This window comes from Tinamus guttatus, unplaced genomic scaffold (assembly GCF_059628265.1).
Source record: "Tinamus guttatus ecotype Peru unplaced genomic scaffold, ASM5962826v1 Tinamus_guttatus_pri_ptg000556l, whole genome shotgun sequence".
In the NCBI taxonomy this organism is placed as follows: Eukaryota; Metazoa; Chordata; class Aves; order Tinamiformes; family Tinamidae; genus Tinamus; species Tinamus guttatus.
The window spans coordinates 116,230-188,318 of NW_028289090.1; the positions used below are offsets into that span (position 1 = coordinate 116,230).

Genomic DNA, 72,089 nt, shown 5'->3' on the forward strand with positions numbered 1-72,089 from the left:
GATTTATCCAGGATATGCTGCATAACCTATAGCACTTTTTCCTGCTCCTTTGTCATGGATCTGCCCATGGTCCTCGACAGCCTGGCTCCTACCCTGCAGAGTCCTCTGCCCGTAGTTTAGAGCTTCTATAGTTACCGCTTGTGATCGCAAGACGTTGTCCCCCGTCCATCCTGTCGAGCTTGCTCCACCGCATGATCTTCCCCGATCGTCTACCTCAGTCCCTGTTCGGGCGCCATTTGTGGAAACATTGAAGAGCAGGGGCTCAAGATTAAGAACCAGAAGCATTTTATTGTTGCAAGCACATATATGTATATTCCCCAAGCATGCACTGTCATTAAGCTGACCGCGTGCTCCCTCCCGCTGCCACCAGCCAATTCCTTGACTCTATTGTTATCTGGGTCCAATCCTGCTACCGGTCAACAGGAAACCAACCAGAGATCAGCGCGTCCAGCCTGTTTTTCAGGTTTCTCTATCTGCTAATCTGTTATTCAGCACATTCCTGACTTTTACAGTTTCCAACAATTTTCCATTAAGAAATCCCATATATGTCAAAATGAATGTTTGCTTATAGTCATTTTTTTTTAGTCTTGTTCTTAAACTCATCAAGTCAACATGCAAATCAATTCTGGTGGAATTTGTGTCCATTTGATAGGTGACTGTGAAATGCTGCAGTTTGAAAGCCGTAGTGGTGGTGGGGGGGAAGGAGATATCAAATCAGTATCAGACTCAAAAACAGTCTGTGGACCATAGGTCCGATCGCCTTCCTAGGAGCAAATCGAGTTCCCAAATAGTGTGATCAACTATAAGCTCGACTCTGGCAGTATCGGATTCACGAACAGTCCGTCAACTGTAGGTCCGATCGCCTCCCCCCAAACAAGTAGTCGAGTTCACAAACAGTATGATTTATTCAAATGCAACATTTACAAAGCAGGTTTCGGATGTCAGTACAGGAAATTCTCTACTACAGCGTGGGGTTTTTAGCTCTCTCTCATGTACAAATGTGCAATCATCACTCACCCCGGAAGATGGGAGAGGGCTCTCAGTCTCAAGTCTCCTCAGGCAGCGTGCCAGTCCGAGGGGAGGAAAGGGGGATCAGCCCGTCAACTGACCCAAGAGTTACGATGGATTCTTCCCTCCTCACTCCTTAGTCTCCTCAGGCAGCGTCCCAACCTGAGGGGAGGGAAGGGGGCTCAGTCTGTCGAATGACCCAAGAGTTACGATGGTTTTTTTCCCCCACCTTTTCATCCTTAGTTCACCTTTTATACTTTTCTTTACATTCAGGTGGAGCTTGAGTGACTAGAGTCATACTTAATACTCTTATTGATTGGTGGAAAAGTTTCTCGCTTTCATTTAAAGGTACAGTCAACCGAAAATCTAGAGCACATGCTCAGCGAGGGGTGATCGTACCTCAGAGGCAGGTAACTTTTGGGATGGAGGTGTGGTTTTCACATTATAATGAGCAAAGTTCAAGCAAAGTTCATCCGAAAGGAGTGATTTGCCACCCTTGCTGGCTCAGCACCAGACATGTTATCATATATCTCCCATTAGACAGCTACTGTGCAGCTTATCAGCAGCCCAGCACAGGGAGTGCAACAGAGTTTGGCTGCGGTGTCTTCACTCCGCTCCATCCTCCGTTCCTCCCCTTTTGTCACAGAACGTGTGGTGGTGGGGGTGAGTGACACAATGCACTTCACTCGTGGGAAAGAAATAGGAATAAATTTTATCGGTAATGACAATGGTTTCACGAGATTCTATGGCAAGGTCACTTATTAGTTACTGCATGGAGGTTCAAGATACACACAGGATTATCAAGGACACCCTCCCGTTGGGTCACGAGGTTCAGATTGGACCCCCTTGCTTTCCAAACTCCTTCTGAGAGGAATCTGGGTGCAGCTGGATCCAGTCCTAGTCCCAGACCTGGTCAACGGTTTATGTCTAAGGAATTTGTGCACAGTTACAAAGTAAGGTTTACAAATTCAGAAAGAGAAAGGCGCGCTATAGTCACTTACCATGATTCTGTAGTGGGAAGGATCTCTTAACGTCAAGGAGTATCCTTGAGAGGCATCCCTGCTCAAGGGGAGATCCTGGCAGGCAGCCCGCTGCCATGCAAGGAGAGCTCATTGGGCTCTTGGGCTGTCCCCGTATTTATGAGATAAGATGATTGACTGATAGTCATTCTTTCAATTCAGAAATGACTGTTGGCTGGTGTACTCACAGTTAGCCTTATCTCCCCATCAGGATGGAGGCATCAGGACTGTTATTGATGGTTAATGTCTGGGTGGGGGAAGAAATCAGGGAGGCAACTACCAGGATCAGATAATGTGGTAGTTAGCACCTGAACAGGGCTATGTGTGAGAAGTCAGGATGAGCCGGGGAAGGAGCACTTCCATCACACCTTTGCAGCTGCGAGGAGGGCAGATTGTGTTGCCTAGGGAACCGTGGAGGAGCTGAGTCCCTGCGTACCAGCCATCCTGGAAGTGGCAACTGTGGATCACCCCAAGCAAGCTTCTGTAATACCAAAACTTCTGTTAGGCCCTAGTTTTCCTCTCAGTTCCTGCTTTCAAACAATTCTTCCACAAACAATTCTTCCATGTTATCCACCCCGTGACTATAGTCACTCAATCTTCACATGAAGTCGTTTAGGTGTTAATATTACATGCCCTAAACATGATGCAGTTAAGTGAGTGATTGCACATTGGCACATTAGATGGGGGGAGTTACAGAAAAGGCAGGGAGTCTAGTTCTACAAGAATATATACAGAAATTATTGCAGTTACAATAGTAAGTAATGATTATAACAAAATTTGTATCCTCCCCGTGACTCCAGTTACCATTGTATATTGAAATTTAGTCTCAAATTAGAGTCTTAGTACTTGGGACATCAATTGGGTCATCGGCCTGTAAAGGGGCATAAGCGGTGAACTGAATCATCTTTACGTTAATAGCTTTCATTATAGTAGATTTTACACAAGATATTGCTATACTTAGGATAATTATCATCACAATGAACATCACCACATATTCTGTTAAACTTTGGATCCAACCAATGACACCAAATCCAAACCAGCTAAACACCTTCGCCAGCTAGGTAGTGTTCATTGAGTCCCAGAGTTCATGGGTGTCTTTCGCCACCTGTCGTATCTTCTCTAATTGGATATCGAGGTCCTGTGTAACATTAGGGATATAAATGCAGCAGTCGGTACTGGAGAGGTTTTGGTAGCCACAAAGTCCATTTTGGCGTAACGGCATCAAGTCCAGTGCCATCTGGTTCTGAAGAGTCTTTTTTGATGTGGCTTGTAATGGACGATTGAGCAACTGTATGCTAGTATCAGTGGCATTAGCTAATTTTTCTACTTGATAGGCTAGCTTACTTAACCATAATCGCATTTGCAAGACCAAATCCAAAAAAAAAAGTCTTTCCATCTAAGACAGATCCTGGGAAGAGCCTCAAAACTAAACTGTGGTTTCTTCTTTCTTATGTTCCACAGAGTCTTTTTTTTTTTTTCTCAAACCCGAACCTTGTTCCTTTCTCTTTGATCCCAACACGTCTCCCCCCGACATCTTTTAACATGCACATACCTTCTCCAACATTTTGTAACACATCTAACCATACCTGTGCTAAATATTTAGCCCTCATTTATTATTTACTGTGTACAAACTGGAGCTCCCAGGACCCCAGTCATGATGGGAAGACTCTGGTTTCTTCTCAGTCCTGCCATCCCTCTACATGTCCTGACAGTTCTATTTTTGCCCGTTTTGCTCGGGCCATCCAGTGGGGTCGGAGGGGAGTCCTCCTCCACATGGGGCACAATGTTGGAAGGCCCAAGGTACACTGGCGTTCAGGTAATCCAGCCCATAAGGAGGTATACATATTGCCATCACTGCAGGCCCAGATCAAACCAGCCAGAGCGTCACCAGAAGCTATACGGCAATCATTACGAGGCACAAAGTCTTCACTTACTGATTTATATTTTATGCTGTGATTATGGCACAGACAGCCTATTTTTAGGGAAATGTAAACTGGCCAATAGTGTCTGACTCAATTGTGTTGTTCCCAATTGGAGCAATTTATCACATTTTAGCAATACCACAACACTGGCTTGTTTGATACTGAACCAAAAGAAAATCCTGGGCCAAATGGTGTAAAACCCGTCAAGTCATGCAATTCTCCAAACCAAGAACAATTTAAGTTATGATTATTTTGAAGGGGGTCAGTCTTGCCCTCTCTTCCTCTGTATACACCAGGATGCATTTATAGGTTGACTATATTGCAGAGTGGCGGTTGCTCGTACCCAAGGTTACAATCTGTTGCTCCCCATAAAATCCAGTCACAGGGAAGAGTTGCAGTACTATTGATTTCATAATAAGTGCAAATTGTCTTATCAATGGTAGAAAAATTAAATGGCCGACTAAACTGCACAGCAACTTGCTCTCTCTTTGGAGAAAAAGGATTCACTATATGGAGAGTACCTGGTGTATTCCACAACCTCAGCAAGCTCCTTGCTATGTCAGTGGGAAGGATACCCATAGGAAGGGGGTCTTCTACAGATTTGGGTAGAGGCAAGCAAGCGGTAATACTAGATTCATTGAGAGCAGTTGCAAACCCCTTTATTAAAGTTAGGGCTAAGTTATCCTTCAAACCATGTGTGGCAGAGTCAGAGACGGATAAGGTTAGCGCGTTGCCACTTTGAGTATCTCCTTGATTCCAGTGCACTAAACATATCAAGCCAAAGCATATCTTCCCGATGCAAGTTGTAAATATCATATTTGCTAATCCTAACTACAGCTTTATAACCCTATTACAAATATCTGATTTACAAATATCAAAACGACAAGCCACGCTATGCAGGAAACTAACGACCCTGATGGATACTCAAGATCAGTATAGGAGAGTCCTTGGCTCCAGGTACAATTGTCCAGCATTCCGGGTTTTTGATATCCTGAAAAACAAAAGGAAGAATGCTCGGTCTCTGCCTTGACCTGCACACATTGAATTGTTATTGATTTTGCAAGCATAAAGAAGCAATTATATTTGGTCAGAAGTCTGGAATGATCCACTGACTGCTTTTGCGGTGTGTCTTCCCACTAGCATCAGTGGCTTCCCAGGCACATAGTCCTCGAGGTTTAGCCAAAATTAAAGGAACAACACCAATAGAGGGCAATTTTGCCATCACGGGCTGTCCCACCTGCATTTGAATAGGTGTGTGATTTTGTGACTTTGAGGGTTCTGATGAGGTGGGAGCAGGAGGTCTTGTGGGACAGAAAGCTTGTATTTTGGGGCTTCCATAAGTTCCCCATCTGTTATTTACTGTATAAACTGCTTGGGATAGCCCCAGATCCCAGTTAGGCTGTGACACTTTTGCATGTTTCTTAATCATGCCATTGACTCTTTCCACTATACCATTAGCTTGGGGATAATAGGGAGTGTGAAACACCCATTTTATTCCTTCTTGTTTTGCCCAATCTTGCACTACAGTAGCAGTGAAGTGACTGCCATTATCACTTTGTATGCACTCTGGTGCTGGGAGGCTACTAAACCAGTCCTGCAGGGTTTTCACAGTATTCTCACCAGTGGCTGCGCTTACTGCCATAGCCATGGTTAGTCTGGATACTACTTCCACACCTACCAGGATATATTTTCAACCAGGAGCGGGTCTTAATGGTCCTACATAATCAATTTGCCAGGTGCTCCATAAGACTTTGTTTCTTTGAATGTGCTGAGGGGGAGCTTGATTAGGATGGTTCATTTTCAGTGGGAGTTGGCATTGAGGGCAAGCTGATATGATTTCACTAACTAATGCTATTGACACAGGCCATCCCCGTGCCACACATCCGTGATATAGGTCATTTTCCCCTGAATGTCCCCTTTTTACATGGAACCATTCGATTAGCCTTTGCCACTCATCTCCTTCAGCAGCTACTATTTGCACTTGTCCTAACCTATCGACTTCCTCATTCCACTTTGTCGCTGGTGCACTAGTTTTTGCATGTGCCTTTACCCATCCTGTTTCTAAAGGTTGGTGTCTGCTTACTTCCAAAAGTCTCTGACAGTCACTTGTCCTCCACACTGGTACACGATTTACCTCCCAATTATTTGCTTCCCATTGACATATCCATTCTGTTGCTCCCTTAAATGTGGCATAGGAATCAGTATAAATTACCTCAGCTCCATTTTCCACAGCTAACAGCAGGGCTTGTAGTTCCCCGACCTGGGCGCTACCATCACCCTCCTCAGTTACTGACTGTCCTGAGCTTATTTCCAGGACTGCTGCCTTTTAATTCCATCCCATCCTTGTTCTTTGGGCAGAGGCATCAATAAACCATACTCCATCCTTTTTAGAGGATATAGATATAGTTGATATATACTTGATATATATATCAACTATATATAGTTGATAGTAGATATAGTTGCCAAGTTGCCAAGAGAGGTTGTGGAGTCTCCTTCTCTGGAGATCTTCAAAACCCACTTGGACGTAGTCCTGTGCCACATGCTCTAGGTGACCCTGCATGTGCAGGGAGGTTCGACTAGATGATCTCTAGAGGTCCCTTCCAACCTTAACGATTCTATGATTCTATGATTCTATGATAGCGAATTCTGGAGCTACCTTAATAGGTGAAGGCTTATAAGGAAGACATAATGTCGTAATGTCTGAGCTTACTGGCTGTTCTAATTTGGAGGTCTTAGTTGGTCCTTCTTTTAATGATAACAAGTGGCTTATTCCTTCTAGATAAGCATACCATTTGCAGATCGTTCCCTTCTGTTCCACACCTTCAGGAGAGGGGGGGGGGGGTGCCTTTAAGGATAGGGCTTAACAATGGAAAAGGCCCCTGAACAATGATATCCTGTGTGGTTCATAGTTTTTCTGCCTCTTTCACTGCTTGAACTAAGGAGAGGAGTCCCTTTTCCCACTCAGAATAAAGCTGCTCTGTCTCTTTAAAGGAGGTAGACGAGAAAAGGAGGGGTCGTGAAGGACCTGAAGCTCCTTTCTGAAAGATTCCGCAATAGGAGGCATGTTCAGAGAAACCCCATTCAGCCCGAAAAGGGTCCACTGGATTTAGGGGGCCTAGCCTCTGATTGATAACTAATTCATCCTTTAGGGTTCTAATGGCTTCTGCATGGATCGGAGTCCAATGCCACGGTTTGTTCTTTCTCAGCACATCATACAGAGGATGGGCAATTACAGAGAACCCAGGAACATGTTTCCTCCAATATCCTAGTGTTCCCATTAGTTGTTGTAGTTCCTTCTTGTTTTGGGGTAGGCGTCCCTTTTCAATCTCCGTTAATGTATCATCGGGCACAGCTACAGCTCCTGATACCCACAAAGCCCCCAGGAATTTAACTTCTTGTGCTGGACCTTGACATTTGGATGGTGGTACCTCCATGTCATGGTTTGTTAATAGATGCCAAACAGTTTGAGCAGTTTCTCGTACACACTCTTTGTTGTTCCCACCTATTAGTATATCATCTATATATTGATAAATGCATATTTCAGGGGGTTTCTTTACCGTGGCTAGAAGTTTTGCGAGCGCATTATGTGCAATAGTGGGTGAGTGTTTATATTCCTGTGGCAATCGATTAAAGGTGTATTGTACACCATCCCATGTAAATGCAAACTGTGGCTTATCTTTATCATCTAGGGGTACCATAAAGAACATATCTTTGATATCTAGGGTGGCCATCCAGGGATGTGCAGCTGATCATATAGACATGACAATCTCAGCTTGTATTGGAGATGGAAATTTCTGTGATCTGTAGAGTCATAAAAATCTCCTGTGAGAAGAAGAGGCCAGACCTTGGGAAAGAAGATGTTTGCCTGCCTAGGCTGAGCGATAAGGAGCATGGATGCAGCTGCTCAGCCCAGTTCACAGGCAGCCCCCCCTGGAAACCTGTTGAAGTCGGCCCCTCAGCTGGCCACGTAGCCAACTTAACCACAGATTTCCTCCAAACTAGCTTTGGAGACCAAACATCTGGAAATGAGGAAGAAGAGGAGGAAGGCACGACCCTCGAACTGAGGGCTGGGACCCCCGACTGGCATGCGTGCCTGCGCACCCGGCGGGGGAGAGTTGCGCAACTAGAAGCGGAGTTCATCTGCCCCCTGGCCTGCCTCCTGGGTCATACTGACCCTACGTGCCAGGATGCACCGGACATAAAAGTGGACAGTGTGGAGAGAGCACGGCCGGGGAGAGAAGAAACTCCTAACTCTGAGGCCTACGCTGTCTCTGCGGGAGCTGGTCAGCAACTCTCTCTCTCTGGTCTGCCAGATGGAGAGGATGTTCGGGTCCAGATCGGCAGGTATCACCTCGTGAGTAGTTATCCATACTTTGCTTCTTTGATGTGCTTTCACCTGAATAAATGCTCGATGTAGTCACCTCGTTCTGGCTGATTATTGCCGAATCCCGAGCCCATCCGGAACACAGCTATACTAGGGACTGCCACTGTTAGTGCGCCAGTGTTATGATTAAGTTTTTTTTGGACCAACAGGAATTGATATATAGGGTTCTTTGTTTTTGGACCATTGAAAAATATGTATCATGCGGGTTGGGTGGCCCGAATCTCAATCTGCATTGTTTAGTTTTTTGATCTCCTCAACTCTTCTCTTAAAGGCGCAAAGGGATTGTTTGTTCTGTCAGAGGCGGGGGAAGAGGGGGAGTTCTTGTCTTGTCTGCTTGAAGGAGGAGATTCAGTTGCTCTGTGTTCCAGGATTTCGACCAATTTTCTGATGTAGCTAGTGGATTGCCCCTGCAGCATAGCATGGGGCACTCCTAAAGCTAATGCTTGTCACCATAAATCATTGCGCAGAGGGCTGTTAATTTGATTTACTGTTGCTGGCAGACCCTGAAAGGGTTCCAGTTCATGTTTTGGGTATGGTCGACACTCCAATTTTCTTGTGTGAAATACCTTCCTACCTCTCCCTAATTGTTCTGACAGAGGCTCAAGGTCCGACCATGCCATCTCTCATCCATAACTCACGATGTCATGTAACAGATCTGCCCAAGTAGGGACGTGTGCAGGGGGGGCGTGAAGGTTCTGATCATTATGCTCTCGGGCCCTAATGACCCTTTCCTTCAAATTTTGCATATATATCTTTGCTGTGTCAGGCAGACCCTTAATAAGGGGCCTTAGGTGGACTGGGTCTACCGGAGCCATTAACAGAACATCAAAACGTCCTCAGTCACACATTGCCTGAATACAAGCAGCTTTCTGCATTGCCTCTGATAAGCCAGACAATCCCCTAACTTTGATTATTAGTGGCTCGCCTCTTTCTCTGGGGTCTATTCCCCCTGCCCAGTAAGCAACTCGAGCAGTAATAGATCGATTATCATCTGGGAAACCCTCGTCTAGAAACACTCCTGGTCCCCAGAAGCCTAAAGATTCTTCTCTGTCTAACAATATTCTGTCGCCACCTGAAAGAGAAACTCTCCACAAATATTCTGTTTTGGTTTCCCCAGGCTTTCTTGAAAATTTAGACTGCAGTTCTCCTAATTCTGAACCCGAATAAGGAGTAGTGCCAACTGTGGTGCGGGGATTCCGACCTCGGGGACCTTCAGATGTTTCGGTCTTTATCAGCGGCCGAACAGCCACTAGTTCTGAGGATTCTTGTATCTCTTTTTCTGGATATCTCCCCATATGTCTCCGTCCCAGTCCTCAGGCTCAGTGTTAGTAATTAACTTTCTGATTTGCCGCATATTAGGGGGTCGGGGTGCCTGCATCAGCATTGTTTCAATTTGCTGTTCCAATAATTGGGTACATCTCTCTTCCTTCTCTAATTCATATTGCAAGTGTTGATTTTCTGAATTTTTACTCTGATAATCTAATTTCAATTTCTCACTTATTTTATAGTCCTGCACCTGAATTAAGCAACTGCCCAGAATGGCACAAATAACACCCTTGCCTTTGCCATCCTTAAACTTAGCATGGCATTCCTGCATTCTTTGCAAAACCTTTTCAGGATCTGACCAATTACTTCTGGTCCAATCTTCCCCACCTTCTGAGGGACCACATTTCTGTCTCCATAGGAATTGCCTTATCGACATCCTGCCGACTACGCCAATTTTGTGAAATGTTGCATTTTGAAAGCCTCAGTGGTAGTGGTGGTGGGGGGGAAAGGAGATATCAAATCAGTATCGGATTCACAAACAGTCCGTGGACCGTAGGTCCGATCGCCTTCCTAGGAGCGAATCGAGTTCCCAAATAGTGTGATCAACTATAAGCTCGACTCTGGCAGTATCGGATTCACAAACAGTCCGTCAACTGTAGGTCCGATCGCCTCCCCCCAAACAAGTAGTCGAGTTCACAAACAGCATGATTTATTCAAATGCAACATTTAGAAAGCAAGTTTCGAATGTCAGTACAGGAAATTCTCTACTACAGCGTGGGGTTTTTAGCTCTCTCTCATGTATAAAATGTGCAATCATCACTCACCCCAGAAGATGGGAGAGGGCTCTCAGTCTCGAGTCTCCTCAGGCGGCGTTCCAGTTCCAGGGGAGGAAAAGGGGATCAGCCCGTCAACTGATCCAAGAGTTACGATGGATTTTTCCCCCCTCTTTTTCCTCCTGAGTTCACCTTTTGTACTTTTCTTTACATTCAGGTGGAGCTTGAGTGACTAGAATCATACTTAATATTGTTATTGATTGGTGGAAAAGTTTCTTGCTTTCATTTAAAGGCACAGTCAACCGAAAATCTAGAGCGCATGCTCAGTGAGGAGTGGTCGTACCTCAGAGGCGGGTAACTTTTGGGATGGTGGTGTGTTTTTGACATTATAATGAGCAAAGTTCAAGCAAAGTTCATACAAAAGGAGTGATTTGCCACCCTTGCTGGCTCAGCACCGTACATGTTATCATATATCTCCCATTAGACAGCTACTGTGCAGCTTATCAGCAGCCCAGCACAGGGAGTGCAACAGAGTTTGGCCGTGGTGTCTTCACTCTGCTCCATCCTCCGTTACTCCCCTTTGCAGCTGTGAGGAGGGCAGATTGTGTTGCCTAGGGAACCGTGGAGGAGCTGAGTCTGTGCGTGCAACCATCCTGGAAGTGGCAACTGTGGATCACCCCAAGCAAGCTTCTGTAATGCCAAAACTTCTGTTAGGCCCTAGTTTTCCTCTCAGTTCCTGCTTTCAAACAATTCTTCCGCAGTGACCTACATCTTCAAAGTCTTTTTTAGTCCTGTATTCCAATATATTTTTTGGAAAACCACCTTATCGAAGAGGGCAGTACTGAGAAGACAGAAATTCACAGCTGTAAATGTGGATCGTAATGATCCTATTAAAAACTTCTTAGGGTTTTCCTATCATTAGAAAAAAAAAAAAACAATATTTGTCCACTTTATTATTACCTTATGTAATATACGGTATGAACTGATTATATCAATGTGTAGCTTAAAAATAGCTAAAATGACAGTAAAATGACTAGATGGCACAAAGCAAAGATAAGAGATAAAAATATTATTTACAAATAAAATTAGCAAAAAAAAAGTCCTCAATTTTCTTCAGAGGAGTGAGGTTCTAAGTATAAATTGTTTTTCCAGTGTCATTTTTACACACATTATTAAGTCTTATTTGAAAAGCTAAGAATTATGTTTACAAAAGAATTTATACAGGGAAAAGTAGGTATGTCTGTGAAAGAATTGTTCGAGAAAGGGGAAATTAGAAAAAACTAGGGCCTAACAGAAGTTATGGTATTACAGAGGCTTGCTTGAGGTGAGATACAATTACCACTTCCAAGATGGTTGGTATATTGGAGGTTGTGACAGAGGTTGTGGAATCTCCCTCTCTGGAGATCTTCAAAGCCCGCTTGGACATGGTCCTATGCCACATACTCTAGGTGACCCTGCATGTACAGGGTGGTTGGATTAGATGACCTCTAGAGGTCCCTTCCAACCTTATCGATTCTATGATTCTGTGATTCTATGATTCTATTCTATGATTCTATATGCGGAATCTACTTCTCCACAATTCCCTTGGCAACAAAATCTGCCCTCCTAGCACATACTAATAAGAGTAAACAGAGAATTGGGACACCATGGCCAAACTTTGTTGGTTTCCCAGCGGAACGGATAATCTGATGGTGCCGTGAAGACAACGATTGAAGGGAGGGTTGAGCAGAGTGAAGACGCCACCACCTCCCTGCAGAGGTGGCAACCTGGTCATACCATGCAGCTGATAAGCCACATAGTGTGATGTCTGGTGCTGGACCAACAATGGTGGCAGATCAGTCCCTTCTGATGGACTTTTGTTGGAAGTCAGCTGGAGTCAAGACGTACACTCAGTGTGAGTTAAGAATCTTGCTCATTTATTTAACGTAACAACAGCATATTTATACAGGTTAACCCTGTCCACACGGTGTGCATGCGCCTTAAGCAACTCCCTATTGGTTACAAACTACATTCGTGTATACATATCATTGGCTGGCATTATGTTTGCGCGCTATTAACTACATCCGCGCTTACCCGAATCGGATAGCCAAGTTCTCTATTCTTGCCTAGTCAAGGACAGCTCAAGGGCACGCCTCCATCTCAAGGCCTGGATTGTGCAGGCCTTCTGGGAGGGCATGTCCTCGGCTCTCTAGCCATTCTTCTATAGACTTTGAATCTCATGATAATACCAAAACACAACCTCATCCCAGAAGATACTCGCTTCCAAGGAACGACCACTCCTCACTGAGCATGCTCTCTAGATTTTCAATTAACTTGGGAGACCTTTTGAACCAATCAATAAGTAAGTATGACTAGAGTCACTCAAGCTCCACCTAAATGTAAAAGAAAATATATAAAAGATGAACTAAGGCGGGATATAGTAGGAAGAATGGGATGATAAGAATGGAGGAATAAGGAGTGGGGAAAGGAGGAAGAGGAACTAAGAAGGAAGAGGAGAGAGGGAAGACTCCATTGTAACTTCTGGTTCAGTCGACAGGCTGAACCCCTTTCCTCCCCTCGGGTCAGGGCACTGCCTGAGGAGACTCCTCAAGATTGAGAGCCCTCTCCCATCTTCTGGGTGAGTGATGATAGCTAGTGCCTAATGGACAAATGCGCAAAGAACCCCACACTGTAGTAGAGGATTTCTTGTACTGACATCCGAAACGTGTTCTCTAAATGTTGCATTTGAATAAATTGTGCTATTCTTGAACTCGACTACTTGTTTTGAAGGCGATCAGACGAAACAGTCAACAGGCTGTTCATGAAGCCAATACTGCCAGAGTTGGGCCTATAGCTGATCATACTATTTGTGAACTCGATTCGCTGTTTGGAAGGCGATCGGACCTACAGTTGACAGACTATTCATGAATCCAGTACTGCCAGAGTCGGCTTATAGTCACCACAGTATTTGGTATCCCTATTAAGAGATGAGTCCAGCTGCCCCCAGTCCCTCTAACCTTTGAGGATCTGCTGGAACGCAAGGGGATTCATCTCTTACCAAATCCCGCCCCCACCATCAAACTGCAACAATATCTCACCTGAGGTAGCATTTTACATGGACACAGAAGGATCTTTGCCTTTCTGCTTTTAAGGTATATAAGTCAACGTATTCAAAGTCAATGTTAAAATCATGAAAAAAAATCTCACCTTGTCACCTTCTTCAATCTCACAGTTTTTCTCTTCAGTCGCAGGGTTAAAGACTGCAATTTTTTTACCACTGACTGAATCATGCCACTTATTGTTTATAAATATCTGCAAAGAAAAAAAAGAGCAACATTATTAGTAACATCTCATGCATTATCTATTTTAATACCTAAATCTATTGTTCATAACTAAGAGGTGTCTGGTCAGTACCTGAATGCAAAATGGAATAGCTATTTCTGCATTATTCTCAAGAAATATGCAGCTAACCAGGAATAGCTTTTTAAAATTAACTATCTATGGAAAGAAGCCAATTTTTCTCTCCACAAGATATTTTCACTTTGTCTTATATTATCATAGAATCATAGAATCATAGAATGCTTAGGGTTGGAAGGGACCTCTAGAGATCATCTAGTCCAACCTCCCTGCACATGCAGTTATTGGTAATAAAAAGTTATTGGTACATAGGAGTCCTTCCTCTGTGAAACCAAGGTCTGTGAAGTACAGGGAAGATGCTGAAAATACTGTTGTGACCTACCTAAAATTGTCTATGTTTACTATGCTCACAGGTTTCTTAACTGTGGCAGGCCTTTCTGCTCCTACAGAAATAAACCTGTCCCTACGGAAATAAACCTAAGGGGTTTAATACATGTAGTATCTTGGAGAATGCCATTTTATTCAGCTTTCCTTTAATTATTTTCATTCTCTCCTTAGAGAGAGAGAATGAAAAAAAAAAGAGTCAAGACTGAAAAAAATCAATCCATTGAATGAAACAGAGTACAAGACCAAGCAAAGTTGATTGTATACTTGTCCATTTTCATGTTACAGGAGAAAAATAATCAAATATTAGGAGCATGTTTTATTTTTCACCAAAATACTTTGGGTTTATGGATTGATGCCTCATTGGATGTGATCCTAATCAACATTTAAAAGCAGAAACATAATTCTATTAATCTTTTACATGAAAACCAGGATCTACTCCATTAAACAAAAGGAAGAATCAAAAATCAAGAGGAAGTTATTGATGTGTTTGCCAAAAGTAAAATGTTAGCATTCATTGAAAAATCCTAGACTATCCTTGCAATTGGTAGTAGGCACATTTTAGAGGCACACACACACACACTTAAAAACAAACCAAAACAACTCCAAACCCACCTTAGCAGTGCGTACAGGGAAAACGTTCTCTCTCATATACCATGGTCACATTGCAAAAAGTTGAATTAATTCATTGATTAAATCCCAAATACCTTTTTTTTTTTTTTTCAATTGCTGCCTTTTTCAGCCTGTCCTAGTCTTGTAAAGAAGGGAGGTATTGTCTTTAATGCCATGGTCTTGCCTTCCAGACCATAACCAGCACATATCAAAATATTCATATTGGCCAAGCTAAAAAAAAAAAAGTCCAAGAACTAATGAAAAGGGGACTTTCAAGAGTGGCTCTTGGGCAGAAGATAATAGTGGTACCAAGCTATACATATAATCTAAAACACCTCAATATGTCCTAGATGAAAATATATGAGAAACAACATGATCTCTGATCACAGATTAAGATACTATCCTAATCCTCTTTCTGAAATATTTTCAGGATCTTGACCTGAACATCTTCTCAGAGAGCTGTATTTCCCAGAGTTTATACGATGGGTGCCAGATGTGGGGTTATTACCATATAACCATAATCCTTCACTCACCATGTGGATATACTCACATGAACATACAGAAAAATGTTGCTTCTGACATTATATGCGCTATCACTGCTGGACAGTGTGGAGGCATAGTACCTTGTCAGTGGATAATAGATGCCTTGTTAGTAGATAGTTAATCGCAAGAATGCCTTAGCAGTGCACGGTTGATGGGCTGACCCGCAAGGGCTAATGTCTTATCAGCAAAGAGCAAAGCAGGAAAAGGAGGAGGACTACAACCACATGTGGAATGTTTTGTTAGCAGATAAGGAACAAAGCAAGGAGAAGAAGATAACCACAACTACACGGCTGGCAAGATGCTGATTGATTGTAATTTTAGCAACACTTGTGTTAAAAGAGTATAAAAGGAGATGGTTTGAGAATAAAGTTGTCTCACTCTGCATCCCAGACTGAGTCCGTTCTTTCGCAAGGTGCAACAGGACAGGAATACAACTGATGGTCACATGTATGGGTGACTTCTCTTGCCCCTCCCTACCTCAGCTTTTCTCTCTCCAACACATCAGGAATTCAAACCTCTCCCTCTTTGGTCTTCAGCATGTGCTGCCATTCTTGCCTTTGAAAGATGAAGCAACTTACATTATACAACTTCAGTTGTCAATGAGATGGTCTTTGGGTGACAATTCTAACTGTATATCAGTGCTGCTTTCCCATCTCCCATCCAGATGATAGATATAGAGCAGGGGTCCTCAAACTACGGCCCCCCAGGGTCCTCAATCCGGTCCGCCGGTATTTACAGAATCCCCCCGCCCCCCCCCAACCCCCGCCGGGGGTTGGGGGGGAAACCAAGCAGCCGCAGATGACTTCCTGCCACTTAATCCGCACGCCGGCCTCCGCAGCCCACAAGCACCCGCCGGGACTGGGCTGAAACCAGCGCCTCGTCCTCGACCTGCCCCCTCCAGGGGGCGCCTCTCGGCTACAAACCGCCCCATCCTCCTCCTCCTCCTCCTCCTCCTCCTCTGCGATGTGCGGCAAGCGAGAGGCGCGGGCATCTCCTCTGCCGGGCAAGCTCAGTCGGCAGCCTCTGGTCTGCGAGGTCCAGCCAACTCGGGCGAATCGCCAGAGCCCCGGCGCGGCAAAGTTCCTTCGCTCCCTTCTGGCCACCCTTTCCGGACTGTGCGGCCAGGCTGAGGAGGGGGGCGGCGGCATCAGCGAGGTGGGCGGCTCCCCCATCTCTCCCTCCCTCCAGCTCCCAGGCAGGACAAGCAAACCAGCACCAGTGGGAAGCGCGTGCACCATCATGTCAAAAAAAAAGACAAATTGACTCCGAGTGCAGGGTATTCCAAGAAAAGTGGACTTCTGATTATTTTTTTCACGGAGTACAAAGAAAGAGCTGTTTGTCTGATATGCCAGAATTCAGTGTCTGTGTTCAAGGAATACAATTTGCGTCGATACTACGAAACTCAACATAAAGATAAATATGATTCTTTGGTCGGACAAGTGAGAAAAGATAAAATATTAAGACTGAAACATGGATTGACAACTCAGCAAAATACTTTTGTGAAGCAAAAGCAGCTCAATATATCATCACTTCGAGCAAGCTGTCAAGTTGCCAAACTCATAGCGCGCCCTTGCAGAGCATTCATAGAGGGAGAATTTGTTAAAGAATTCCTTCTTTCTGTTGCCAAAGAAAGAGATGTGTCCAGAGAAGGCGGATTTATTTAGTACAGTGAGTTTTTCAGGACCTACATTGACACGAAGGATTGAAGAAATGGGGGAAAATTTGAATCTGCAGTTGCAAAACTCCTCAAAAACACTTTGCTATTTCTCATTGGCACTCGACGAAAGCAATGATGTTCGTGATTCTGCACAACTTCTAATTTTCATTCGTGGGACAAATGATTCTTTCGAAGTCACAGAGGAGGTTGCTGCACTGAAAAGCATCAAAGGAACAGGAGAGGATATCTATGAGAAAGTTTGCCAAACTATGAATGATTTGGAGCTGGACTGGGGCAAAACAAACTATTCAGTGTGACAACTGGTGGTGCTCCTAGCTTGGTGGGGTCCATGAAAGGAGTGGTTGCACGCATTAACAAAGAGATGGACAAACGCAACCATTCACATCCAATAGCCACACACTGCATCATCCACCAACAAGCACTGTGTTGTAAATCACTGAAGCTGGACTCTGTCATGAAAATTGTAGTTTCTTGTGTTAACTTCATTAGAGCACATGCACTAAACCACAGACAGTTTCAGGAATTTCTGTCTGAGCTAAATGTTTCCTGTACCACACAGTACCGACCACACAGAAGTCCGTTGGCTGAGTCGAGGGAGAGTTTTGAAACGATTTTATGACTTACTTCCACAGGCTTGTGATTTTATGCTTTCTAAAAACAAAGAAGTACCAGAGCTCAAAGATGCAGAATGGAAATGGCACCTTGCGTTTCTGACAGATGTAACAGAGCTACTCAACAATTTCAATGTCCAACTTCAAGGAAAGGGGAAGCTCATCTGTGATATGTATTCACATGTGAAAGCATTTCAAGTCAAATTAGACCTGCTCATTAACCAAGTAAAGGAGGAAAACTTCTGCCATCTCCCCACAACTCAAAACCTGTCTGCAGAAAAAACAGCAGTTGCATTCCCAAACAAAACATGTATGGATGTACCAGAAATCTTGCAAAAGGAGTTTCAAATTAGATTTAAAGAGCTTCGTCTCCATGAACAGGACATACAGCTTTTCCGGAACCCATTTTCTGTTGACATTGAAACTGTTGATCCGATTTACCAAATGGAATTGGCCGAACTACAGACTTGTGACTCGCTGAAAGATGCATTCAAATCAAGCAGCCTTACTAATTTCTATGCATCTCTCCCCTCAGAGACATATCATAATCTCAGGAACCATGCACTAAAAATTGCAACCATCTTTGGCAGCACCTATGTCTGCGAGCAGACTTTTTCCCGAATGAAACATCTGAAATCTCCAATCAGATCCAGACTAACTGATGAACACTTGCATCCCTTGCTACGACTAGCAGTGACAAATATGGAACCTAACATTGACCATCTCATTAGCCAAAAGCAGGCCCATAGTTCACATTGAAATATTATTTGTTTTTGTTGATTACAATTGTTCTTCATTTTAAATATTGCATTCTTTTTCCTGTTTTTTTTGTGCACTACTACAAATAAAATATGTGCAGTGTGCATAGGAATTCGTTCATTTTTTTCCAAACTATAGTCCGGCCCCCGACAGTGTCTGAGGGACAGTGAACCGGCCCCCTGTTTAAAAAGTTTGAGGACCTCTGCACTAAACTAACAGTGATTAGCCTCTGTCCCATGTGCTTCATTTCTTTTATATATTTTTTTTTCTGAGAAGCAATGAATGAGTTTTGCTTGCATCCAACTTAGCCCTCTCTATCTCCTTTCCCCACATCTCATTCATTATCATTATCAAATTCATTATATTTCCATGATAGCTAAATGAGAACTTCCATCAACCCGGAAATTGCAGTATGATCAGTGCAACATCCTGACTCTCTAGTTAAAGATCAAAGCAAATGCAACTTATATATGTAGCATTGAAACGGAAACCATACCAGATATGCTAGAAACATTGTGGGATAAAGGCATAAAACCTTGTTGGTCTTCTTAAAAAAAAATGTCAGTACCATCTTAGTGAGGGACCACAGCACTTGAGCTACCAGAATTTTGGGACACACCACCCCAGCTGGTGGAATTTTGTCTCCCTTTACTAAAGGTATTCAGTATAAGTGTCCCCTGAGTGATGACAGCCATGTTCAGCTCCACTGGATATATGTCTAACCAACATATTACTTTACTGATTGATTTACTTTAGCAGATTGATTACAAAAACAAACAAACAAAAACCCTTGCATTTAAAAAAAACCCTGGATTTCAATGTGTACTTGACACCAGTTTAAACCTCTGCCTATTCCAGCTGGGAATGTCCCATGTGCATCCAGCCACAGTAATACCCAAATTCAGAAAAGCTATGGCTCCCTCTGATGTTTTTATTTTGAACTTCATTGAGAAATCTGTATGTTCAAAATTTAACCACTTTCAAACTAAGCCCACTCACACAGTGCCCATAAGCAGATATTCCACTAAGCAGCAAACCTGTAGAGAAATGCTGTGCTGAGAATCTGCACTGTGCTGGGAATCTGCACTGTGCTGGGAATCTGCACCACCTGCGCCTTGCTGATAATGTAGAGGGGAGTGTTAGTGAGTTGTCCTTGGCCGGCTGGGAATGGGGAGCTATGTGGGAAAGAGTAGTTAGCCGTTTTGGGTAAACAACTTTGCAGAGCTGGGAAAGAGCCTATGCGGCCGGGACATAGCAACCTCCCTAGCAACCAATCGTAGCTAACCTGGATATCCCTCAGATGCTTGTAGGTATAAATATATGCGCACTTCCGCTAATAAACGGAGCAAGATCTAAACTCATATTGGGATCGTGTCTTGTAATCCGGCCCGGCTCCCCTAAAGGCCTGTGCAGTTGTCCTGCGCCTGGTTCCAACACAAACCCTCTTAAAACTAACAAACAAATAAACAAACAAACAAACAATAACCCAAGAATGGCATGTCATTCCACTGTGATCCTGCACTTGCGGCAAAAGTCTTTGAAGGATGATGTTCCTTAGACCGAATAAAAATGTGCTGTTCAGGTTGTTTAATTTGAAGAAGCCCAGTGCAGATTTGAACGTTCTCTTTAAGCATGAAGTTCCATCATGGGCACATATACTTATAGCCATTATATATCACACATACTTTTTCTCAGTTTTCAGGGAGAAAAAAAAAACTTTTTGGTGATAGCTTTGGTCTTTTATTTTCACTGGCTTTAAAAGACTCAACTTTGTATGCTTTATCAACTTTTTGGATATAGTTATTGTTTTATTTCAAAAGACAATATTCTCTGATAATGACATGATTCTATATGTAATTGGCTATCAGATTGCAAGAAGTAGGATTGCAACCCTGAATTCCAAGAGAGCGAACTTTGACCTTTTCAGGGACCTACTTGGAAGAATCTGCTGGGCCAGGGTCCTAGAAGGAAAGGGAGTCCAGGAGAGTTGACTAATATTCGAGCACCACTTCCTCCAAGCTCAGGATCTGTGCATTCCTACAAGAAAGAAGTCAAGCAACAGGAAGGGCTTCTAAAAATACATCAGCAGCAAGAGGAATACTTGGGAAAATGTGGACCCACTGCTAAATGGGGTGGATGCCTTAGTGACGGAGGATGCAGAGAAGGTGTTCCGATCCACTGTCGAGAGAGGTTCCAATACAATCCCAAGAGCGAGATTAAGACACAAACGGGGTCAAATGCCATACAGACTTGTAAGCTTTATTCTCATAAGTGCGATAGGACAGAGAGAAGAAGAGAAAAAAGATAGAAAAGCAAGCAATCAGGAGAGGTACAGCAAGATTATAGTTACCACCACCAAAAGTCCAGCTAAGTGTCGTTGGCTCCGCTTCGGTGCAGGTACAGGTGCCTTCGTGCCTTGGTGCAAGTGATGTTCTGCGCACCCCTCGGTGCAAGTGATTTTCAGGGAAACAATCATAGAATCATAGAATGCTTAAGGTTGGAAGGGACCTCTAGAGGTCATCTAGTCCAACCCCCCTGCACACGCAGGGTCACCTAGAGCACGTGGCACAGGACTGCATCCAAGTGGGTTTTGAAGATCGCCAGAGAAGGAGACTCCACAACCTCTCTGGGCAGCCTGTTGCAGTGCTCTGTCACCCTCACTGTTAAGAAATCTTTCCTTAAGTTCACATGGAACTTTTGGTGTTTCAGTTTGTGGCCATTACCTGTAGTTCTGTCGGTGGCCACCACTGAAAAGAGGCCAGCACCATCCTCCTCACTGCCTCCCTTGGGGTACTTATAGACACTGATTAGATCCCCTCTCAGCCTTCTCTTCTCCAGGCTGAACAGGCCCAGCTCCCTCAGCCTCTCCTCATAGGGCAGATGATCCAGGCCCCTGATCATCCTCATAGCCCTGCGCTGGACTCTCTCCAGCAGCTCCACATCCCTCTTGTACTGTGGAGCCCAGAACTGGACACAATACTCCAGATGTGGCCTCACCAGGGCTGAGTAGAGGGGCACAATCACCTCCCTCGACCTGCTGGAGACGCTCTTCTTAATGCAGCCCAGGATCCCATTGGCCTTCTTGGCCACGAGGGCACACTGCTGCCTCATGGTTATCTTGTCATCCACCATGACACCCAGGTCTTTCTCTGCAGAGCTGCTCTCCAGAAGGTCGGTCCCCAGCCTGTACTGGTGTCTGGGGTTATTCCTCCCCAGGTGCAGAACCTTGCACTTGGCCTTGTTGAATTCCATGAGGTTTTTCACCGCCCAGTTGTCCAGTCTGTCCAGGTCCCTCTGGATGGCAGCGCAGCCCTCTGGGGTATCAGCTACTCCTCCCAGTTCCGGATCATCAGCAAGCTTGCTGAGGGAGCACTCTGTGCCTTCATCCAGGTCACTGAGGAATAAATTGAACAGGACTGGACCAGGGACTGATCCCTGGGGGACCCCGCTAGCTACAGGCCTCCAACTAGACTCTGCACTGCTGATCACCACCCTCTGAGCTCTGCCATCCAGCCAGTTCCTAATCCACCTCAAGAAGCCATGCATTTCAGTGCAGGTGATGATCCACACACCTCAGGGTGGGGGGGAAATATGTGCTCCTTTTATGCCCCCGTTCTTAAAGAGTCTGTCCCTTTCTGTGTGCTCTGGTGCTCCTCTTTCCCCAACTCGAGTGTAAGCGCCACTCCGTAGACACTGCTGAGCATGGTTTGTCTCGTGCTGATGGAGATAAAACACCTGGAGCTGATACCACAGTCCTCCCAGAAGCAGGATGCCAAGCCCAAGAAGTCGTAAATTGTATGGATATAAGATATCCCAGTCTTCTCGGTGACAGGATGCCAGGGCCAAGGAGTCGTAAATTGTATGGAGATATCCCAGTCCTTCTAGAGACGGGATGTCAAGGTGTAAAGTGCATAGAAATAAGACATCTCGAGCTGATAGATGGGATGCCTAGGTCAAGAAGTCCTAAATGGTATAGCAACAATGTCGAGACAAACACAATCCAAAACAGTCTTCTGTAAGACAGAAGGCAGAGTTACTAAATACCTTCTTTGCTTCTGTCTTTACTGCTAAGGCTAGTCCCCATGAACTACAGAGCCCAGAGACGAGAGAGAAAATCGGGAGAGAGAAAGAATTTCCGCTGGTCAAGGAGGACTGGGTTAGAGATTATTTAGGCAAACTGGACACCTATAAATCTATGGGCCCGGATGGGATGCACCCAGTAGTGCTGAGGGAATTGGTGGGTATTATTGCTAAGTCACTCTCCATCTTCAAAAGGTCATGGAGAGCAGGGGAGGTGCCTGAGGACTGGAAGAAAGCCAACGTCACTCCAGTCTTCAAAAAAGGCAAGAGGGAGGACCCAGGAAAGTATGGGTCAGTCAGCCTCACCTCTGTCCCAGGAAAGGTGATGGAACAGCTCATCCTGGAGACCATCTCTAGGCATGTCAAGGAAAAGAAGGTGATCAGGAGTAGTCAGCATGGATTCACCAAGGAGAAGTCATGTTTAGTGATAGTGATTTGCTTCTCCCTAGTGATTGTCAACAGATTGCGAAATTGATTTTGACACCTGATCAGTTGCTACTGTGGGAAAGACAGTGGGCGGCCCACGCAGCACGCGAATGTGCCATACCTCGGCCTCAAGGAGATCCGCTGGTCAGGGGCCGTATGGCACTATTGACACACAAATGCGATATCCTGCCATCCTGTTAAGGCTGGTGACGCAAACTGCCCTATCGGCCTTTATGTCCTTACCTGAGGAGAAGAAAGGCCCTTCCTTCGTGGGAATTAAGCAGGGTATGAACGAGTCCTTTGGTGAATTCGTTGACCGCTTGCTTAAGGCCTTGGAGGAAATGGATACGCTAGATGAGAAAACAAGGAAACTTATGGCTCAATCCTTGGCAGTTGAGAATGCTAATAAGCGCACCAGGGATGTTCTGGTCACTTTGCCACAAGGGGTTTCGCTCGAGGAGATGCTTGAAGAACTTGCCCGTCGGGGTGTGGGAAACCCAGGAGCATTTTTAGGGGCTCAGGTAGAGCAGGCATTGCTTGATTCAGCGGCACAGCAAGCCCAAGCATTTCGTGTCTTAGCCGCTGCACTACAACCTTTGGTGGGCTGGAGAGGAAACCAAGGAAAGAGGGAAAACGCAAACGGCCCTAAGTGCTTTAGGTGTGGAAGGAGGGGTCATATCCGAAAAAACTGTAGTGAAGGGCGAGTTTGGTGTCCTCGATGCCAGAATAACACCCATGCTAAACTAGAGAAGACGGAAACACAGTTATTGAATACTAGTAAAGAAAAGGCACGGCTGGAGGAAGCTTATGATAACCTTAAAGATGAAATCCTTAGAATGAAGGAAGAGAGCAATGGCATTTCATCCCTTAAAGAGGAGTTCACTCAGCGAATAGCAGATGCTGAAAAGAAGCTCCAGCTTGCATGCAAAGAAAGGGATGCAGCTAAAAAGGAAGTAAAGAATGTTAAAAAAGAATTGGCTACTAGACTTAATTGTAATGAAACAGCTGAATTACTGAAAGAAAAAGATGAGCAAATCAAAGGATTAATGGAAGAAGGAGAAAAGCTTTCTAAACAGCAGTTGCACAATTCCAACATTATTAAGAAACTAAGAGCAAAGGAGAAAGAGAGAAAATGCTAACACAAAACAGAACAAAAAGATTAAGGAACTGGAAGAGGAATTGCAGCATTTAAAACAGGTACTTGATGGCAAAGAGGATCTTGAGAAGCAGCATCGAGACAGTACTAAACAACTGAACAGTGTTGTAGAGCGACAAGAAAAGGATCTTAATAAGCTTCAGGCAGAGGTGGAAGATCTTGAAGAAAGGAACAGAAGTGTCCAGGCAACACTTAACAGTGCTTACAAGGAACTTGCAGATCTTCATAAAGCTAATGCCACAAAGGACAGTGAGGCACAAGAGGCAGCCCTAAGTCGGGAAATGAAGGCAAAGGAAGAACTTGGTTTAGCTTTGGAGAAGGCCCAGGATGAGGCACGGCAGCAACAAGAAGCTTTGGCGATTCAGGTGGCAGACCTGCGGCTAGCGCTGCAACGTGCAGAACAACAGGCAGAAAGAAGGGAGGACTACTTACATCAGGAAATCAGTGAACTACAACAGAGACTGCAAGAAGAGGAGAGTCGGAACCAAGAACAGAGTCAAAGTGTTATATCTGCTACTCGGCCACTGCTCCGGCAGATAGAAAATTAGCAAGCCATGCTGGGAGTGCAAACCTCCTCATGGGAAAAATTGGAAAAGAATCCTTCCAACAGACTTGGTGAATCTCAAGCCCTTTTGGCAGCAGCTGCCGAAAGAGAACGGGCTGCAACAGAAGAACTTCTTTCTACTAAAGTTCAGATGTCTTCTACTGAATCCCAGAATAGTCTTTTAAGGCAATAACATGCTCGTCTCCAGGCTCAACTAGAAGGGGAGAGAAACAGACTGAAGAAAATGGAAAATGAGAACAGTAGATACGAGGTTGAACTGGAAGGTCTCAAAGATGAGTATGCAAAAACCCTTGAGGAGGCAAGAGGGGAAAAGGAATGGTGTAATAGAAATGTTACCCACAATACGGGAACTATCCAGCCTAGGAAGGTTCCCACCGGGTGGTTTTTGATATGTGGGAACCGAGCTTGGGCTGGCATTCCGTCCCAGCCTATGGGTGGGCCTTGCACATTTGGTCACCCTAGTATGATGTGGCCACATGGCCCTCCGGGGAACAGCAAGACCCTGTTAAGGCAATCAAAAGGAGCAGCGAACTCTCTTAGCTCAGAATGTGAGGATAGTGTTGATCTCTGGAGCACTTGGGAGGTTGTAGCAGCGTCCTTCTTCGTCCCCGGGGTATCAGCCGCGCGGGCACACCGAAATATTGAGCTCCTTGCCTGCTAGGCCTTGAAACAAGTGAATGCAACCAGTACTGTGCTTAGTGAATTGTCGTATGACTTGTCTCAGGTACAACATGCTGAGCTGCAAAACCGTGCCGCTATTGATTTCCTGCTTCTTGCTCATGGACATGGGTGTCAGGATTTCTATGGGATGTGCTGTATGGACTTGCAGGATCACTCGGCAGCCATCCATCGGCAACTCCACGACTTGATCAAACATACGGAGAAAGTAACAAAGGATGTGGGATTTTTCGGTCTAGACGGACTAACGGACTGATTAGGAATTGGGGGATGGATAAAATCGTTGATGAAATCGCTGTTAATGTTGTTACTATGGGGACTGTTGCTTGTAGTTGGCTTAATGATTGCTTGTACCTGTTTGCGCGCTTTAATGTCACGTTTGTTAACTGCTTTTTCACGCAATCCGAATCTGACACCTCAAGGCTGGCTTGCTTCCCGGGGTCACCTAATCTAAAGAAAAAGGGGGAATTGTAGAGGAATGGTTAGAGAGCCACGGATGTGGCTGTCCAGCAGGCCTGCTCAATTCCAGCCTTCAGGTTTCAGTGAAAGAACAAAGGGACTGCTAACTAGGAGATAAGGAAGTAGACCAAGGTCAGAGGGAATAAAAGAGCTGTTGAACTAAAAGGATGAGCTAAACAAGTAAGGGGGGCTGTAAGGGTCTTAGTTAGATCATTGTCTACCAATTAGGAGCCTGTGTAATTACATCACTAACTGCTAGAATCATATAAATGTACTGCATGTAAGCTAATATACGAAGTCAGTTCCAGCTTCTATGAAGTTGCTGTCTGGCATTCCTGACCCGCTCCAAGCCGCAACATCATTATGCAAGGAATATAGCATATAATATTGCAAATAGAAGTAATAGCGCTAATAACAGTTCCTGTAGCCATGGCCAACCCCACGACCATCATCCGAATGGAGTCCAACCACCATCCACTCTCAATTGATGAGTCAGATCCTGTAACGTCTGGACCTGGGCATGCATAGACGTAGCGTGGTCACTTAGAGTCATGCAGGACATGCCCCCTGCCTCCTCACACCTGTGGCCATGAATAAGCAGAAGCATATTTGTTGCAGCGAGGTTGCATGCCAAGCTGAGTCTACATCTACCAACAATGACAACAAAGATGTCGTTGTAGCACTGCTGGATTTTACTAGTCAGCATCCGGGCCTGCATAGGATATTCAATGCTAGCACGGCAGCAATCCCCGGAGCCATGCCTTCAAGCAATGATGTTCTTGCATCTCTCTCTCTCTCTCTCTCTCAACCCCTCCCTCCCTCCCTCCCCGCCCCCCCCCCCTCCCTCCCTCTCTCTCTCTCTCTCTTTTTTTTTTTTTTTTTTTATAAATCAGAACCTGGCCTGTAAAATGGTAAGTTGCCCTACCATGCAGGGTGGTGCAAGCAGTCCAGCGGGCCTATCTGCGAGTTAGCAGAGTTAGCATAAGCAATTTTCAGGCAAGTTAAGAAAACCAATGTCACGTCAGTCTTCAAAAAAGGCAGGAAGGAGGACCCAGGCAACTACAGGCCAGTGAGCCTCACCTCCGTCCCCGGAAAAGTGATGGAACAGTTCATACTGGTCGTTGTCTCCAGGCACATGGAGGACAGGAAGGTGCTCAAGAGTAGTCAGCATGGATTCACCAAGGGGAAATCTTGCTTGACTAACCTGATAGCCTTCTATGATGGAATGACCAGCTGGATAGATGAGGAGAGTGCAGTGGATGTCATCTATCTCAACTTCACCAAGGCTTTTGACATCGTCCCTCACAACATCCTCCTGGGCAAGCTCTGGAAGTGTGGGATAGATGAGTGGACAGTGACGTGGATTGGCTGGATGTCAGAGCTCAGAGGGTGGTGATCAGCAGTGCTGAGTCTAGTTGGAGGCCTGTAGCTAGCGATGTCCCTCAGGGGTCAGTCCTTGGTCCAGGCCTGTTCAATTTATTCATCAATGACCTGGATGAAGGCACAGAGTGCTCCCTCAGCAAGTTTGCTGATGATCCGGAACTGGGAGGAGTAGCCGATACCCCAGAGGGCTGCGCTGCCATCCAGAGGGACCTGAAAAGACTGGACAACTGGGCGGTGAAAAACCTTGTGAAATTCAACAAGGCCAAGTGCAAGGTTCTGCATCTGGGGAGGAATAACCCCAGGCACCAGTACAGGCCGAGGACCGACCTTCTGGAGAGCAGCTCTGCAGAGAGGGACCTGGGTATCATGGTGGATGATAAGTTGACCATGAGGCAGCAGTGTGCCCTCGTGGCCAAGAAGGCCAATGGGATCCTGGGGTGCATTAAGAAGAGCGTCTCCAGCAGGTCGAGGGAGGCGATCCTGCCCCTCTACTCAGCCCTGGTGAGGCCACATCTGGAGTGTCCAGTTCTGGGCTCCACAGTACAAGAGGGATGTGGAGCTGCTGGAGAGAGTCCAGCGCAGGGCTACGAGGATGATCAGGGGCCTGGATCATCTGCCCTATGAGGAGAGGCTGAGGGAGCTGGGCCTGTTCAGCCTGGAGAAGAGAAGGCTGAGAGGGGATCTAATCAGTGTCTACAAGTACCTCAAGGGAGGCAGTGAGGATGGTGCTGGCCTTTTTTCACTGGTGGCCACCGACAGAACTAGAGGAAACAACTGGAAACTGAAGCATCAAAAGTTCCACAGGAACTTAAGGAAAAATTCCTTAACAGTGAGGGTGACAGAGCCCTGGAACAGGTTGCCCAGAGAGGTTGTGGAGTCTCCTTCTCTGGAGATTTTCAAAACCCGCTTGGACGCAGTCCTGCGCCACATGTTCTAGGTGACCCTGCTGGAGCAGGAGGGTTGGGCTAACATAAGTAATAAAGCTAACAAGGTTTTATGGCATTTGACCCCGTTCGTGTCTTAATCTCACTCTTGGGATTGTATTGAAACCTCTCCCAATACTGGATCGGGACATTTTTATTGGCGTCATGGACAGGATCCCTGGAGACGAGAGTGCCGTGCTACCTTGTTGTGAAACTTTTATTTTAGTGTAAACTGTGTTCTCCTGGGAGCGTATAGGGGAAACTTGGATATTAAGGTGTGACTCTCTCAGAACGATAACCCCTTTCTGCTTGTGATAATGTGCCCTCCTAGTTTGAAGGAATTGAGAAATTATATGATCTTTTAGAGGTGCAGCGATCCCACCCTTCACCCGAACGACAAGATTGGGCAAAGAACCATAGGTTTTACCCACAGAGTGTGGTAGACAGGATAAGAGTATTGCAGAAAGAGGCTAAGTTTAAGAGGGGTGTTGCAGATTACTACACTGTTACAGATAGGTAGGGTCCGGCGGCCGGAAGATATCGTGCTGTACGGAAAGGTAGAGCCCCTAATAGCCAATAGTGTTAGTTTATGATGTAAGCAGACGGATGTGACGTTGTAAACCTTAGCTATATAACACCTTGCTACCCCTCAATAAACGCCATTTGCCGTCTACCACACTGGTGTCAGCGTGCTGATGGCCCGAGCAGCCTGGGGGTGGTCGCCGTGCCGTTCCTGAACCAGGTTGCCACGCCGCTTGAACGGCAACAAGTGGTGCTGAAAGCCGGGAGCATCGCCTGGACGGGTGAACGGCGGCCGGAGCGGCAGGACCAGCCCGGCGGGGAGGACGCTCCCGGACGAACAAGGAGGATGGAAGCCCTTGTGAAGGTCGTATCGCAGTTATATAAATATTGGGGGATTGATTGTAAGCCAAAAGATTTTACTCTCGCTGTTGCGAGGCTTTTAAAAATTAAGGTTATAGACCAGCCGGTGGATATCCTCCACCCTGAGGTGTGGGACAAATGTACTAAGGCGTTAGCCGAGGAGACGATGTCTTCGGGTCGTGGGAAAAACCTTAAGGCTTGGGGAAAAGTTGTACAGGCGTTGCAGAAAGCTATGAAAGAGCAGGAGACCTGGGCGGCGGTACAGGACTGTTTGTTGGCCACCCCGAAAAAGGGAGTCGGGGCAGCCGCACAGACTCTGCACCCCCCAGATGATGGCAATTCTGCTGAGCCTAAAGGTCAGCAAGAGGGTGATACGTCCCCTCAATCCCCGAACCCTGTCCCACTTACAGAGGAGCAAAAACAGCCGAAATCCGTTTGGAGCGAGCTAGCCGAGGAAGCTAGAAATATCGAAAAGAAGTCAGACCATGGAGACACCTGGGTCAGACCACTGCCCTATGCCCCTGAAAATGGCGCTGAGCCTCAAGGAGAAGGGTGGGGCGAGGATGCTCCTGGCGGGAACAGACAGAAACCGTTAGATAAGAAAGAGGGGGAGAAGAACAAGAACAGCCGAGAACCGTTAGATAAGCAGGTGGGGGAGGACAACAAGAAGGAGAAAAGCGGCGGGGGTGACCGGTCAGGTGAGGGAGGTCCGAGTGAGGGGCCGAGAACCGATCAGAGTGGACATTTCAAAAAACGCCGAAGCCCAACAAAAAAGTACCGGAGCCCGGAAGTGACCAGTCAGTCGAGTTCCGACTCCGGCTCCGACACTAGTCAGGACGAGTGGCCCACAACTGATTCAAACTTAAGGAAGGAGAAAAAGAAGGTAAACAGAATTAAGAGCCAAAGAACTAAAAGCCAAAATATTCCCATTCGAATTAAAGAAAAAACGCAAAAGGAAGAAACCCCTCTCACGGACTGGAGGGAAATAAAGATCGCGTGTGCCGAGTGGGCCCCATCGGCCGCGCTAGCGTTCCCGGTCCGGGTGACGGAGGCAGGACAGAGAGTCTACTCACCGATAAACCCTAAGGATGTGCAAACGATTGTTAAGGCAATTGCGGATAAAGGGATTAATTCTGCCATGGTTTCAACCCTCATAGATGGTATCTTCGGGGGGGACGATATGCTCCCATTTGATATAAAACAAACTTGTAGGCTAATCTTTGATGCAGCAGGGATGATCGTTTTCAGACAAGAATGGGAAGACAACTGTACAAAGTATTTAGCCCAAGTAACTGGGGCAGATCATCCATTACACGGCTCCAGCCTGCAGCGGTTAATGGGTAAAGATCCAACAATGATTACCCCCCAGGTGCAGGTCCATGGCATGCGGGCCCATGAGGTTATGACAACTACTCGTGCGGCCAGAGAAGCTATTCGCACAGCCTGTAGAGTTGTTGCCAGACCATCGCCATGGTCCTCAATAAAGCAAAGTGAAAGTGAGAGCTTTACACAATTTGTAGATCGTCTCCAAGCAGCGGTCGACTCTTCGGCCCTGCCTACGGAGGCAAAAAGCCCGGTCGTAGCGGAATGTTTACGCCAACAATGCAATTCCGCAACCAAAGAAATCTTGCGATCATTGCCGGCGGGGGCAAGTATCGCAGACATGATTAAGCATGTTGCAAAGGAAGAGCATCTGACCCCAATTCAGGCGGCTGTTCATGCCGCAATAGCCAACGTAATGGCTTGTTCTAAATGTGGCCAGGCAGGCCATGTTGCAGTAAACTGCCCTTGGCTGGGGGACTCGCTGGCAGCGCTCCCCCCATGCCAAGATCGACCCAAAGGTCACTGTCAGGAAAGATGGCAGAGTCAAGTGGTGCCCGCTTAAGTCTATTAAACCAGACCTTCAAGATAAAACTAATGAAAATTGTGAGTTTCTGTTCACAGGACCGGATCATCGGACGCCCCCGTAACCCGTACGCCCCGGTGACAGGCGTCCCGCCCGAGCCTGCGAGTTCCATGCCGACCGAATCCAGAAAACAACAAAACAGCCTCCGCAAGAGGGGGCCGCGATGCCTTTGGATTATCTTAATTTTGCAGCTTGTCACTATAGGACAGGTAGAGTCACATCAGCCCTTTAAATGGGTACCTGAACAGATGGAACAATCTCGAGCGATTAGTACAGAAGTAACTACAGGGTCACCAGTTTTCAGTGCCATGCCTTGCCAACCAGCACCCATTGAACCCTGTTCCAAACGCAGCTGGTACGAAAATTGGTTCACCGGTTCGCTATGGTTAACCACCCTGTATATTGAATAAGCTTATGCCGTTTTTCAAGAGTCGGCTAGAGAAGGTTAACATCATGTTAGTAGAACGCCGACAACGGCTTTAAGAATATATCCACTCAGTATTATCCCCAAGTTATACCAAGGTGCACCCTATTCCTATACCGCGGTATTACCTGTCATCCTCTACCTTCTACGTGCCTTCTTCTTTGTGCCTTATGTTTTTATGTCAAGTTTATGATATATAATCTTAAGATTGTTATAAACTATAAGAATAGAATAATAATAAGAGTAAGTAATAAGGATAAGGTAATAATGACAATAGGTAAGAGTAAGATAATAATAAGATAGCAATAAGAATAAGATAATAATGAGAATAAGTAATTAGATAAGAATAAGTAAGAATAAGATAGTCATATTTTAGCTAGTTTTGTTATGCATAGGGAGGGGGGAGATGTTGCAGATTACTACACTGTTACAGATAGGTAGGGTCCGGCGGCCGGAAGATATCGTGCTGTACGGAAAGGTAGAGCCCCTAATAGCCAATAGTGTTAGTTTATGATGTAAGCAGACGGATGTGACGTTGTAAACCTTAGCTATATAACACCTTGCTACCCCTCAATAAACGCCATTTGCCGTCTACCACACTGGTGTCAGCGTGCTGATGGCCCGAGCGGCCTGGGGGTGGTCGCCGTGCCGTTCCTGAACCAGGTCGCCACGCCGCTTGAACGGCAACAGAGGGGGAAAGGAAAAGCTGTAATTTGTGCAGTGCTGGGAGCGAGCCTGGCAGCTGTGGTGGAAGAGAGAAAGCAGCTTTGTCAAGCTGATACTGTAATAGATTCCCTGCAAGTGGCAGTAAACACTCTGCAGGAACAGTTAAAGGAGAACAAACAATTGTTGGAGGAGGAAAGGAACCAAAGCATGATATTAAAGAAAGAGTTGAGGAATCAACTTTGGAGGGAAGTAGATACTCCATCAGAAGTAGGAATGACGTGTGCAGAGAAAGGGATATGGCAAATTTATCCCCAGGGAGATTTACAGAAGGCCAAAGAAGCTGCAGAAAGCCCCTCCCATATATGTCCACTGATTAAAACAGAGTATGTGTACAAGGACAACAGTGATGACTGTCCTCGGGTTATCACCAAAGAAGTCCCACTCACTGCAACTGAATTAGCAAAGCTGAGAAAAGATTTTGCAAGAGCTGCAAAAGAATCAGAGACGGAGTATGTGTGGAGAGTGTCTTTGTCAGGAGGGGATGGAATCTTGTCAGAGAAAGAAGCAGAAGGATATTGGGGTCCAGGTGTGTTTCTGACTACCGGCGACCACCAAGCCCCATGGTCATTGACTCAGAGAGCTGCATATTGGGCCAGAGGGCTGCACCCCTTGGAAAGGGGAGATCCCCTTGCCATAACAGGGATGGTGGATCAGTTAGTGGAAAGCATGCAAAAGGCAGCCTGTCTCCAGATGATGTATGATTGGGAGCTGAAGCCCAGCCAGGGTTCCCCAATGATGTTGCCTGTGGACCCAGAGAGGATGACTCCCCTGATACGAGGACTTTCTGACTCCCTGAAACCCATTGGAATTCAATTACAAGGGAGGATTCAAAACATCCCCGATGGAGAAAGAATTAAGGCTGCTCTGGAGGGGATAGCGACTCCTGGCTATCAGTGGCCAAGGAGGAAAGTATGCATATAGGGGGGAGGTAGCCCAGGAGTTGATTAATTTTGGGAGAAAATACGGCCCTGTTGGTGGATTGGCCCAAAGAACTGAAACCAGGGTCATACAGGCTGCAGAATGGGCTAGTGGGTGGCAATCACCTCCCAGGAAGCGCCAAGACTTGGGGTCGATCCGAGATCATAATTCCAGGAAAGAGAGAGAGACCCCTAACTCGACAGGGGCTGTGGCAGATAGGGCTTCAAAAAGGTGTCCCGATCCACTGTCGGGGGAGGTTTCGATATGATCCCAAGAGCGAGATTAAGACACAAACGGGGTCAAATGCCATACAACCTTGTAAGTTTGGTTCTCATAAGCGCGATAGGCCAGAGAGAAAAAGAAGAGAAAAGGAAGGAAAAGATAAGCAATCAGGAGAGATGCAGCAAGATTATAGTTACCACCACCACCAGTCCAGCTAAGTGTCGTTGGCTCTGCTTTGGTGCAGGTACAGGTGCCTTGGTGCCTCGGTGCAGGTGATGTTCCACACCCCTCGGTGCGAATGATGTTCAGGGAAAGAAGCCATGCATCTCGGTGCAGGTGATGATCTACACACCTCGGCGGGGGGGGGGGGGGGGGAAATACGTGCTCCTTTTATGCCCCCGTTCTTAAAGAGTCTGTCCCTTTCTGTGTGCTCTGGTGCTCCTCTTTCCCCAACTCGAGTGTAAGCGCCACTCCGTAGACACTGCTGAGCATGGTTTGTCTCATGCTGATGGAGATAAAACACCTGGAGCTGATACCACAGTCCTCCCAGAAGCAGGATGCCAAGCCCAAGAAGTCGTAAATTGTATGGATATAAGATATCCCAGTCTTCTCGGCGACGGGATGCCAGGGCCAAGGAGTCGTAAATTGTATGGAGATATCCCTGTCCTTCTAGAGACGGGATGTCAAGGCGTAAAGTGTATAGAGATAAGACACATTGAGCTGAGAGATGGGTTGCCTAGGTCAAGAAGTCCTAAATGGTATAGCAACCATGTCGAGACAAACATAAACCAAAACAGTCTCTTACAAAAGGTATTCCCCAGGATTCGATGGACGGACTCTCGACCAAAAAATTAGAACAACTAGTGCAGGAATGGTCAGGGCAAAGGGCTGTTTTCAGACCAGCCCTCACTGCCCCCCCACCTTTAATAGACCTTGAGGAGGAGCCAGCTAAGAAGATAAAGATGGGAACCTAATCTATCCGCCCTCTGGAGGGTGAGAGGGGAGGCAGAGGATGGATGTTTGTAAGACAACTCACCTGCAATACAAAAGGAGATTTATTGATTACTGTTGCTGTAGGACCGAGGAAAAGACCAGTAACCTTTTCAATTGATACTGGAGCACAAATTACTGCTCTAATGCGGACCAAAGCAGAAGAATGTGGAATATCGATTCCATCTAGAAATCTAATTTTTTAAATGCCTTGGGAAAATTAATAAGATTCACACTAAATGGATCATTCCCTCTTTCTAACCCGAGAAATGAGTTTGTCTTTTGTTTCATTTCAGGAGGAAACAAGTGACTCAGATGCACCCATGAAAGATGTGAAGCAGATGCCGATTTTAATATAATTTGGTTAAAATGCTTATGTTATTTTTAATTACACTGTTTGGGGGATTTATCTATAAGAGTGAATTATCTGACCTCTGTTTTTCCTTCTTCCAGAGACAGGTGGTCCTTGATTGATAATAAGACTATATGATAATTTGGGGGATAAAGAGGTTGCCCGCGACAAGCGATCTGTTGAGCTTAATATAGGCAGAACAGAAAAGTGGGGGGAAAATGAGTGGCCTCCTGAAAGAATAATTAAGCATTATTGGCCTGCTACTTGGAATCCCAGTGAACCAATATCAGGGGCAAGAGAACCGACTTACAATTTGAACCGCATAATCCATTTGCAAGCAATTTTGGAAATTATTACTAATAAAACTGCCCATGCTATAGACCTTTTAACAATCTCAACAGATGCACACCGCAATCATTCAACACCGCATGGTTTTGGATTATTTACTATCTGAAGAGGGAGTATGTAGGAAACTAAATGTCTCCAATTTTTTCTTGGAAATAGACGATGTAGGTGAAGTAGTTCTTCAACTGACCGCGGATATTAGGAGATTAGCCCATGTTCCTGTTCAATCATGGAACGGCTGGAATGGTGATTTATGGTCTTGGTTACCAGAAGCACCCTGGGGAAAGCAGCTTTTATTTTATTTGTTATGTGCATTTGCCACCTTAATGTTTTTGCCATGTATCATCCCTTGTTTTATTCAATTAATCCAACACGTTGTATCTAATATGCAATTCCTATCTACTGTCTCACCTGATGATGTGAACCAGTTTGGTGTCATTCACCAATCAAAGCCAGCAGCTATATCAATTATTTAGTGAGCTAGAAGCTTCCAGGCCTAAACTATACATGCACTCTGGGCTGGGGGCATGGAAACTCCTTGTCTTGCTGCGTATCCAGATCCTGATCCCAGCGGACCAGGCTCAGACACCCGCACCACGACGGTCTGGATATTCAGCCTTGCCGAAGGGAAAAATTTCAAGAGAAAAGGCAAAATCCTTATAACTTTGTTAATATTTTTTATTTTGGGGCATTTGTTTTGATAACTGTTATGGTGGGAGATTGCCTTCTTTAGCTAACCCCTCCCCCGCCAAGCCGTAAACAAGCAAGCAATGTGATTTGGGACACTTGTCCTAACATCTTATATCACCCTTTCTTTTTTTTTTTTTTTTTTTTTTGTGGTAACCTCATTTTACAGGGATAGGTTGACTTTGTAATTATTTGAATCATCTTTCTTGAGAGTTAAGGTTTCAAAATGAGTCATTTTTTTGTAAAATGTCATTGAGTCGCCTGGCAGACAATAATGTCCAGAGTTTTATATGATGATGTATCTTTTGAATGTTTGAAAAAAAAAAAGCTATTAAGATACTGTTGTATGCGCTTCTTTTTTCTCTCTCTCTCTGTACTTTTATCTTTCACACCACCACAAAACAGTAATGTCGAGCCACGGGGGGGGGGGGGTACTGTGAGAGACTGTTATGGATTGTGTTTGTCTTGACATTGTTGACACACCATTCATACCTGAACAATGCCCCTGTATCTAGCCTCTGGGAAGACCAGCTCAAGACCCAAACAAGGACATTATCTCTCACCATTTACACTTAACCCTGGCATCTTATCTCTGGAAAGACTGTAATATCAGCTATCTACTTGGCCTCAGCATGCTGTCTCTGAAAAGATCAGCTCGAGACCTTACTCAGCAGTGCCCACCAGAGCAGCTCGCATTCCAGTCAGGTGAAGAGGAACATCAAAGCACACCGCGCGTATGACACAAACAACATGTACCAGAAAACTTCAAGAAAGTGGGAGGACTCTTTGAGAAGGGAGATATAAAAGAAGCATGTATTCCCTCCGCACCAAGGGCGGAGCATCACCTGCACAGGTGTGTGCAGAACATCACCTGCACCGGCGTGCACAGCCTTCTGTCCCTGAACATCACCTGCACCTGCACTGAGACACATATACCTGAACCGAAGTAGAGCCAATGACACTTAGCAGGACTGGTGGTGGTGGTAACTATCAACTTTTTGCCTCTCTCCCGCTTGCTTGCTTATCTTTCGTTCTTTTTCCCTTCTTCTTCTCTCTGTCCTATTGGGCTCATGAGAATAAAGCTAACAAGGTTGTATGGCATTTGACCCTGTTTGTGTCTTAATCTCACTCTTGGGATCATATCGAAACGTTCCCCGACACTGGATCGGGACAGGTGGTACTTCCCGGAGTAAGATAAAAGAACCGCAAAGCCTCCGCATTAGGGGCAATATGCATGCAAGCATCTGAGTGTAGCCAGTGGATTCCCCCAGGGTCCCATTCAATTTCCCCGTTAGCAGGGAAAATACTAAAGTTTTTTCCAGATTCATATGCTATAGTTGAGGTGGCTACCGCACAATTCACACGGGGGCGTCGACTCTTTGGTCAACCCTCTATTGTTGAGCACTCTGATTGCTTCATGTAGATGATCTACCCACTTTGTATATTTCCTGCCCCCCCCAATCTCCATAACTGCTGTTGCAATAGACTGTTCATCCGTTCCACCAGACCAGCCCCTTGAGGGTGATACGGCAGGTGATATGTCCAAGTTATGTGGCGATCGTTCACCCATTGTATCACCAGCTTATTTTTAAAGTGAGAGCCAGTATCTGATTGTATCTCTACAGGGGTACCATAATGCAGCTCTATGGTTTCTAGGCACTTGATGGTTGTGTGTGCATTGGCATATCAGCTGACGGTGGCCACCATGAGGCCTGAGTAAGTATCTACTGCCACACATACGTAATGTTGTCTTCAGTATTCGAGGAGTGGGCCAATATAATCCATCTGCCAAACCTCTCCTCCCACCGTCCCCCGCTTAATATGGCCTAAGGGTTGCGAGAATACCTCTCTGTTCTAGCAAGGAGCACATCTCACAGGCAGCATTTATTGCTTGTGCTATATTCTGAGACAGCCGGATACCTCGGTGCTGCGCTGTTCCGGATGGGCTCGGGATTCGGCAATAATCACGCCAGAAAGAGGTGACTACATAAAGCGTTTATTCAGGTGAAAGCACATAAAAGCAGCAAAGTATGGATAACTACTCATGAGGTGATACCTGCCAGCAGGATATTGGACCCAAACATCCTCTTGAGCTGGCAGATCAGAGAGAGAGAGATGCTGACCCGCAGAGACAGTGTAGGCCCCAGAGTTAGGAGTTTCTTCCTCCCCCTCTCCTCATTGCCCTCTCTATGCCCAGTGCATCCTGGCACATAGGGCCAGTACGACCCAGGAGGCAGGCTGGGGGCAGACAAACTCTGCATTTGAGACAAACTCAGACAAACTTGGTCTGTGTAGCGTGGTCACTGCTTGTGCGGCAGCGATCCCTGGAGCCAATGCCTTCGAGCAATGACGTTCTTGCATATCTCTTTTTTTTTTTTTTGGAACCTGGTCTGTAAAATGGTAAGCCACCCTACCATGCAGGGTGGCGTAAGCTGTCCAATGGGCCTACATGCGAGTTAGCATAAGCAATTTTCAGGCAAGTTCTGTGTACTTAGTCACAAGTTAATTATGCTAGCAGTCACTCATGCCAGCAGTAGGCCATTTGGCCTACATTCACCTCCTAGATGGCCCTCAGAGAGAGAGGTGGCCATCACTCACATCAAGGTCTGGCATGGCATGTGTCCCCACCGCTCAACACCTAATGGGTTGCAGCCAACAGCGGAGCTCGAGGTTCTTCTTGGTGGCAAACACAGAGGCCAACCCAGTCTTGCCCTTGACTATGGTAGGAGGTACTTAGACTTTTCAGCTGGTCATCAAGGTAGGGTCTCACTTGCCTCATGCAGTAGCAAGCCACTATTATGGTGACACATACACAGATTCTTGTTAAACATGGATAGCATACACAAAATCACAGCCTCTAATAATAATTACATTGTAAGCTCACATATTAGAGTCATTGAACACAGTCTGATTATAACTTTCATTACTTAGCATGTATTTACATGCTGTTCTAGAACACACACATCCTTTCCCTACATAAGCTAATGTGGTTTTACTATTACTCTGCGGATTGTTCCCGTAATGGCATCCGTCCTCTTTGGTATCAAAAGGAAAACATTGCTCGCCTTAAGGGCATCATCTTCGGGGGTTTGGGGGTGTGTAGAGCACAGAAAAACCTTCTCAATGGTGATGTTTGCAGTGGTCAGTACATAGGTGATGACTGTGCGGAGGCCCTGGTCATGGGTGAAGTTCACAGGTCTCCATCACGCTTGAAGCTGTCGCTCTTTCTCTGTGGTCGCGTCTCACACGATTTTTTCAGGGCTTGGTGGGGAGGACTCCGTTGTCTCTGTCTCTCAATATACCTGCAACGACACTCTGCACCCACGTCTGGGTGCAACTAAGAACAAAGGACACATTATTTTGCTCAATTCCTAGTGCTTGAAGCATGCCTAATGATCTCTACATGGGGTCGCCGGCCTTTCCATGCCCCTCATACTGGAGCTTGGCTGTCACTTCATTCTTGTATTCTATACTGAAGTTATTTCCCTAGTCTCTCTGCAAGGATACAAGTCAGAGTACGTCTCTCAATCCTCCTCCTCAGCATCTGGTTTGCTCATGGTGGGGGGGAAGGGGGTGGGGGCAGTCGTTTTAGTTCTCGAGGAATCAACGCCGTGTGAGGTGATCCACAGGGACCCTCTTCCTCTCTGGATCTCCGGTTATAGCAATGGTTACTGCTGGGAGTCATCGGCAGCTATTATTTCAGCCATTATGGGGACGTGAGTGTCTGGTGGAATGTACCACACCCTACCCCCAGGAAATCCCTGGAAAGGCCTTTCGGGTGATGCAACTTGGTATATATGGACAATGGTTACCAATGGTCCAGACACTAACTTAATTTTCTGGTCTGACAAATTTTTGATGCCCAATATCAAGTCTTTCTCTATACTCTGACTGGGGTTTAGCAAGAGCAGGTGTCTGATGGCGGTTCGCGGAGAATGCGCAAAACCTCCGCATTATGGGCAATATGTATGTGAACATCTGGACATAGCCAGCGGATTCCCCCAGGGTCCCATTCGAGTTCCCCATTATGGTTTAATACTAACCCTTCCTTAGCAGGGACGATACTAAAATCCGTTCCAGCTTTATATGCTATAGTCGAGGTTGCTACTGCACAATTCACACGGGGTATTCCTTTCATCAGGGTAAGGGGCATCGACTCTTTGGTCAACCCTCTATTGTTGAGCACTCTGATTGCTTCATGTAGATGATCTACCCACTTTGTATATTTTCCACCCCCCAATCTCCATAACTGCTGTTCATCCGTTCCACCAGACCAGCCCCTTGAGGGTGATACGGCAGGTGATATGTCCAAGTTATGTGGCGATCGTTCACCCACTGTATCACCAGCTTATTTTTAAAGTGAGAGTCATTATCTGATTGTATCTCTACAGGGGTACCATAATGCAGCTCTATGGTTTCTAGGCACTTGATGGTCGTGTGCGCATTGGCATATCAGCTGACGGTGGCCACCATGAGGCCTGAGTAAGTATCTACTGCCACACATACGTAATGTTGTCTTCAGTAATCGAGAAGTGGGCCAATATAATCCATCTGCCAAACCTCTCCTCCCACCGTCCCCCGCTTAATATGACCTAAGGGTTGTGAGAACACCTCTCTGTTTTAGCAGGGTGCACATCTCGCAGGCAGCAATTACTGCTTGTGCTATATTCTGAGACAGCTGGATGCCTCGTTGCTGTGCCCAGGATATAGTGGCTTCTCGCCCTCCATGGCCACTTTTCTCATGGGCCCACCGTGCCATGGCCTGTTCCTCTGTAATGCTCATTTCTACCCTCCGGATTTTAGCCAACTTGTCCGCCGCTGCATTTCCGAGTGCAGTTTCCGTGACCTGTGTCATATGTTCATCCACGTGGAAGACCCATACATCCCTGTCCTGCAGGGCCTTGTCAATTCTATCCCATTATTCCTTTCCCCATACTTCCTTTGATCCTATTCACCATTCATCCTTTTTCCATTTTGGGAGCCAGTGCACAAGCCCCTGTGCTACCGCCCAGGAATCGGTATATACATGGCAAATGTGATTGACAGGGGTAGCATTGATAGCCTGCCACACCGCTGCCAGTTCAGCTAATTGGCTACTGCCCTTTTCCCCTGTAATTACCAATCGAGTCTGTGTAGATGGATTATAGGCTACCGCTTTCCACTTTCCTTGCACTACACCGTTTCCATCAGTAAACCAGGCTGTTTGTCATTGTTCAGGCGTAAGCTGCTCATAGGGGACTCCCCACTTTCCTACCTGGAAGTTTTCTAGCTGTTGTGGGGGACTATCAGGAACTCCCTCTACCCTCTGTGACACCTGTTCATGCAAGGTATGGATAGCATGGGGCCCTGGCTTTGCCCTCTCCTGTATGTACCACTGCATCTTCATTATGGTGGCTTCTTGAGCATGCCCGATCTTATGGGTACCAGTGGGCCCTGTGGCCCAGGAAACTATGGGCGAAGGGGTCCGTACTATTACCTCATGACCCAGCATCCAAGCTTCAGTGTCCATGAGGGCCCAGTATACACTCAAAAGTTGTTTCTCAAATGTGGTATATCTTACTTCTGCATTGGAGAGCCGGCGAGACCAGAAACCCAATGGTCTGTGCCTACCGTCTTGCGGTTGCCACATACTCCACATTGTCACGTCGTCCTCAAGGGATACATGTATTTCTACTGGCCCGGCTAGGATGGGGTGAAGCTCCATGTATTCCTGGATTAGTAATTTTGATTTCTTGAATGCTTCCTGCTGAGCTCCACCCCATTCAAACTGGGCTTTCTTCCGGGTACACTTGTACAGTGGCCTCAGAACACTGGCTAGCCCGGGAAGGTAGGGACGCCAGAAACCCACGGTTCCCAGATATTGCTGTATCTGTTGTTTAGTTTCTGGGGTGGGCCAATCCCGAATGGAATTTCATACTTGTTCAGGTATTTCCTGTTTACCCAAATTCCACATAATGCCTAAGTATTTTAGGCTAGTAGCTGGTCCCTGTATTTTCTTTGAATTGATGGCCCAACCATCGGCCTTAAGGGCCTGTATGGTATGCATTAGTTGCTCGTCCACCGTTTCTTGATCTGGTCCTTGTATCAAAATGTCATCTATGTATTGGACCACCTGAACCTTCCTGGGCTGCAGCACTCCAGCAGCTTCAAGAGTCCGGTGTATCACTTGATGGCAATAGGTCAGGCTATGCTTATATCCCTGTGGCAATCGGGTAAATGTATATTGATTCCCATTCCATGTAAAAGCGAACTGATCCTGTGATCCTTGAGGTATTCGGATGGTAAAAAACGTGTTAGCTATATCAATAACAGCATACCAGGTCCCGCTATGTTTCTGAATCTTCTGAAGTAGCATTACCAGTTCCGGGACGGCTGCCGTAATTGGAGGGGTGGCTTTGTTCACCCCTCGATAGTCCACTGTCATTCACCAATTACCATCCGGCTTCTTGACAGGCCAGATGGGTGAGTTAAAGGGCAAATGGGCATATCGAATTACCCCGCTTGCCAGTAAATCATCAAATGCAGCCTGTATTGCTTCATTGCCCCCAGGAATTCGGTATTGTTTTAGATTTACAATCTGAGTGGCCACAGGTATATCGGCCTCTTGCGCGAGTTGTCCCACCTGTATCACCCGTGCCATACATTGCGTGGCCCCAAAATTCCATAATGTTCCATCAATGTCCAATGACTGGTCACGCAATACATCAATTCCGAGAATGTATTCATGCGTTTGGGCAATCATGACCCGGAATATTCATCGGGGCCAGTCAGCTATTTGTATAGCCAAATCCACAAGTTTTCCCTTGACAGGCTGATCACCCAAGCCCCAAACAGGGGTTACTGCCCCCCTGTGCCTTTCTGGGTTCCCATGCACTATTGTGACCTCTGCTCCTGTGTCTACCAAAGCACGAACCGTTTGTCTATTTTGTTCTGACCAATGAATAGTACATGTGACAAACGGTCGATTGTCTCGGTGAGTGATGTTACATTTGAACCCTTCAGACACTGGAGCTTGGCCACCCCCCTATTCTTGTTCCATATATTCGAGCTCCCCCTGAGGGGGAGAAACTGTCTCCAGCTCCTCCTTCAGTCTGAATCTTAACACAGTCTGCTCTAAATCCTCCCACGGGTACAGCACCTGTGATCCATCAACCTCAGGCATTCTTTCAGAGCACTGCTCGACTGCCTGAACTGCGCGGACATTATGTCGGCGTGCTAGTTGGCCTAATACCTCTGTCGGTTTTCCATCAATTTCCTGTCTATCCAGGCCTTTCTGCAAAAGCAGACGGAAAAGCTGAGCTCGTTCCCCAGGTTCTGACCCCGCGTTCCCACTCGGCCCTCTTTTCTCACTGCCACCTGTTCCATCCATCTCTAACTCTAACCTTGGAAGGTCGTCCATCTGTTGCAATTTTTCAATTACATCCTCCATAGGGTTTCCTTGTTCGGTCATCAGAACTGGAATTAGCTAGGGGCGCCACGCTCCTGGACATCCCTCCAACAACTTATTTCACATCCTAGGTAACAGGGGTTGTCGCAAATATAAGTCTGGGTCATTGAATTCCACTGCCACCTTCATGGCTTCCGCCTTCAGTATTTGGCAGGCCTGCCGTAATGTTACCCAGGACGAGCTGCAGGAGGGCCAATCACCATTGGTAGTATACCGCTCGGAAAGTCCCTCCGCTACTGCAGCAGTGAGACTTGTACCATTGTTATCTACTCTCCGCAGGGCGGAATGTACATGCATGTCATTAGTTAACCCCAAAAACTTGGAGGCATCAACATTGCCAAGCATCATTGAATCGGCCCCTTCCTCCATTAATCTTACCATCCAGAACTGTGGTTTTTCCCCCGGTTGTTGTTTATATTTTGCTAGCAGATTCTTAATATCTTCGGGGGTAAAATCGGTTAGCTCATCCTGTTGCACCACCTGTCCCTGCCCTGTCAGCACAGCCTTCCTTCGTATAACTGGGGCGGCTTGCCTTTTTGGTTCATCCTCTGATGGACCCTTCTCCTCTGGTATGGGGACTTCCTCGTCTGATTCCCCAATAGCCCCATCCCAAGTTTTGGGGTCCCCATCAGGGTCGATGACAATAGTCCGCGCCTGGCTCCCCTTCTGCCCTGGTTTTCTCCCTCGCCTATTCTTTACCACTCCTATGCCGTACTCTGTCGCCAATTTAGCACATTTCTCCTCCAGGATCTCCCTCTGATCATTCATCTCCAGCAGAGCCTGCCTCTGCAGCACCTGGGTGGCTCGGACTGCCTGTAACTGCTCTTGGAGGAGCTGATTCCTCTCCTGTTCCTCCTTTAGCTGCCCCGCTAAAATCTTATATGCACACAGCAGAGCACCTCCCATCCGACCAGCATGTTCCAGTCGGACCGAGTCCTTAGTACGGTCATTCTCCCCAAACTGACCCCAATACTGTAACACCGCCATGGGGTCCTTCTGGGTCCATGGTTCTGGAAATACCCTGGTGCAGGTCTCCCATCGGTCCCATAGAGCATTCCACGGTTCTGGCCCCCATTCAGGGCATTTCCTCGAAGGCGCAACCTCCCCACGGTTGCCAGTGCTGCTGGCAGCACTCCCGGAGAAGAACCGCCACATATCGCACACACAATAAAGACCACAAACACAATTAGCACGAACACAATTTCTATCCAGTGGCACGACCTCACCTAGCTATGCACTCCACTAGTGAGTTCCACTGTTTAATTGCCGAATCCCATCCTCGTCGCCAATTATGTTCTGGATGGGCTCGGGATTCGGCAATAATCACGCCAGAACGAGGTGACATCCAGCATTTATTCAGGTGAAAGCCCATAAAAGAAGCAAAGTATGGATAACTACTCACGAGGTGATACCTGCTGGCGGGATACTGGACCCTAACATCCTCTCGAGCTGGCAGATGAGAGAGAGAGAGTTGCTGACCGGCTCCCACGGAGACAGCATAGGCCTCAGAGATAGGAGTTTCTTCTCTCCCCGACTTTATCTGCACCGTCCTCTTTTATGCCCAGTGCATCCTGGCACGTAGGGTCAGTACGACCCAGGAGGCAGGCCGGAGGGTGGACAAACTTCGCCTTGAGTTGCATAACTCTCTCCCCCCAGGTGCACAGGCATACATACCAGTCGGGGGTCCCAGCCCTCAATTCAAGGGTCCTGCCTTCCTCCTCTTCTTCCTCATTTCTGGGTGTTTGGTCTCCAAAGCTAGTTTGGAGGACGTCTGCGGTTAAGTTGGCTACAAGCCCAGCCAAGCGGACGCCTTCAACAGGATTCCAGTGGGGGCTGCCTATGGACTGGGCTGAGCAGCTGCATTATCACTCAGCCTAGGCAGGCAAACATCCTTTTTTCTCAAGGTCTGGCCTCTGCTTCCCACAGGAGATTGTTATGACTCTACAGTTCACAGAAATTTTCATCTCCAATACATAGGCGAATGTGAATTGTCCATATTTTTGATGGCTCTTTTGCTTTTCTTGACTAGGTCTCTGTAGTATGGTTTATAGTTATAATTGTAATATTCTAATAAAAATTCTTATCTAATGAAGAATAAGTTCATGGATGGATCCTGAATATGGGGCCATGTGTAGGATCTTTGCAGCATCAGAAATTAAACATTTTCTCCAAACTGCACAACTACCTAAAACTTTTAAGTTACTTCTGCAGAAGCACTGAGGCCTGAAAATCCTGTACCAACTTTGCCCAGTAGAGAGTCCACAAAAGGAGATCTTTACTCTCTGGGAGATTGTGGAAGAAGTGTTTGTGGAAGAATTGTTTGAAAGCAGGAACTGAGAGGAAAACTAGGGCCTAACACAGCTCTGGCATTACAGAGGCCTGCTTGGGGTGCTACACAGTTGCCACTTCCAGGATGGTTGGTATGCACGGACTCTGCTCCTCCACGGTTCCCTGGGCAACGCAATCTGCCCTCCTCGCAGCTGCAAAAGGGAGTAACGGAGGATGGAGCGGGGTGAAGGCACCGCGGCCAAACTCTGTTGCACTCCCTGTGCTGGGCCGCTGATAAGCTGCACAGTGGCTGTCTAATGAGAGATATACGATAACAAGTCCGGTGCTGAGCCAGCAAAGGTGGCAAATGATGAACTTTGCTTGAGCTTTGCTCATTATAATGTGAAAACCATACTTCCATCCCAAAAGTTACCCGCCTCCGAGGTACGACCACCCCTCACTGAGCATGCGCTCTAGATTTTCGGTTGACTGTACCTTTAAATGAAAGCGAGAAACTTTTTCACCAATCAATAACAATATTAAGTATGACTCGAGTCACTCAAGCTCCACCTGAATGTAAAGAAAAGTATAAAAGGTGAACTAAGGATGAAAAGTCCAGAGGGAAGAAACCATCGTAACTCCTGGGTCAGTTGAGAGGCTGAGCCCCCTTCCCTCCCCTCAGGTCGGGACGCTGCCTGAGGAGACTAAGGAGTGAGGAAGGGAAGAAACCATCGTAACTCCTGGGTCAGTCGACAGGCTGAGACCCCTTCCCTCCCCTCGCGCCGGGACGCTGTCTGAAGAGACTAAGGAGTGAGAGGGAAGAATCCATCATAAATTCTGGATCAGTTGATGCGCTGATCCCCCCTTTCTTCCCCTTGCGTCAGGATGCCACCTGAGGAGACTCGAGACTGAGAGCCCTCTCCCATCTTCTGGGGTGAGTGATAATTGCACATTTGTACATCAGAGCTAGCTAAAACCCCACGCTCTAGTAGAGAATTTCCTGTACTGACATCCGAAACCTGCTTTGTAAATGTTGCATTTGAATAAATCATGCTGTTTGTGAACTCGACTACTTGTTTGGGGGGAGGCGATCGGACCTACAGTTGACGGACTGTTCGTGAATCCGATCCTGCCAGAGTCGAGCTTATAGTTGATCACACTATTTGGGAACTCGATTCGCTCCTAGGAAGGCGATCAGACCTACAGTCCACAGACGGTTTGTGAATCCGATACTGATTTGATATCTCCTTCCCCCCCACCACCACTACCACTACGACTTTCAAACTGCAACATTTTTCAACAGAGATGCTCTAATGAGCTATGTTTTATTAGGCGTTGGCACCTAGGGCAGAGCCCTGAGATCCTTCCCAGTAGAGCTATGGCATTTCCACCTGAGACAAAGCTGTCCTGAGTCAAATGCTTTCCTTATGCAACAAAGACACAAATATGGCACTTTCCATCTAACAAATACTTTGCAAAATGTTCAAAATGAATTAATAGTCTTTGCAAAATACAAAAGGGCTGAAGAGAGGGAAAAAAAACACTGAGATGAAAAAGACAAAGCAAAGAACAAGTCTTTTCTCCCAATTCTCTGCTCAGATCACTTGAATGACCAAAAACTGCCTATCCAAAGACAGAAAAACTTCAGTTCTTGCAGACAACTTAAGCCCCAAATGGTGGAAGTTCTATATCTGAATATCTGAATTGAAATCAATGACCTCAGAGAATCAAGGTTTTTTTATACTCTGACACTGGAAAATAAAACCAATCATCAAAGGCACTTCGGCTGTAATAGCCTGTTATCTGAACTCTATTTTAAATACAAAGCTTTAGTAGTGTAGAGAATCATCTACATCAAAAACTGATTTTCAGGTCTAGAATAAAGAAGAGTAAAAGTTATAAATTCTTAAATTTGTTTCTTAAAAATGTCAGTAAAATAGCAGTTACAACATGCATGCAACAGCATTTCTAATATGTCAATCCTTGCAATGTAAATTTACAGCCATAAGCCTTGGAATGAAAGGCAGTCAAGCTGGACACAGCTTAGTGACAGAATAACCGGGGTATGTTTATATACCTATACCTCTATATCAGGGGTCCTCAAACTTTTTAAACAGGGGGCCGGTTCACTGTCCCTCAGACACTGTCGGGGGCCGGACTATAGTTTGGAAAAAAATGAACGAATTCCTATGCACACTGCACATATTTTATTTGTAGTAGTGCACAAAAAAAACAGGAAAAAGAATGCAATATTTAAAATGAAGAACAATTGTAATCAACAAAAACAAATAATATTTCAATGTGAACTATGGGCCTGCTTTTGGCTAATGAGATGGTCAATGTTAGGTTCCATATTTGTCACTGCTAGTCGTAGCAAGGGATGCAAGTGTTCATCAGTTAGTCTGGATCTGATTGGAGATTTCAGATGTTTCATTCGGGAAAAAGTCTGCTCGCAGACATAGGTGCTGCCAAAGATGGTTGCAATTTTGAGTGCATGGTTCCTGAGATTATGATATGTCTCTGAGGGGAGAGATGCATAGAAATTAGTAAGGCTGCTCGATTTGAATGCATCTTTCAGCGAGTCACAAGTCTGTAGTTCGGCCAATTCCATTTGGTAAATCGGATCAACAGTTTCAATGTCAACAGAAAATGGGTTCCGGAAAAGCTGTATGTCCTGTTCATGGAGACGAAGCTCTTTAAATCTAATTTGAAACTCCTTTTGCAAGATTTCTGGTACATCCATACATGTTTTGTTTGGGAATGCAACTGCTGTTTTTTCTGCAGACAGGTTTTGAGTTGTGGGGAGATGGCAGAAGTTTTCCTCCTTTACTTGGTTAATGAGCAGGTCTAATTTGACTTGAAATGCTTTCACATGTGAATACATATCACAGATGAGCTTCCCCTTTCCTTGAAGTTGGACATTGAAATTGTTGAGTAGCTCTGTTACATCTGTCAGAAACGCAAGGTGCCATTTCCATTCTGCATCTTTGAGCTCTGGTACTTCTTTGTTTTTAGAAAGCATAAAATCACAAGCCTGTGGAAGTAAGTCATAAAATCGTTTCAAAACTCTCCCTCGACTCAGCCAATGGACTTCTGTGTGGTACAGAATATCTTCATAGGCAACATTTAGCTCAGACAGAAATTCCTGAAACTGTCTGTGGTTTAGTGCATGTGCTCTAATGAAGTTAACACAAGAAACTACAATTTTCATGACAGAGTCCAGCTTCAGTGATTTACAACACAGTGCTTGTTGGTGGATGATGCAGTGTATGGCTATTGGATGTGAATGGTTGCGTTTGTACATCTCTTTGTTAATGCATGCAATCACTCCTTTCATGGACCCCACTAGGAGCTAGGAGCACCATCAGGATGTCACACTGAATAGTTTGCCCCAGTCCAGCTCCAAATCATTCATAGTTTGGCAAACTTTCTCATAGATATCCTCTCCTGTAGTTGTTCCTTTGATGCTTTTCAGTGCAGCAACCTCCTCTGTGACTTCGAAAGAATCATTTGTCCCACGAATGAAAATTAGAAGTTGTGCAGAATCACGAACATCATTGCTTTCGTCAAGTGCCAATGAGAAATAGCAAAGTGTTTTTGAGGAGTTTTGCAACTGCAGATTCAAATTTTCCCCCATTTCTTCAATCCTTCGTGTCAATGTAGGTCCTGAAAAACTCACTGTACTAAATAAATCCGCCTTCTCTGGACACATCTCTTTCTTTGGCAACAGAAAGAAGGAATTCTTTAACAAATTCTCCCTCTATGAATGCTCTGCAAGGGCGCGCTATGAGCTTGGCAACTTGACAGCTTGCTCGAAGTGATGATATATTGAGCTGCTTTTGCTTCACAAAAGTATTTTGCTGAGTTGTCAATCCATGTTTCAGTCTTCATATTTTATCTTTTCTCACTTGTCCGACCAAAGAATCATATTTATCTTTATGTTGAGTTTCGTAGTATCGACGCAAATTGTATTCCTTGAACACAGACACTGAATTCTGGCATATCAGACAAACAGCTCTTTCTTTGTACTCCGTGAAAAAAATAATCAAAAGTCCACTTTTCTTGGAATACCCTGCACTCGGAGTCAATTTGTCTTTTTTTTGACATGATGGTGCACGCGTTTCCCACTGGTGCTGACTTGCTTGTCCTGCCTGGGAGCTGGAGGGAGGGAGAGATGGGGGAGCCGCCCACCTCGCTGATGCTGCCGCCCCCCTGCTCAGCCCGGCCGCGCAGTCCGGAAAGGGTGGCCAGAAGGGAGCGAAGGAACTTTGCCACGCCGGGGCTCTGGCGATTCGCCCGAGTTGGCTGGACCTCGCAGTCCAGAGGCTGCCGACTGAGCTTGCCCGGCAGAGGAGATGCCCGCGCCTCTCGCCTGCCGCGCATCGCAGAGGAGGAGGAGGAGGAGGAGGACGGGGCGGCGGCGGCGCGGTTCGTAGCCGAGAGGCACCCCCTGGCCAAAAAAAAATAATTAATTTAGAAAAGAAGGTTTGATGTGCCTGTGTTTGTTAATAATTACTATAACTTAAGTTTATATTGGCATGCTATTTATAAAGTTCCATAGTTTTCTTAATAAACTTTTTTAATAACAACTAAAGACTACACATCTAGCATATTCTGCATATATTTTCAATAAAAACATGATGAAAAAGCAAGATAGTGTCATGGTAATGAAAATGAAATTCAACAGCAGTAAACTGAAGAATAATTTATTTAGCTTTAAAAAAGAGGAGAAAAAGCAAAGAATATGCATCTCTGGGGACAGATCTATAGGAATGGATATATGTTTCTAATATGTATTTGAGCGTTATATCATAGAAAAAGATTTAAAGTAATTATTTCTTATTCTGTGAATATGAAGTGTCATCGACATCTTTGAACATGAGGCTAGCTGAACGTTTTTATAAATGTCTTACTGACTGAGGATCTCTCTCTCCTTTGGTGCCTGTATAATCCTGTAGTTGTAACCAATATCACAATTTGTACTTTTTTTGTCCTTCAGCTTTATCAAAGGCTTGCAGGGGCAGGATACTAAAAAAATCTATAATGTCCATATTTAAAATACACTTTTTATACTTCCTGTCTATGCTAAATTCTAAAGATCAAAGAAACCATTTACATACTACTTTGTTGGACTACATTCAATATATTACTAGTACCCTGATTGCGTTGTGTGAATGCCAAAAAAATCAAGATGATTAAGCTATGCTGACAAATGAGCAGATCGTTTTGACTGTCAATGACATGTTTCGTGCAGGTATACTTAAGTTTCATAAAAGTAGTATTTTCTTTAATGGCTTTTCAGTTATTTCTTCATTTTTTCCCTCTACTCCTCTTGCCCTCAATATTAGAAAGCACAAGAAAGAATAGTGGGAGGATTTTAATATTTTAGTACACTCTCGTATCCTTAGAAGACAAACATAAAACTCACAAAAGGACAAACAGTTGTGATGATATATACTAAATAGTACTATTCTTTTATGAGTGTTGGCAACAATGAATTATTTTAAATACTTCCTTACATTTAAAAATCAGTCAAAAATAATTTTAAGCATTTATATTGAAGTGGCAGACAAAAGGGATAATGGGTTTGTTACGAGAAGCCCCAGACAAGAATGACCCAAGGACATAATTTTTGCTGCTACTGCTGGTACATCATGAGAGAGTACAGACAAAACAGCAAACATTCAGTAACTTTGGGATTGCTTACATTATGTCCAACACCTGTCCAAGGACACCTATTAAGCCCTAACATTGGAGAAAAATTAAGAGAGCCCTTGGGAATGAAGATGATGATGATTGGCAGGGACCCAGTACTTCTTTTAAGATAGGCATGGCATCTACAAAGCCTTTTAATGCCTGGGGTTATGGCTTTGGAAAACAGACCTGCTTGAAAAATCTTACATGGCAGGTAGAAACATTAGCAAAAGCAACAGAGAAAGGATCTTCACAACTGAATAAGCAGGTCCAAGCAAATACAAGGATGATGCTTCAAAACCGCCTCACCCTAAATCTTTTACTAGCTAAAGAGCCTGGAGTCTGTGGGTATCTGAAGTTAAATTCAGATCACTGCTGTATTCATATCCCTAACATTACTGAGGACCTTAATAAGCAAATAGATCAGATGATTAAAAAAGGAAACACTTTAAAAGAGGCCCCAGAAAAGAATGCACCCAAGGACATAATTTTCACTGCTGTTGCTGGTACATCATGAGAGAGTATGGACAAAACAGCAAACACCAATTGAAGATAAAGATAAGGACCATCCTATCTTCAAGGAACCAGCTGAAACTGGACAATAGGATCAAAACAAGGCTCCCTGAGCCAAAATGACACCATATATGGAAGTGAGTTACCAGAGTTCATCAGAAGGACCCAGAAAGATGACCACCAGGGATCTTGAAAGACCATCAGAGACCACCAAAGGGACAAAGGATGCACATGTTCAAAGGAGGGGTATATTTTAATTAGTTCTAGGAAATAGAATGAATATGTATGATCATTCCGAGAATTTAATGCATAAGTTGATAATAGAATAATATAGGCTTTGGTTAAGGCAACTTATGGCATGCACGATGGGTGGAGCTATCCTCCGTGCATCCAGCGCCGCATTAAAGTGAATGTCTGCTTCTTAATACTACATTGGTGTTAAGAGGTTTATTCCCAGTTTTCAGTGACAGTTTCTGGTGAGCCAGATGGGACACTGCTTCTGAACCTTGATGGATCTGTTAGATCACAGGACCTCTAGCTGGCACCAAGGGATTCTCGGGGAGAACCTCCGATCCCCGGACCAAAGAGCTCTGAGCAAGACCCCTTGGAAGGTAACATACCTAAGGGAAGGGACAGGTTCAGTTGATGGGTGGATCAGATCCCCACCCCAAGGGTGCCCGCTGTCAGATGAAGCAAAAGCTTCACAGGGAAGGGCTTCAGGGTGACTGTAGCAAAAGGGTAAAGGTTAAGGTCAGGATCTAGTGGGTTAAAGTCCCACCAAAGGGTTAAGGTCAGACCAATGCTGCTGGATAACCGTGGCATTGAAACTTGGAAGGGTATCGGGTATCCTTGTCTGGATCTTGTATTCGGTGATTGGTTGATTGTACTGTCTTGAAATTTGTAATGGCACCAAGTATTCTTATATCGGTTGCTCTTGTCTGAACTTTGCATTTGATAACTGTTATAAGAAAAGGTGGGGAAGCAGACCCATAAGGTGTCAACACAATGGGTAATATTTGTTCCTTGGAAGGAGGGGAAGAAGGGATCTTGAAAAGATCTCCTCTGGGATGTATTCTAAAACATTGGGGAAAAGTAGGGGGAGATCCTCGTATGCAAAGACAGCTTGTGGAATATTTGTGGAATATTGTGGACAGCTGTGGAAATTCAGCTCTGAAAGAACCTGGTCAGAGAGTACTGGACTCTGACAAAGGGAACCAAAGGAAACCTGCAAGGGCAGTTATCTCATAGCTTGGCTCTGTTGTACTGTCCTGTAGTAGATGTTCTTTTCTTTTATAATCTTATTTTGAAAATGATGTAGGTGATTTTCCCAGATTCCCCCACTATACCCATCAGAGTATCACATCATAGCTGAGGTAGGAAGGGACCTCTAGAGATCATATAGTCCAACCATATTGACCACTCTGCATGGTATACCACTCTCCATACCAACCATGTATTTGACCACTCTCACTAAAACAAAACAAAAAAAGAAAAAAAAGCTATTTTTATGTTTAAATGTAATTTCTGTATTTCAGTTTGTGTGCATTGCCTCTTGTCCTGTCACGGGGCACCCCTAAGAATAATCTGGCTCTGCCTTCTTTACTCTGCACCTACACACATCCCCCATTAAGGTATTCATACACATTGATAAGATCTCCCCTGAGCCTTCTGGAGGCTAAACATTCCTAGCTCTCTCAGCCTCTCTCTGTATAAGGGATCCTCCAGTCCCTTCATCAACTCTGTTGCCCTTTGCTGGACTCGCTCCAGTAGATCCATATCCCTCTTGTACTGGGGAGCCCAGAACTGAACCCAGCATTCCAGATGTGTCTCACTAGTTTTGAGTTCTGAGTGGAGGCAAAGGATCACCTTCCTCAATCTGATGGCAATGCTCTGCCAAATGCAGCCCAGGATACTGCTGTCTGTCGCAAGGGAGCATTATTGGTTCTTGTTCAACTTATTGTTTACCAGGATCCCTTTTCTGTAAAGATGCTCTCCAGATGGTTAGCACTCCATTATGTGTTTGCATACGCTTGAGGTGGGCCCCCTTCAGATCTGTTTTTTGATTACAAGGTCTCTCTTGTCCACATCACCTTGCACCCTTTCCTTGCCAATCCAGTCCACCACGTTACTGTGGGTCATCATCTCCCTCTCCTGTTTAAAGTTGTCCTTACCAGGTTGGCTAGCCTGTTGGCAAAGATGATTTTGCCCCACTGTCCCTTCTGAGTAGTCCTCAATCTTCTAAAAGGTTCTAAAACTCTGTTGTTGACATCAGCTGCACGGCCAGTTATTGACCTGCTGGATATGTCTGCTCCTCCTCAAACACTTCCTTCTTACCAGCAGGATCAAGGAGATCCCACCAGAACCTCCATGCCCCCCTCCCCTTGGCCCTCAGCCTCAGAGCCATGCAGTCACTCTTGATAAGTTCTGGGTCTCCCCAGCCATATAGTTGGTGACTACATGGAAAAACAGGAGGGAGCAACGGTCCAAGGGCCAGAGAAGACTTAGCAGTCCTGTGTGGTGAATGATTACACAGACCCCAATTTGTAGTTAATCAGAATCTGAATCCTTTATTGGAATCCTCCTTTATTGAAATCCATTATATTTCCCTATTCAAACCCTCTTGCTCCAGTGAACACCTTATATAGTAACACCATTTCTGCTAGAGCCAATCAGCTATGGATTCATGGCCTTGCAGATGCCAGTAATCAACTGGCTCCGTGCCATCTCCAATTACTCTCTGAAGTAAGTTTTGCATGGGAACAGCAAAGGGAGGACCAGTATACACTGGTCCTTCAAGGTCATGGAAGAGCGCTGTTCTGTCTCAAGCTGTACTGTCTGCCACATCTCCCCCCTTTTTGTTTAGCCAGGTGGTTGACAAAAGGAGCAGCCCTGATTTGATCTTCAGCCTTTTGCGGTCTTCTCATCGAGGCCTGCATATTTTATTTATATAAGTAATTATATTTATTTATATATATTTTTTCATATATATATATATATATTTATATAGATATTTGTATGCTTGTATTTATATACATATATTCATATTCATGAATCATATATATATTCATATATGTTTATATTAATAATTATATTTGTGTATATATATTCATATATATTATAATACATATATTTTAATTAAATGTATGTTTCATATTAATAATAATATTTATTCATATATACATTTTCCCCACCCTTTTTTAATATATGATTAGTACTTACTTGTTACACAAAAGAAAACATTACAATTCATGATACTCAGATTAGATGCTAATAAAAACACATATAGATGTGAAGTGCATACCATAACCTGCAGGGTGTGAAGAAGGGTCAAATTAGCCTGAGAATGGTTGCTATTAGTTGATAATTGAGAAACGTTTCTTTCCAAAAAAAAATAAATCCATACATCATTACTGCCAATTAGAGGGGATGCATCCCACTATGAACCCAGTAAATTTGTGCTAAGGTTATAGGTATACTCATCACACATACAAACATCCATAATATTCCATATTGGATATCCATATTAATCATATAGGTTAAGATCAAAGTACAAAAAAGCATAAACTATTAATGATATAGGTTAAGATCAATATCCATAAAAGCATAAAATTGCAAACATTACCACATCTATTCCCTGCTGCATCAAATGTTTAAAAATGATTCATGATTCACTCCGATGGCTCATTGGTTTTTGACTCCTGCACTTGGCTGGAATTCTCCTGTGGCTGTGACTTCTCTGTCGTCAAGTAAGGCTTTACATTTTTTGCTGGTAACCAACGAGGACCTGTGGGAAGAAGAACACATGCATATCCCCTTCCCCGTGTTATTAGTTCTATGGGGCCTGTCCATTGCAATTCCCCAAATTCTTTATACCATACCTTTGGTTGAGCCACAAATAAAGGGACCCTCCCGAATTGTTGGTCAGCTGCTGTTGTAAATAACTGATGATCAGAACGATTCAAAAAATTAAGTACATATAATGCTTTGTCTAACTGTTCCTTTGGGGTAACACTGTCCATAGGATTCCCTCTTTTTTGTTTATTTAACATAGCTTTGAGAGTCCCATGGACACGTTCAATAATGGCTTGTCCAGTGGGAGAATGCGGTATACCTGTAACATGTTGTATACCCCAGGCTTGTAGGAAGATAGAAATTGTTCATGAAACATAAGCAGGACCATTATCAGTTTTAATTGTTTTTGGAACACCCATAGTGGCAAAACATCTTAACTGGTGGCATTTCACATCGCATGCCTTTTCTCCCATATGTGCAGTGGCTACTAGAAACCCTGAGAAGGTATCCACACTAACATGCACATAACGCAGTCGGCCAAATGTTGACATATATGTAACATCACAGTTCATTAGCTCCTAAACCCTGAGGGTTCATTCCTGTATATGATGATACTGGGGTAATACGTTGACAGTCAGGACATGCACAGACAATTTCTATGACTTGCTGTCAGGACAGAGCAAATTGTTTATGCAAGGAAGAGGCATTTTGATAAAAGAAGTCATGAGGTAATCGGGCTTGCTCAAAACTGCGTGGCAGTACTGCTGCCATTGTCAATTTGTCTGCCATAGCATTTCCTTCACTTATTGGTCCTGGTAGAGTAGTATGCGACCATATATGCATTATAAAATATGAATGTACACAGTTTTTAAGCAGTATAGCTAATTTCAATAGCAAGGAAAAAAGTTGTTTGTTAGCGACCTCTTTTATCATTGCATCTTCAATGCGTTGAACAATGCCCACAACAAATGCAGAATCTGCGACAACATTGAGCGGTTCAGTTGAAAACAATTCAAAGACATGCAAGGCTGCTGATAGTTCAATGATTTGTGTGGATCCTTCAACGATTAAAATAGATGATTGCCAGTCTAACGAATCTGTTTGTCTCCATACAACCACAGCTCTGTGTGTTTTCCCTGATCCGTCCAGAAACACTGTGCGTGCTCCTTTAATGGGAACAGGAACACATCGGTTCCTTGGCTGCAACGCAATTTGAGAGAGGGAATGTAACAGCTTATGTCGTGGGAAGGTATAATGTATCTCATTTAAATAATCGGCCAGAGTAGCTTGCAGCAATAAGGATTCCTTATTTAATACCACAAAGTCGTCTTTAGCCAGCAGTAAATAAATAGCATCAGGATCATGTCCTGTCAATTGCTGACAACAATTCTGACCTTGTGCTATTAAGGACGCTATCATGTCTATTTTTGTAGTTAGTGTTTCCATGGACGTTCCAGAGTTTTCAACTCCTGTATGTTAGCACACCATTGACCTAAAAGAGCATAGGGCTGAAAAGAAGCATAAATTATATACAAATCTATTGGTAACTTAACATTAATTCTGGAGGCAAAGACAGTTGCGATTTTATCCGAAACTTTCTGCAAGGCAATTTTCACTTCTGACGTCAATCTTGAGGAAGATAACAGATCTGAATCCCCTTTCAACAAAGTGAATAGGGGGGACAATTTCTCAGTTGTGATGCCCCAAAAGAAAATGCAAAAAAAACCCAATCCTTTAAATCAGTAACAAAAAGAGGCCAATCTTCTGGAATCATAGTTGAGTTAGTTAGGAACACCAGGCTGTAGCGGCCCCATTGGGCTCATTACTGCATTTATGGCTTGCAAATCTTGTAACAGTCTCCATTTATCAGATTTTTTTTTGGAATGACAAATATAGGGGTGTTCCATGGACTAGTAGATGGTACTATGTGACCTAATGCCAGCTGCTCCTGAGTTAAATTTTGCACCCATTCCAGCCACTCTCCCTTCAACGGCCATTGATAAACCCAAACAGGCTTGTCTGTTAGCCAGCTGAGTTTGAGTTGGGGCTGGACATCAGTGACCCTTTGTGAAAATTTGTCATTAATGTGACATTCCACTGTGATAATAAATCTCGTCCCCAAAGATTGCAAGGTATTGCAAGAACATATGGTTTTAATACAGCTCGTTTTTTGTCGTGACCTTCCACTAACAAGGTTTGCACACTTTGTAGTAGAATCTGTAATCCTCTGACCCCAGTGACCTCCGTAGATGCTTGCATCAAAGGCCAGGTTGCTGGCCATTCATGTTGATTAAGAATAGAAATATCGGCACCAGTATCCACCAGTCCTGTAAATGGTTTATCATTGATCATAATCGTTAACGTGGGTTGCCCTGGTAATACCTTCTACGTCCAAAAAATACTCGGTGCCCCTGTACTACCGAATGCTCCTTCTTGGCTTTGTTTATTGTCTGCCACATCAGCATGATACGGTAATAAAATCAACTGCGCAATACGCTCCCCTTTCGGGATAGTACAGGGAGGATTTGCAGTCCAGAGCATTATTTTAATCTCTCCATGAAAATCAGAATCGATAACTCCAGGTAATACGGAAAGTCCTGACTTGGTGGTTGAAGAACGTCCAATTAATAGACCACATACATTGTGAGGTAGGGGGCCATGTACCCCAGTAGGTATAAGGTTTACTGATCCATCTGATATTGTAACTGTTGTTGCTGTGGCCAGATCCAGCCCGGCACTGTGGGCTGTGTAGTGTCAGAGGGACTGAAAGGTTTTACACTGGATTTCACCATACTTTGGTCCCAGTTCAGGTACGCCAACTGTTGTTGAGGGAGCCTGTTGTGCATTTTTGGGGTGCTAGGTCTCACGCCCCGCTTCCCGTTTCCCTGGACCATATTTCTTTGCTTATCAAATTTCAAGTGACATTGGTTTCCCCAGTGATACCCTTTTTCGCACTTTGGGCACAGCTGCCTAGGTGGTTGTTTCATATTTTGTCTCTGTTTTCTATTCTGGGGACAATCCCGCTTCATGTGCCCCTCTTGATCGCATTGAAAGCATTTAAGCGCAGCTCGTGCCACTAGCATCTGCTGAGCAAAAGCAGCAGTGAGCATTTCTGCTTTATGCTGTTCCGATCCAACGTTCTGACAAGTCTTTATGAGATCAGCAATCGTTTTTGCCGAATTACATATAGAATCAATTGTTCTCTTACAGTCTGCATTCGCATTTTCAATTGCAAGCTGTTCGACTGTTCAACAACATTCAATGGTCCCATACATGTCAGAGGCAGTATAGGAGCCAAAGGAGGGGGTCTATTAGGTGATACGCGTGGTATTGACTTCTTTTGCTGCGCCTGCAAAATTTCATCTGCCCTAAGGGTGGTGGCTGTCACAGCCTTGACTGGAATTGGTAGTGGGTGCAAATCAGGTTCATTGTCGGGGTCTATTTCCCCAGGATCAAAAGAATTGTCAGGTTCTGGCAGATCTACCTCACGCACTCCCTGTGTCGGGTTAGGGATCATTTCAAAAGTCTGTGGCTCAGCCTGTTCCTGCTTTTGAGGGAATGGAGTGGGGGCAGCAGATGCTTGTAAGATATCTTTTGAGGGTCTTAGAGCATTTAAAGCTGTATACACTGTTTTCCAAGTGATAATGATTTCCTCAGGGACTTTGAGCTGCAAGTCCTTTTTCGTCTGCAATTCCTCCACCACCTTTGCCCACAAAGAGCTATCATATGAACCTGAGGAAGGGAACCACAGCAATAGTCTCTTACCCATACCAGCAATTTAGCCAACTGTAAGGTCGATAACGCAAAGCCTTGTTCTTTCAAAATTCTCTGTAAAATCTCTTGATGGAGCTTTTGCTCCTTTGTAGCTGACTGCCCCAGCTTACAATTGCTGCAGCTGTTCACCTCAATCATCCAGCGAAGGGTGATGATTTCTCTCGAGAGTGCGTATGTCTCCTCCATCTCAGTTGCAGTTTCACCACCACCGACGAGTTTCAATCCCAAACATTGTCGTTGAGTAGCCCCATGTTGGGCACCATTTGTGGCGAATGATTACACAGACCCCAATTTTTAGTTAATCAGAATCTGAATCCTTTATTGGAATCCTCCTTTATTGGAATCCGTTATAGCCAACCCTATTTGATGCCCCCTTGCGCCACTGAACACCTTATATATTAACATCATGTCTGCTAGAGCAAATCAGCTATGGATTCGTGGCCTTGCAGATGCCAGTAATCAGCTGGCTTTGTGCCATCTCCAATTACTCTCTGAAGCAAGTTTCACATGGGAACAGTGAAGGGAGGACCAGTATACACTGGTCTTTCAAGGTCATGGGAGAGCGCTGTTCCATCTCAAGCTGTATCATCTGCCACAGTCCTCCACATGGTTCCAAATCCAAGCCTCTAGCAAGCAGCAAGCCTGTTCAGGCAGCAGGTCTGGTTGACAGATTGGGACTTCTGTCCCCATAGCAGAGTTTCTCACTAATGTCACTGCTTCCTCTTGGTGCTGTGGAGTGCCTCAGGCTCAGTTGACTCAGAGGCTTCATTGGACAGAGCTTCCAGTCCCATCTGCAAGAAAGGCAGGAGTAACTGGAGTATTGGATACATATGGCTTGAAGAAGGTCCTTAGGAATGGCCAAGAATTCCCACTTTGTAGCTTTGGAAGCCCTGCTGATGTCCCTTAAGCCCTTGACATTTTTATATTTTTCAAATTGAAAATTCCACTAAGGAGCTTGGATTTTGGTTTGTCTGATCAAAGATTGTTTTTTTGTTAATTTAATTTTAAAATATTTTAGGTTTGTAAGAGTTTAGGGATAGGACATAGTATCAACTTGGGAAGTTTTATTCTTAAAGTGAAGAATATGGGACCATGGGACCTTGGGACCCTGGGACCCTGTTTGAAGACCATCAACTAATGAGGAGAGATGGGAGCCACCTCAGCAAGCGGGACAAGTGTGTCTTTGCCAACAGGTGGGCCAGTCTGGTTAGGAGGGCTTTAAACTAGGCAAGAGGGTGGAAGGGGAGAGTTGCAGGGACAAGGCAGTCATCGTAACGCAGCTGAAGCTGAGATGCCTCCAGTGGGTGCATGCAACTGGGGAAGAGCGTATGGGACATGACTATGGAGAGTCCTCTTGCACCCCTCCTGGGAAACCTGCAGACTCGATTACCTCCCTGAAATGCCTGTACACCAATGCATGCAGCATGGGGAATAAATAGGATGAATTGGAGATCTGTGTGTGGTCGCATGGTCATGAGCTCATTGCAATTACTGAGACATGGTGGGATAGATCACATGACTGAAATGCTGCCATGGATGGCTATGGGCTTTTTAGGAAGGACAGGCCAGGAAGGCGAGATGGGGGAGTTGCTCTTTATGTGAGAGATCATCTCTGTCACGTAAATCTATAAGCTCTCAATTTGCTCTTCATTCACCCCTAGGCAGAGCTTATGGATAAGGATTAAAGGGCAGGCTAACATGGGTGACACACTGTGGATGTTTTCTGCAGGACAGCTGGAAGCAGCCTCATGATTAGAGGCCCTGGTTCCAATGGGCGACTTCAAGCACCATGATATTTGCTGGAAAGACAATGCAGCTAGGCACAAACAGTCCCAGAGGTTCCTGCAGAGCATTGATAGCAACTTTTTGACACAGGTGGTGGAGGAGCCAACAAGGAGAGGTGAACTACTGAACTTGGTACTAATAAATAGAGAAGGACTGGTTAGAGATGTGAAGGTTGGGGACAGCCCCTACAGTGACCACAAGATGGTGGAATTCAGGATCCAGTGAAGAGAAAGCAGGGCGATAAGTAGGATTGGTTGTTAGCTTTTAAACATGCATCTTTTTTTTTTAACATACACTTCTCATTTTCTTTTGCTAAGCTTTTGGAAAGGTCAAAGTTAAATAATATAGGGCATTGCCAGTTAGGGATTGTTTTTCACTAGTCAGAGTTCAATCCTGTTGGTGTTCTTTGTTGACTGGAGAAAAAAATACAAACACAGAATAGAAGTTTAGTACACTGAGTTCTTAATCATGACTCAAACGTACTCTGACACACACTTTTTTGTTAATGTTCCAGGAACCAATACCTTTCCTTCAGCCAAGTACCTTTCTTTTACTGGTAACATATTTGAAACTAAACCAGTGATATGTAGATTGATTTGTAAAGTTACCCAGTCGAGCAATAAATGCAGTCTTGAAACCTGAGGAATGTTGTTGTTGTTGTTGTTGCTGTTTTCTTTCTCTTTTTTTTTTTTTTTTTTTTTTTTTTTTCCCCCGCTCCTGTTTCTGGTGGTACCACTCCTCAGGGAGAAACTTTTTCAAATAGCATTTTCAAAGTGTATGTCCAAATCCTTAACCACAGCCTCTTCTATTTCAGTAAGGTGTTAGAATTATAGACTAAAATGTTATCAGAAACACTGTCTTGGGGAGAGTGGGGAAGATATTCTTTGGGTAAGAGAAAGCTGGGACAGAATGACAAGTTGATTCACCCAGGCTACGTCCCTCTAGCAGCTGCTCTGAGAAATATGGTTGAGATGATTGTTGGATTTTGGCCTTGTTTTGAGATCTGCTTCTATTTAGCTTTTTCTGAACCTCCATATTCCTACTCCAACACTCAAGCCGAATTTGCTTGTTTCCATTTCAACAAGTGTAAAAGGACTGCATCTCTGTCATCTACCTGGTCAAGTTCAAACTCATGCTATACATGCAAAGTTGAGACAGTGAAACAAAAATACCATGGATTTTGCCATAAATGCTTTCTAATTCCACACTGTGAGACATAGGATCCTCTCGTCTTAGAAAGCATTATGAAGAACAATTTCACACAGAAAAAAAGAAAGGCTTTCTATTTCTGAGGTTGAAACACAGAACATTGTACCATAAATCTCTCAAGGCTTTAAAAATGCTGATGCTTCCTGAAAGATTTTGTCTCCTTTTCTCTTCATAAAATGAATCTTCTTAGATTTTTATTTTTTAATGCAAAAATAATCTTACTTTTCAGAAATTTTTTGAATCTCCAAAAATAGTGGAAAAGCATTATGAGGCAACAGATCTCCTGCATGACTATGTAGCTTTCTAAAATAAAATGCACCTTCATAAAACTCTCTGATTTTATTTTGTGCCATTTTGATATTCTTGCAAAGTTAAGAAAATTGTGCTTTTTGTCAAGCTCTCACAATGGAACTCAATGAAAATCACAGCTCTCTCTCTGGAACTCAATCTGGCCACCATGGTAAAAGACAGTAAAAAAATGTTTCTACAAATACATTAACAAGAAGAAGAGGGCCGAGGAGAATCTCCATCCTTCATTGGATGCGGCAGGGAACATGGCCACCAAGGATGAGAATAAGGCTGAGGTATGTAATTCCTTCTTTGCCTCAGTCTTTAACACTCAGATCAGTTATCCTCAAGGTACTTGGCCCCCTGAGCTGGAAGACACCTACAGAGTGCAGAATAACCCCCCTGTAATCCAGGAGGAAATGGTCAGTGACCCGCTACTCCACTTGGACACCGACAAGTCTATGGGGCCAGATGGGATCCACCCAAGGGTTCTGAAGGAGCTGGCAGAAGTGCTTGCCAAGATGCTCTCCATCTATCATCGGCCCTGGTCAACAGAGGAGGTCCCAAACAACTGGAGACTTGCCAATGTGATGCCCATCTACAAGAAGGGTTGGATGGAGGATCCTGTCAGCCTGACCTCAGTATCAGGGAAGGTTATGGAGCAGATCATCTTGAGGGTGATCACACAGCATGTTTGTGACAACCAGGAGATCAGGCGCAGCCAACATGGGTTGATGAAAGGCAGATCCTACCTCAACAACGTGATCTCCTTCTATGACCAGGTGACCTGCCTAGTGGATGAGGGAAAGGCTGTGGATGTGGTCTACTTAGACTTCAGGAAGGTCTTTGACACAGTCTCCCACTGCCTTCTCCTGGAGAAGCTGGCAGCTCATGGCTTAGACAGGTGTACTCTTCGCTGGGTGAAAAACTGGGTGGTGGTCTGGGCCCAGAGAGTGGTGGTGAATGGAGTTAAATCCAGCTGGCGACCAGTCATGAGCGGTGTTCCCCAGGGGTCAGTGTTGGGGCCAGTCCTCTTTAATATCTTTATCAACAATCTGGATGAGGGGATTGAGTGCACCCTCAGCAAATTTGTAGATGACACCAATCTGGGAGGAAGAGTTGACCTGCTTGATCCATGGACTGAGGCCAAGTGCTGGGTCCTGCACTTTGGTCACAACAACCCCATGCAGTGCTACAGGCTTGGGGCAGAGTGACTGGAGAGATGTGTGGCAGAAAAGGATTTGGAGGTGTTGGTTGACAGCTGGCTGAACGTGAGTCAGCAGTGTGCCCAGGTGGCCAAGAAGGCCAACAGCCTCCTGGCTTGTATCAGGAATGGTGTATCCATCAGGACGAGGGAAGTGATCGTCCCCCTGTACTCGGTGCTGGTGAGGCTGTACCTCAAATACTGTGTTCTGTTTTGGGCCCCTCAATACAAGAAGGACATGGAGACACTGGAGCATGTCCAAAGAAGGGCAACGAAGCTGGCGAAGGGGCTGGAGCATGGACCTTATGAGGAGCGGGTGAGGGAGCTAGGGTTATTTAGCCTGGTGAAGAGGAGACTTTATCGCTCTCTGCAACTATCTGAAAGGAGGTCCTAGTGAGGCGAGGGGTCGATCTCTTCTCCAGAATAACAACCGATAGGACAAGAGGAAATGGCCCCAAGTTGTGCCAGGGGAGGTTCAGGTTAGATATTAAGAAGAATTTTTAAATGGAAAGAGTGGTGAAGCATTGAAACAGGCTGCCCAGGGAAGTGGTGAAGTCATCGTCCCTGGCAGTGTTCAAGAAAAGTGTAGATGAGGCGCTTAGGGATGTGGTTTAGCAGGCATGGTGGTGATGGGTTTGCAGTTGGACTTGATGACCTTGAAGGTCTTTTCTAACTACAGAATCACAGAATCACAGAATGCTTAAGGTTGGAGGGGACCTCTAGAGATCATCTAGTCCAACCCCCCTGCTCCTGCAGGGACATCTAGAGCACATGGCACAGGGTGGCATCCAGATGGGTTTTGAAGATCTCCAGAGAAGGAGATTCCACAACCTTTCTGGGCAGCTTGTTCCAGGGCTCTATAACCCTCACAGTCAAGAAGTTCTTCCTCATATGGAGGTGGAACTTCCTGTGTTTCAACTTACACCCATTACCCCTCGTCCTCCCTACAATCCCTCCTTACAATCACCCCTCAGGTACTTGAACATGTTCATCAAATCTCTCAGCCTTCTCTTCTCCAGGCTAAACAGGCGCAGCTCGCTTAGTCTTTCCTCATAAGATAAATGCTCCAGTCCCTTAATCATCTTCGTGGCTCTACGCTGGACCCTCTCTAGAAGCTCAATGTCCTTCTTGTACTGGGGAGCCCAGAATTGCACACAGTACTCCAGGTGCGGTCGCACCAGAGCTGAGTAGAGGGGGAGGATCACCTCCCTCGACCTGCTGGCAACACTTCTCCTGATGCAGGCCAGGATCCCATTGGCATTCTTGGCCACGAGGGCACATTGCTGACTCATGGTTAACTTGTTGTCAAACAACTCCCAAATCCCTCTCCATGGAGCTGCTTTCCAGCAGGTCAATCCCTAATCTGTACTGGTGCCTGGGGTTGTTCCTCCCCAGGTGCAGGACCCTGCACTTGTCCTTGTTGAACCTCATGAGGATCTTCTCTACCCAACTCTCCAATCTGTCTAGATCCCCCTGAATGGCAGCACAGCACTCTGGTGCCACTCAGTTTTGTATCATCTGCAAACTTGCTGAGGGTGCATTCTGTCCCCTCATCCAAGGCATTGATGAATAAGTTGAAGAGCACTGGGCCCAGTACTGACCCCTGCAGGACACCACTGGCCACAGGCCAAACCACAATGATTCTATGATTCTATTAATTCTCCTGTACTAAAAGAGAAATTTCCAGAATACCTCTGCTAGGTAACTGGAGAAGGTATTAGCAAAGGCTTTTAAAAATTAACACTACTTGCAGGGAATTTATTTAGAAACAATAACAAAGGCTCTTATTTTCATTTTTGGATATACTTTCAGGATCAATATAGTGAACTTATCTGGCCAGATCTAGATGTTTAAGTGAGCACTTAACACTAAAGGCCTCTGCGTAGGTCGAATATTAATTTATGATTCATAAGTATTTGTGAAGAGCTTATATAAAAACAGTAATGAATTCTATTATTACTATATTTACACAAGTACTTTGTCTTTCAAAACTTTGCTAATAATATGTTATGGCACTCAAGAATGTTCTTGTAAATTACATTATTGCAATGCATGGATGTATAATTTTGTTTGTCAGTAGTAAAATTTTGGATTGTTACCAGAGGTAAAGGAGAAACATGCTCTATGACACTATTCAACAGTTGCAATTATAATTTAATTGGCCTTTGGAGAGTTTGCACACCTAGTGTGTGTACAGGTGTATATATATTTATGTATGCACATCTCATTTTCTGTTTAAAGTAATTGGAGTATATTAGGATGACTTGACTTTACATATGACTGTAATACAATTAGTTGTGGATGGTATTCTATGAAGGTGATGTGACTGATCCAGGATAAATGACAAAGGCAAGAAATCCCAGCAGAGAAAAAGTTTATTTTAGAATATCTGCTTGGGTGGGCTATGCTTTCTGCTCCAGTGCACCTACGTATATTTTGGAGGGGATTGTTTAGAATATAGACATATTAGAAAAAAAATCCAACTGAAAAGTTTTTGTTATTTTCTCCTTTTCCATTACATAATTTTAATTCATTCATAGCTTTCACTCCAGCAAATCATGCAAAGCACAGCTCAGGAGAAATACATGACCAATAATAGATTAATTGCTATAAACATCTTTGGCATATTCATGCATGAGGGCAAGGTGGGGAAGTACTAAAATTCCCATTTTTATGTAACGTTTTAATGTGGTATAGGTGTCACTGTATTGAATCATGAAGGTCTGGCAAAGTGTCAAAGAACATATTTGAGGATCAGGGGATGGAGCAGAAATTACTGCAAATCATTCTTGTCTCTCCCAGTGTCAGGTTTCTGTGGTTGCAAATTAGCATGCAAAAATGTAAGCAATCAACCCATTTTAAATGGCAGTGGAGTTTGTGTGTATATTGTGGAGGAATTATTTAGTGTTGTGCTTTAATGTGGTTAATGATAGTACAAAAGGGGAAAGGGACCTTGATTTTCTGCTTACGCTGTAAACAAGGCTTCAGGGGAAATTCTTTGAAGTACAGAGATCTAAGCTGTCTGGTTTTGAATCCCCCCTGAGGTACTACAGTGGAATAGAAGATATCTGATAATGTTTTCACTTTGAGTAAATCTTTCTGGTCAACAAACACAGTATTGACAAACAAAATAACTGGATTGTTTAAAAGTGCTTCTTAAGATAAATAGTATATTCATATGATTTGTGGCAACGTTTTTACTGTCTTTCTCCAAATTGGAAAAAAAGAACGTAAGACCGTTAAGGATGAGCTTTTAAAGGGACCTCTGCTCTGTTCATATTCTGATACCAAAATCCATGGCTGTGTTTTCAAAGAAACTAGGAGCCAGGCCATGGCGAAATCTGAAGTGTATATTGTTGACATCACTAGGGCAGTGATTTCATCCTGAGTGTACTGTTCTTTTTGGGAAAACTGTGTATGAGAAGCAAGGTAACAGCCCCTGACTCTTGAGTATTTCCACAGATGTGGTCTAAATGCTGAATTTCTTCCAATAATCCTGACACCTGCTTTTGTTGGGTTGGATCTGTCTGTCTATTTTAACATGCAGAGAAATATGTGAGCTACAGTGCTGCTCTACAGAAAGCCAATATGGCATATCAAGATGCAAGCAGTGCTGACAGAACACAGTAAGGAGTGCCATGATTTAAATATAGTATCTCACAACTTCAGAAAGGGTTATAAATTCTGCTATGAACAAGCTTAGCTTGCATTATGTTATAAGCCCATTGTCTTTCTGTGTTTAAGTACTGTTTTATTCTTTTCTGTTGTTTAATATTAGGCTTGAATATAGCTATTATATGGCTTGTGAAGTATTATTATGAATACATTTGGATACACTTCAGATGTAACATTACATTGATATTCATATATAATGCAGGAATAACATTCATTTTCTGTACCATTAAGATTTGGTTTTCAAATTTGACCTATTTTTTGTTATAACTAAGAAGTTTTTATTACACCTTCCATAAAACCTTCTTCAGATGAAATTTAGATACTATATTGAAGATAATATTTTGAGCTGTTATTCCAGTAGCATTATTAGAGTTCTGAGAAGCTGAAAGTTATGGAAAATTAAGCTAATGAAAACTTTAAAAACTCTCCAGAGGATAGATTTACAATGTCACTCATATCAGTAAACACTGACTTAAGTCATAGCTGCTGATAAAGAGACCATGGCCCTAATTTTGCACATTGTTTCAGCAAAGCAGCTTTTACTGACATCTGTGGGCTATTTATATTTACAAAATGAGACTGTGAATCATATGAATGTATTCCTAACTTCCAGTGATTTCAATGAAACACAGGGCCCCATGAGAAAGAAAGCAAGAGCCCAGGCACTCTAGGCAGAAATCCTCATCATGTTGAAGCCAATATATGAGGACTTGTTGCAGTGTGCAGGAATTGGAAGGGCTTAAGGACTTTAGGCCTGGGTTTAGGCCTTGCTCTTTCTCATGAGCAGTATGACAGAAGAGCTCAGAAAAGGAGGTGGTATTGACCAGCAAGGTGGAAGATAGCTCAGAAGATTGACTGGGATAGGTCCTATTCTCATCACTCATGGTGAATTGCCTTAAGTTTCCCAAGAAGAAGGTAGGCCAATGTATAAAGAGTTGTCATAAAAACATATTTTGGTGCCTGGTCAGAAAATACTGGCACACACTGAAGTTTGACCTAGTGGTCTATGCTGTCCATTTGAGACTAATTATTATTTTCTTATTATTATCACTCCAGATGAAGCGAAAGAATCAAAGATAAGTCTGTGCCATCCAAAATGTGGCTTCTAAAAACATCACTAGGAAACCCAAGCTTCTGCACAACACTCCCAAACCTCCCAGGTAGCTAAAACAGTGCCTAAAACACATAATCCTCAAGTTCTCAGCAATATGACTGATTTTTCAACTTTTGACTTGTGATCAGAACTGGACCTGGTCTTGGCAGTCTTCCTTCCTTCCTCGGGTGGTAACCTTTGAAAAACCTGGACCTTGACATTTGTTTGAAGGAGCTAAGTAACATTTGAGGACTCTTGAAAGGTAAATGAAGGAAAGGAGAAAAGGAAGAAAATGGATGTAATGGGACAGGAAGGGAGGGGAATACCTTCCCGTCATCCTTGGATGGCTTGAAACTTTTGGTTATGTCAAGAAAAAAGGTAAATCTTTGTGATGGAGCAGCTGTTGCAGTTAGAAAGCGAGGAGGAGGAAGATATCAAATCCTGTGATAGCTATAGGCCCAACTGTGGTAGTATCGGACCGGATTCACAAACAGTCTGTCGACTGTAGGTCCGATTGCCTTCCAAGGAGCAAATAGTATGATTTATTCAAATGTAACATTTACAAAGCAGGTTTCGGATATCAGTACAGGAAATCTACTACGGCATGGGATTTTTAGCTAGCTCTGATGTACAAATGCACAATCATCACTCACCCCAGAAGATGGGAGAGGGCTCTCAGTCTTGAGGAGTCTTCTCAGGTGGCGTCCCAACCCAAGGAGAGGAAAGAGGTTCAGCCTGTCGACTGATCCAGAAGTTATAATAGAATCTTCCCTTCTCCTTCTTTCCTCCTTAGTTCAACTTTTATACTTTTTCTTTACATTTAGGTGGAACTTGAGTGACTGTAGTCATACTTACTTCTGTTATTGATTAGTGAAAAAGTCTCTCGCTTTCATTTAAAGGTACAGTCAATCGAAAATCTAGAGATCATGTTCAGTGAGGAGTGGTCATACCTCAGAGGTGGGTAACTTTTGGGATGGAGGTGTGTTTTGGCATTATAATGAGCGAAGTTCAAGCAAAGTTCATCCAAAAGGAGTGATTTGCCACCCTTGCTGGCTTAGCACCGGACATCTTACTATATAATCTCCTATTGGGCAGCTATTGTGCGGCTTATCAGCGGCCCAGCACAGGGAGTACAACAGAGTTTGGCCGCAATGTCTTCACTCCGCTCCACCCTCCGTTACTCCTCTTTGCAGCTGTGAGGAGAGCAGAATGTGCTGCCTAGGGAACTGTGGGGGAACAGAGCCCATGCATACCAGACCATCCTGGAAGTGGCAACTGTGTATCACCCCAAGCAAGCTTCTATAATGCCATAACTTCTGTTAGGCACTAGTTTTTCTCTCAGTTCCCCCATTTCAAGCAATTCTTCCCCAGCGGCTCATCCTAGAGACCATCTCTAGGCATGTCAAGGAAAAGAAGGTGATGAGGACTAGACAGCATGGATTCACCAAGGGGAAGTTGTGTTTAACCAACCAGAGAGCCTTCTACAATAGGATGACTGGCTGGATGGATGAGGGGAGACCCGTGGATGTTGCCTACTTTCACTTTAGCAAGGCTTTTGATATGGTCTCCCATAAAATCCTCATAGAGAAGCTCAGGAAGTGCGTGTTCAATGAGTGGACAGTGGGGTGGATTGAGGACTGACCGAGTGGCAGAGCTCAGAGGGTGGTGATAAATGGTGCCGAGTCTAGTTGGAGGCCTGTGGCCAGTCATGTCTCCCAGGGGTCAGTACTGGGCACAGTGCTGTTCAACTTGTTCATCAATGCCTTGGATGAAGTGGACAATACAAAGTTGGGTGGAGTGGCTGACACTCCAGAGGGCTGTTCTGCCATTCAGAGGGACCTGGACAAGCTGGAGAATTGGCAGAGAGGAACCTCATGAGGTTCAACAAGGACAAGGGCAGGGTCCTGCACCTGGGGAGGAATAACCCCAGGCACCAGGACAGATTAGGGGTTGACCTGCTGGAAAGCATCTCTGTGGAGAGGGATTTAAAGCTTTGGTTAATGCAACTTACGGTGTGCATGCTAGGAGGAGAGATCCCCCATCCACCTAGTGCTTCAAATGAATAATGCCTGTTTCTTAATACTACACTGGTGTTAAGGGGTTCTTTATTCTGACTTTTCGGCAACAGGAGGACAGCAAGTTAACCAAGAGGTAGCAGTGTGCCCTCGTGGTTAAGAAGGCCAATGGGATCCTGGGTTGCATCAGGAGGAGTGTTGCCAGCAGGTCAAGGGAGGGGATCCTCCCCCTCTACTCAGCTCTGGTGAGGCCGCATCTGGAGTATTGCGTGCAGTTCTGGGCTCCCCAGTGCAGGAGGGACGTGGAGCTTCTAGAGAGGGTCTCCCATAGACCCTCACATAGAGCGACAAAGATGATTAAGGGACTGGAGCATCTATCTTCTGAGGAAAGACTAAGCGAGCTGTGCCTGTTTAGCCTGGAGAAGAGAAGACTGAGAGGGGAACTTATCAACATGCACAAATACCTGAGGGGAGAACGTAAAGAGGATGGGACTAAACTGTTTTCAGTGGTGGCCAATGACAGGAGAAGGGGTAATAGGTCCAAACTGAAGTTTCATCTGCATTGCACTGTGCGGTGTATTCTAGGTGTCCTTGCTTGAGCATGGGGCTTGGGCTAGATGATCTCTAGAGGGCCCTTCCAACCTTGACCATTCCGTGATTCTGTCATTTTGTGATGGTACTTGGTGGAGAAACAAAGCCCATGGAAGGGTCTTTAATAGTAACAGAAACATCTGAATATGTTTAGAAGTTATCCAAAATATAACCAAGCCATTTTGGAATGGATCAGACGTGGTAAAATTTCCCTTTCCAATTTAGTCTTACCAGCCACATATATAAAATACATATTCAAGTTAAATACATATTTCTACTGCTACTACAGTAGAAATGGCAAGGCAAGAATTAATTGGGTCTTTTTATAAATGACAGTGTAGATATATGATTCATCCTTCTAGAAGGAGAAATATCTTAGGGTTCATCCCAGGTGAATATCATAAATCAATGTCAATATTAATGATTACACCTGAGAGCACAAAGCTATCTCATTCTTCTGCATCTCCAATTAATTGCAAGAATATTAAGAAAGGGTATTTATCCAGATAGGTAAAGATACCTGGCAAAATATGCCTTATGGCAAAGAAATAGAGGGAATGCACTTTTGCCTACTGTTCATGTAGGCATGTTTTTGTGGTTTTGAAAACAGCATTTACAGAGAAAACCAAATAAATAGCACATTGTACATCTACTATTAATGTTCAAAGTGAGACATGCATCTCTGTTGTTTGGAACCCACTGTTTTCACTGGTATAGATCAAACTATCTTCCTACATTTGTAGGCAGAATATAGCAAGCACTCACTCGTATTTGACCACAATATGACTTGCACTACACATTTTCCCTTTTGAAAGCTATTACCAATTAGTTTTCTATGCATATTAGAGCTCAATTTGTTTTGTATATCAGTGAGATGCACAGTGAAAATTTGCTCAGGGTTACTCTGCAGCCTCTACATTTCAAAGGATGTCTGTTTTTTTCTTTGGAATGTGAAAAAATGGGAAATAATGGAGCTAATGGTTCCTTACTGATGATAAACTCACCGTACACTGGTCAAAGTTTACACTGGAGGAAATCTGCATGAAGCATGTTGTAATAATTCAAGAATGGCAAATATTTGATTTGCTTTTTAGAGGATTTTTGTGTCCTTTGTTTACCCACCAGAGTTTTTGCTATTTTTTTCCATATAGGATGAAGAAAGGTCTACACTGAGTTCTGTGCAAGAGATTTGTTTTAAATGTGTGGATTCCCATTTCTCTGCTTGACATTATCCTAACTACACAGATTTAATACAAAATGTGCTTTAATGGGAAGCAAACAGAAATGAATGAATGAAATATTATATCTCCAGACAGAATACTCA

At 44.7% G+C, this 72,089-nt stretch overlaps 1 protein-coding gene and 2 pseudogenes across 1 annotated transcript; 2 read left to right on the forward strand and 1 right to left on the reverse strand.

Annotated features, from left to right (window-relative positions):
• Positions 1-8,956: 8,956 nt before the first annotated feature.
• LOC148592555 (uncharacterized) lies at positions 8,957-9,628 on the reverse strand (annotated as a pseudogene).
• Positions 9,629-22,911: 13,283 nt separating this feature from the next.
• On the forward strand, positions 22,912-25,183 carry LOC148592556 (TATA element modulatory factor pseudogene; annotated as a pseudogene).
• Positions 25,184-26,088: 905 nt separating this feature from the next.
• LOC148592557 (uncharacterized) lies at positions 26,089-34,017 on the forward strand. Its single transcript, XM_088534413.1, is given in 7 exon segments — positions 26,089-26,160; positions 29,386-29,687; positions 29,739-30,288; positions 31,841-32,797; positions 32,799-32,959; positions 32,961-33,052; positions 33,854-34,017. Coding segments are annotated over 7 exon segments (2,298 nt in total).
• The last annotated feature ends 38,072 nt before the right edge of the window (positions 34,018-72,089 follow it).